Raw genomic sequence first — 69073 nt, forward strand, 5'->3', positions numbered from 1 at the left:
CGTGATTAACATTTCTAGATGGGTTGATTGTGGTGGTTTTGAGTTTGGTCTGGCGGTGGTGTGCCACCGCCTGTGCCGGTGTTCCGGCCATGTAAGGGACAGTTTCTGGTTTTATATATCATCTACTCGTCAATACAAGCGTTTTGATATAAAATACATAATTTTTGGAGATCGAATGAATATGTTATGATTTTTACTGTTTCGAACTGTTCGATTATTCGATCCGTGAGGATTCGAGCGTTCAATCAACTTTTGGTTTTGGCGTATCGATCGTAGAAGTGTTCCGGAGACTTTGGGTGGTCTCGGATGAGGTTTTGCCTCGATTGGCGTTACTTTCAAGGTTGTTGTTCGATTAGGGGATTCGAACTTTAATCACTTGGTGATTCGTGTACTGAATTGTGGTCATCGGTGATTAGGTGTTCTCAAGGTGATTTGGACGAGTTGTTGGTGAGAGTGTAGTTCGGTTTTGTATAGAAGACGCAGCAGGATTCTGAGGTGACTAATTTCACAATGTTCATTTACGAACGAAGTTACCGTTATTGTTTTGAGAGTTATTTAGTTAACTGCAAACTATAGTTGGTATTAGTGACATTCCTGAGTGAATAACCACGTATATATATATATATATATATATATATATATATATATATATATATATATATATATATATATATATATATATATATTTATTTATTTATTTACGTGAAATATGTATATTCTTGTGAACCGATGGGTGAATTAAGCAATAGGGATTGATGAGTTTCATTCTATTGTTTTGAGGCTTGACTTTTTGGGAAACATTGTTTTAGGAATTGGGAATTTCTATTGTTTGAAAAGTGTCAAGATTTGGTGTGAGTTGCTTTAATGAGATTTGAACGTTTTGATCTAATGACCGGGGGTCTAAAGATCTGAGAGTCACAAGTGGTGATTTCTCCTTTTGATTTGATTTAACATTTTGGGTCCAGTGTGACTTGCCTAATGTTTTGAATCTGACTACCGGGGAGGTTGGATGATTCGGAGGTCACGGGGTGACTTATCCTTTTGATTTGGTTTAACATTTTGGGTCCAGAGCGACTTGCTTAATTTTTGATTTGATGACCGGGGAGGTCTGATGATCAGAGGTCATGGGGTGACATATCCTTTTGAGAGTCGAGTAACTTTTAGTCCTGAGTGACCGTTTTGAAATGTTTTGATCTGACGACCGGGGAGGTCTGAGGATTCGGGGTTGCTGGGAGTGACCTCAGGCATATTTATCGGGACTTCACGCCTTTGGCCGGGTGAGTGGATACAATCAGTTAGAGCTCTAGTCTGTTGCCATTGTACATCATGAGGGGTAGCGGGGAGCTATTTGATGCTCATGAGTACGTGTTTTAAAAGGGAGTGTCAGGGAAGACTTGTGTATCATATTTAATTGTCAGAGTTTCAATTATTATGATTTTGTCACGGGGTAACTTTTGTTTATTTGAGAACGTATTTTAAAAGGGAGTTTCGGGGATTCTTTCTCTTAAATGTCCGGGGTGGACTTGTGTATCATATTTAAATTGTCAGAGTTTCAATTTATATGATTTTGTCACGGTGTGACTTTTGTTGTGATTTTTGGGGAAATGCATATTGAATTGTCAGAGTTTCAATTAATATGATTTTTGTCACGGGGTGATTTGTGTTGTTTTCTTTTGGGAAAAGAATGCGTTGTTTTGGGAAAACAGGGTGTGTGTTCCTTTTTCACGAGTTGATGAGTTTTCCTCGTTGGGCGAGTTGTGCGTGTGTGTTTTGAGTTACTCATACGAGCTTTCATAAGCTTACCGGGTTTGTTGTGTGTCAACCCGGTGCACTATTCAATGGTGTAGGGGCTAATCCTGCAGGTTAGGATAATCGTGGCTGAAATTGAGGTAGCGTGCTAGCAGCTGTACGGTAGGAAGCCAATTTTGTGACTTTACCGTTATTAAGACTTCCGCTTGTAGTAAGCTCTGAAGAGCATTTACTTATTATTTTTTTGTGGCAATTTAATTTGTAAATTTGTGTAATATTTGACTCTGCGGAGCGAGTCTGTATTGACATAGTGGGTTCAGGGCATCAGTATGTACTTGGTTTAAAAGGAAAAAGTTTTCCAGGTATTTTGTATTGATGACTGAACCATCACGCATGTATAATTATGAGATTATATATCGATTTTTATTTGAGTTTAAAAATCAGGGCGTGACAAGAAGCCTCCACTACTTAGTCGTCCATCATGGGTTCAAATCGTATGGCTGGTGTAAATCCTGGGAAAATTTAAGGAGTTAATGACACTGAGAAAATTTTCTAAAGTTTTCTTGAAGTGAAGTCTTCAACTTGAGATCTTGATATAGAAGTACATGTCAAGACAATTCCATGAGAATTTTGGACACTCAAGCTATTTATTATGAATTTTGAAAGTTTGTGGTTTAAGAAAATTTATTTTTAAATTGAAGATATTAGGAGGGTGCGATCTAGATTGTTGATCACAATCATCGTCTAATATGAGCCATTCATCTATTTGCATGGTGCACTGGATCAAAGGGGATACTAAGCAGCTCATCCAATCGAGTCCTCACTGCCCTCATCTCTAGCTGACAAAACATGAAGCTGGGTTTCTGCCATGCAAACAGCGCCCTGCTCGTATTCTTTACTTTTGCAGAAGCTTGACTAACAGGGTCACCATTAATCCTAGCTTCACAATTTATCTGAACCACTCCTTCACATTTAGGATGTGACACCCAAAATTGCTCAAACCGGAACAACTTCCTCCTCCACCTAATTGGTGAAGATACAACACAGATTTTGACCAGCAACGGAATATGATCGGGTGAACTAGGGTGAAGATGTGTAGTAGATGACCTCGAAAAGAAGTTCCTTAATTATGCACTCCAAAGACCTCTATCCAGACGTTCCTTAGTTTGGTGATCGGACCATGTATAAGGACTTCCATAATAACACATGTTGAGCATAGAACAACCCACCATTGCTACCTGAATTGCCTGCATATAGCCAGCCTCCTCTCTTCTCCTCCAGATTTCTCCGATCTATTGAAGATTTCATTAAAGTCACTACTAATAGCTACGACAGAGCTACCTCTACTGTTAACTAGCGCATCAACCCCCATGTCCTGCTCCGATCACCGGTCTGGGCATACCCATATATACAGGTCAGCCTCTATCTTTCAGGGGAATCTCGAGTACTTACTGTGGAGCCATAATTTACACCAGCTCTAGAAGAAGTGACTGACTGCTGAGAAAAGACTAAATTGCCCACACAGGGAACGAGCTCTAACCCACAACCGATCTAGAGACAATCCAGTTCTGGATACTCCGAAAGGAAATGACTAAATAACTCCAGTCCACTGTTGATATGGATCCATAGTCCAATAATCGGCTACCTCCCAGATGAGGACCGGCTTAAGCCCATCTTGCTCTACACATTGGCCCAAGGACCAATGCGTAACCCATGGCTCCCATCAGGGTGTGTCCAATCCGGACAAAGGGCTCTTTCACGAGCCCATATGGTGGCCTATCGGCTAGGTATGCTCAGCCAGGTAGGACGGCGATCCAGCCCAACTACATGGTAAAATCCCAAAAGGGTTTCGGGAAACTCTCCCTTAGACCTCAAGGCAAGCCAATTTGGGCAACAAGTCTCCTAGGGTTTTCTCCAACATCGTCAGTATTAATACACATCATTTTCAGTCACTTTGAGGCAATCAATTGATCAGGTATCACTCATACACTAGGCTAACCCACTGTTAATTGAATACAAACACTGACTTGACCGTCGGAGCCCATTTGGCCGGTACTACAATGGTCTTCATCTAATCAAAGGGTTTCGATAGTCTTTTCTTATTGTGCAGATGATCTAGTAAACAAGGTTGATGAAATCGTGCTGCAACACCTACTGTTACATCCACCTGCCTTGTTGAGTAGTGCCGGATGTGCACAGGCACATCATTCATCCACAGAAAGGCTACACGTGGAGATTTATCTCCCTAAGCCTTCCCTAAGCATTTGTCAAAAGCAACTCATACTCTTAAAGTTTCGAACTGCTTTTCATCACATAGGGTTTCAAAAAGAATCAAAATCGTAGGTTTCTCCTATTTGATGAGGTCGACCAACGCCCTCCGTTGGCATCGACCAACAATCCCCTATGCAATTCCATTCTAAGATTCTATAACTCATCATGAAGGATCGCTAAAAAGCGTTGTCGTGCACGGTAGTCTCCGCAAAGGCTAAGAGCGAGTTTGCTCTGTGTCACGGGCCGAACTTTGCAATGCGCAAAGCGGACCGTGCGGCACTTGCTAGCAAGCAAGTCAGCCAAGTGAGTACCTTGCAAGGAACAATGAAAGCCACACGATATTAAAATAGTGCTAGTGACAAGCAAGAACACAATTATATGAATGTTGGGGCAACCACGAAGAACAATGAATAATCGAAAGGAAAGATCAGGCAGCAATCTCACGGGACACAGATGATTGAATAATTCCTCTTTTATTGATGGTAAGACGGTAAGGGAGGCAAAAGTACATGTGCTTACCTATACTAGTTCCGCAGTCCAAACTATGCCGACTAGGAACCCCTCCCTATAGAGCATATCGGCCTTACATGAACCTGGCAGGAGGAAACATGAAAAAGGCCGAGGAGACTAATTGCTAAATAAAATAAATTACATAATTTGTAAATTACCAAAACATCCCTAGCACGCAAGCAAACCAACCAAAGGCTTAACTAATGACCCTGGACAAGTTGCTTGCGGCATTACAAGTGCGGCCCCTAACACTCTGCTAGGGGTTTTCTAGGCGAGGAGCAATCATTTTGGATTTTTGATTTGGGTGTATGATTCGAACTAATAACTTTTTACTTATAAAATAATTAAAAATGCCACTAGACCAATGAAACTGGGCAACGATTACTTGCTTTTAATTGTTGATTTTTTTTTTCACACATTACAGTTAATATTATTACAAAGGCATTGCCTGAGGTCTGAGGACAAGTTCCTCGGTTCCAGTTGCCAATGAACTTTCAAGAAGGGTTAAGCAACATTCCATTAACCAGGAATGTTAGAGTTAATGGGGGAGGATTCAGTGCACCGACTTGCACTTACACCGACATAAATGGATGGTTAGATTATATTAAATACACTCTTAGGTTATTAATAAAAATATTAATTATAAATATCAAGTGTTGGGTCATTTGCACCGTCGGTACATAGAATAATTTCCAAGAGTTAATACATTGCCTAACTAATCTTATTCTAGTTAATGTTGGAGTTAATATTGTGCCTAACATATCGATAATCAAATCCTAGTTAATGTTAGAGCAACTTCAACAACTTTCCCATATTTTGTTTTTTCTCTGTTTTAAGGAAAAATGAGTCTCTTTTGCTCCAACATATTCCCTATAACTATCCCTATTTTAAGGATAGTGAAGGAAAAGAAAATCAAATTCCCTAAATTTACAGCAATCTTTAAAATTTAAGGAAGAATTATGGAGATTTTAGAGATTGCTGTAAAATAGAGAATCTGTTGGAGTTAGAGAAGAAAAAAAGCTAAAGTTTTGACTTTTGCTTCCCTATACTACATAAATTATGGGGGACCTGTTGGAGTTGCTCTTAGAGTTAATATTCTACCTAACTCCATTGAGTTTATGGGTCTTTTGTGATACGAACTATAATATGGTTTCCACCTAATGAAATCCAGGTTTCATTATCTTCACCTTATCAAGACTTCAACACACAAACTATAATACAATATGTCAAAGAAGAAAAAGAAAAAAAAATTAAGTCCACGCTCTAAATATTATCATACATACACATCCCTTTTTTATTTTATTAAAGAAAAATATTATTTTTTAGGTAAATTTTATTTACACATGCTCATTTATACACATCCTATAAAATTTTTTGTTCATTTTTCCAGTGAAAGTTCCTTTTTTACCCCTACTCATGAAAAAAAAAAGAAACCACATAAGGAGAGATCCCTTCCATTGTTTATTTTTATATTGCGGATATCAATCTCTTTCATTTTTTTTTTTTTTTTTTTGAATAATAGAAATCCATTTATAATAACGCATGCCAAGAAGGCCATTACATACCCATCCGCTGACACATAACAATGGCCAGACAAGAATTCGTGGAGGAGCCACAGTGGTACATAGGATAGACCTACTCTATTCGAACTTATCGCTCACTTATTTAAGCGAGCCTATAACTATGCCAGACATTTACATAGTTTATAGGCTTAAACAAAGAAAAACCCTATATCTTCTCCTTGCCCTTAAAGCTAGGGCTTGGAGGCTTGCCTGAATACAGGAAACTCAGGACATCTTCAGCAGGAACCTTTTTTGCTTTTGGTGGGTTTTTGTTCTTTGCTCCCAAAGGCCGACCTCTCTTCTTCTTGCCACTAGGAAGCTCAAGTTGTAAAGGTTTGGGCATCATACCCTCTGCAGGCACAAGCATACCGCCTGGTGTTTCCACCAAACCCAGAGATTTTGCATTTAATTTTGTAGGGAATTCAGGCATTTTTACCTTATTTGAGGGAGCAATAGGGCTTGTTTTACCCTCTAGCAAATCAGACATCATAAACTGCAATTTTTTTGGAGATGGAAAGGGCCGATTTCTCTTAGTAGGCTGGTCGGTATCCACAGGTACCAAAGCCAATTCATTGTCGTCATTAGTATGTGTCCTTCCTGCATGACGAAGAACAATGGGTTTTCGTACCTTACTAGTCTCAGCACCTCCAAAAAGAGACCTTCCCACAGGCGGGAGAATGGGGGTGGAAATCCCATGGAAGCGAAACAATCCATCCTTGAACTGGTTGTCGTGAAAACCTAAGAAGGGGCTAGTGAGATTTAATTTCCGTGCCGCCGGTGTGGGAGCTTCCTTGACCACCGGCGCAGTGGTTGCAGCCTGACACGCTGCCCCCTTATGATACACACAAAGGCAGATACTTCATTTGCCCACAAGATTCTCAAAAAAGAAGTGAACCGCTTGTTCTACCCCTTTGCCAAATTTTAGGGTTTTTTGCATGAAGAAGGGTTTCGAAATTGCATGAGAAACCCTAACCCTAATTTCCCGAGTTGCATCAAATAACTTTTGATCCAGATGAAGAAATTTACCCGCAATGGAGGCAACATTGGCAATAGTGTTCCGTTGTTCATATGCGGGCGGCATGTCAGTGATGCGAACCCAAAAGAAAAGGTCCTCCATCTCCACCGATTGCAGAGGTGCTACACCATCATATGGTTGCATGACAACCAAAGCACGATTGAAACTCCACGGACCACCCATCAAAACTTTATTTCGATCTCCCCGGAGATCAAAGGAGAAGAGGAATCGATCTGGAGCTTTCGGCTGAACACTGAAACCCTTGTTTAGCACCCAAATTCGACGAAAATGCCGCCGCAGATCAGAAGCATTTGTTGGCTTTGAAGTCAGAGGCCTTGCCAAGAGGTAGGACTTTGCATTCCGCTGCGCCCCCCCCCCCCCCCCCTCCCCATTCTCCATGGAGGAGATATCAACAACCTCATTGGTAACGATAGCTAGCGAGGTAGCAAAGCTTTTGGTGACAGAATCAATACTAACCATTGTGAGATCTGGATGTAGTGATACCAGGATTCAAGAATGGTAGAGAGCGCCGGCAACTAAGGCCGACTGTGGCTTTGGGTTTTGGTGTGGCACAGAGGAGGCCGCCTAGGGTTTTTTTGGCTTAGAATCGATCATACCTAATGCCGCCGTATGCTTGAAAAATTATCAATCTCTTTCATGAAATCGTGTATCTTCTATTTATAACAAGAACCAAATATGCCGATTCAAATTTCAATCATGTATGTATTTCCATTTAGTTGAATGATATGATTATAGCTTGGTTAGCTACAAGGACGTAGGATCAGTATGGGTTGCCTGGGCTACAGGCCCCGTGGTTTGTTATTTTTATTAATACAAAAACTTAATAAGCCCAGCTCACCTATATATATGTATCATAGCCGACCTAGTTTTTAAAGTCAAAGTCAGGGATTCTGTTTGGATTTATGGTTGCATCTAGTGGGTCTCTAGATTGCCTACGTACCCATTGTGGGATCAAACCGACCGTAGTTCATATGAATTTGTATTTTTGTCTTGTACTGACTTTTGGGCTCAACGAGTGTATGTATTTTGAACCCGTCAAATGTATTTCTTTCACACACCCAATTTGATATAGTGTTCACTGATTTGATTTGGGCACCCGCCATGCCGAGCTTTGCAGTTGGGCCCTGAGACTTGAGATGGACATTGCACTGCTTCATTTGGCTCTAAAGTTATCGGCGAGTAATTTGGTGAGGCCCGAAACTTGCATCGAAGATGTCTTACTTGACGATGGATATTTGATTTAGACCCCATCGAGATGAATAATTGAATCTGTGCTCAGAGTTCGAAGTGGACCGGATCTTTGATGCAGGGACTTTGATGTAGAGACTGGGATGTAGAGACCGGCTTGATCGATCACCATAGCTTAATCTGGTCTTTGTACAAATATATCCCCCATTTGCAATCATTCCCTTGTGTCACGGTTAAAAAACAAGCAGGCCAATTTTAATTTGTTTGGCTTGGAAGCTTGGAACATTATCACCACTACATGCACAGACCATTCATCTTAATTTGTGACCCACATCTTTAATTGCATTTTGGCTAAACAACTGCAATTCTTTGTAATCAACATAAAGACAATTCTTTGCTTTGCTTTACACCAATTCTCTGTGCTTCAATATTTCATTGACTACTTTAGTTGTGGGTTGTCTTCTTGTTTATCAAATACACTACCGCTTCAAAGCATGTTCAAGTTTGAATACTTGTTATCAATTCTCAAACGCGTTTTCTAGTGAGAGAAACTCCTCCTTCTCTCTAGCCAACCCAGCTTCCAGCTTTCCCCCTCCTCCCCCCCCCCCCCCCCTTTCTTGCCAGATCTAGATCTCTCTGATCTGGATCTTTGGCTTGAAAGTTGGGGAGATATTTTCCCTCTTCGCGAGGCTTATCCCTACCCTTCTCGTGGTAGCTCCCTGCTGCCCCGGTGGTGGCAAGTATGCTTTCCATTTTGTCTTTGCTTTCCTGTCCTTCCCAGATCCCCTTTTCCAACCATTCCTAATCTTTAATTTTCAGCATACCCATCTCTCTTTGTCTCAAATCTCTGATTCATCATGGTTAAGATGCACATCCTCCTCACCCATCGGACTCCACTTCACCGATTGCTCCTTGGTCTATCGGAGCTCTGTCGTCGGCGTTGTTTGGATTGTCTGTTTTAACGGGTTTTTCCCGTCCCTGCGCGTAAACCCTTTGAATACGGTAGTGCAACAAGGGTCTGCACGGTCTTTGGCCGTCTATCCCTTTGATCCCTCTGCGGATCAGTCTCCTTCTCCTTATCTCTTTTTCTTTTTGTCTTCTGCATTGGTTACTGTCTTTGTTTCTGAGGATGTTTTGTATGGTTTAGAGATTTGGGTTATGGAGATATTTCGATGGGTTCTATGCTGCTGTACTTGCACGGGATTGTTTTGGTTGGACTCCAAGTCTTCGTCGGCAGATCTGGTGACGTTTCTGTGTCACCTTTGGGCTTGGCTGGTGGCGGCGACGTCACTATGTCATCTCTCTCTTGTTAGATCTGCACTGCGGCTGAAGATTGTAGGGCTATTTCGTTTTGTTTGTTGTTGTTTGTTGGTTTTTATTTTGGCCCGTTTTGGGTCTTTTGTTTGTAATATTGTTCTTGTTTGAATAAAAATCTTTCCATCACCAAAAAAAAAAAAAAAGTTTGAATACTTGTTCAAATTAAACAATTCAACTTGGCCTCCATTTTTTTCCTTATTGATCAAACCACCGTCAATTAAGCAAGGCTCGTTTTGTCTTCTTGTTGATCAGACCACCGCTTCAAGAAACAATCTTTAATCATTCTTTGTTTTGCTTATGAGCATCTGAGCCTTGTCTTCTAATTAACTTGCATCCTCACTTTGACAATTGCTTTTTATTAATTTCAAAGCTTTTGTCCAGACCCTTTTTGTATTGCATTAATATAAACTCTTTTGCAGGTTTCTATTATTTCACCACCGCCAAGCTTTGTCATGCAATTTTGTTTGAAACGTGGTCGTAAAGGACGAGACTTTGAGAGACAAACTTTTGTTCTTGTCTCAGTTTCTATTTGCTGACTATAGCTTCGACATTGGCTTCAAGGAATATTTGTATGATAACCATCCATAACTTTGGCTGTTCGTGAACAGCGTTAAAGCGATAACAGCGTCATCCTTTGGGGGAATTTAACATTGAAGCTGGGCTGTTCATGAACAACCAGATTTTTCAATGCATTAAGTTTGCAACACCATTTGGGAGGAATTTTGAGCATTGAAACGAGGCCGTTGGTGAACAACCATTTTGTTTCATTGCGTTAAGAATTTGAGAGCAGCAACAATGTCATTTCGACGACTCTAATAACAATGGTCGTTCATGAACGGCCTATTAGAGCTTTGGAGGTCACAAGACATAGAGGATTAATTGGAGAGGCTTCACAGGGAAGGCAGATGTATACCTGCAGCTTTCTTTCTCTGGTAGCTCTTCTTCTCTGTTTCGTTTTGCTGCGCCTCCTCCTCTGTTTTGTATTTCTCTTATTCTCTCTGTATTTTTTTTTTTTTCTGCCCTCTGTAGTGTTTTTTCCTCCTTTTCCCTTTGATGTAGAAGGCTCGGTTTATAAGCCATCAAGAGGCTCAGGATTAGATCATATTTAAATTTGAACTAAACCAATCCAGAATAGCCTTCATTCAAATTCAAAATTAATTCAACAATCCTCCACCACGTCATTCATGTGCAGCATGAGCCAAACAACTTTGAAAGTTTAAAAGCTGCATTATCTATTTCAACTTTGACCGCAATTGATCTTATCAGGTTCCTCTTCTTTTGATTTGGATGTACCTGGCCTCTTCCTCGTCTTCCAACTGTGCTTCGAGTCCTCATTTCATGCAACTTGGATGCAAACTGCTGCATATCTATTTTGTTCCCCGAGATGACAGGACGTCTCTTTTTTTTGTTTTGTTGATAATCACAACCAGCCATTTTTTTTGCGTGAGCTTTAGGCTTGTTAGAAACCACACGCACTTTTATCCAGTGACCGGGTCTCTTTGGAATAGGGCTTTGTGATTTTTTTTTTTTTTGTTTCAAGAATTGCCCCCTCAAGCGTCGTGCGTGGAATAGCTTTGCGCGTGCGAGGCTTGACAACTTTTTCTTTTTCAGTGAAGGCGAGTTGGTGCTTGAACAAGGTTGCATTAAAATTTCATTGCAACTCATGCGTCTTTTCCTTTTCGCCAATTGTAGTTTATACTCGTACACAGAGTTCTTCAGAGGTGCAAGGCTTGGTGCCATTTGATCGCAAGAATGCCGTCGTCGTCAGAGGCCATGAAACGAATTTTCAAGAACAACACTTCTTGGTTTTTACCTGCCATATCGGTTTTCATACTCATCTGATCATAGAACTTCAACCGGGTTAGGTTTTTCTCACTCTTGGTGGTATATTGAGATAGTAAACAAGCATGCTTGTGTTTACTCTGTTAGATTGGCACTCATGAGTTCCATTTGTATATTGATTTTGAGATGAATCTGTGATAATTGTATTGATTGAGCAATGAAGTCTTTTTAGTTTTCTGAAAAGATGTATCAATCCTAACTCAATATAGCATATCATCAAGTGAAATCCACACTCATTTCCGTATAGTAATAGGAGAACAATCTTTATGGCAAACCACATATAACTTCATCAGCAATACATTAGCAAATCAACTGTCATGAAGTCCTTCGTCTACATCGACCAACAGTCCCCTCTACAACTTCCATTCCAAGATTCCATAACTTATCATGAAGGATCGCTAAAAAGCGCTATCGTGCATGGTGGTGATACTACCGCGCCGCTGAGGCTAAGAGCGAGTCTGCTCTGCTAGGGTTTTTCTGGAAGAGGAGCCATCTTTTTGAATTTTTGGTTTGGGTTTATAATTCGAACTAATAACTTTTTACTTATGAAATAAATAATAATGCCACTAGACCAATGAAACTAGGCAACAATTACTTGCTTTTAATTGTTGATTTTTTTTCTTCACATATTATAGTTGATATTATTACAAAGGCATTGCCTGGTGACAAGTTCCTCTGTTCTAGTTGCCCAATGAACTTTCAAGAAGAGTTAAGCAACATTGCATCCACCAGGAATGTTAGAGTTAATACACTGCCTAACTAATCTTATTCTAGTTAATGTTCGAGTTAACACTGTGCCTAATAGATCGATAATCAAATCCTAGTTAATATTAGAGTTAATATTTTGCCTAACTCCATTGAGTTTATGGGTCTTCTTTGATACGAATCATATTATATTTTTTGAAAATAAGGGCCAGTGCGGCTGCCATCAAGCCTTGATTAATGAAACCGCAGAATACATGGGGGGGACATGGTGCCTAAACCCCAGATTACAATAAGCATCAAGAGAACATCCTGAAATAATAACAAGAGTCTCAACTAAAACAATGTATTCTAACAAGCACCAACTAGCGAAGAGTGCTCTACTGACTATTCCATTCGCTTTACAATTGTGGTGATATACCGGAAAGATAACTCTATTACGAAGAAGCATCATTACCAATATCACAGCTTTCCCACTATGTTGCCACCGGAATGTAAATCCGGTTACACTTAGGGGGGTGTATTCAATTAGGAGTCTATAGGATTGTTTTGTATTTTAAAAGTCCTTTAAAATCTTATGGTATTCAATTAAGATTTTCAAAAATCCTTTAAAATCTTGGGGTATTCAATTAAGATTTTAACAATTCCTTTAAAATCTGGTGGTATTCAAAAACTCAACGATTTTCAAGGAGTTTATTAGATGCTTGATTCTGTAGGATTCTAGGGTGCTTGGTATAAATACCAAACCCTATCAGAAATCCAGCCTCCAGAGGTGAGATTTTGATGTTTTTCTTTTTTTCTTTCTCTCATTCATTCTGAAGACCTCAAACAGCAGAAGACGAACTGACCTCGACCTCTAACCTCTAACCCGACCTCAACCTTTCTATTCTCTACTAACCAAGGTAATTTTCACCTTTGTATAATCAAAATTCTCTATTCGTTTTTTATCCTCTGAATTTCTCTCTGTATTTTCTGTTTTTGGGTTTATCATCTACAATCCAGGTGATGATCATGTAAATAATGATAGTGACATCAATCTTGTTCTTCACTGAAATTACAATTCATTCAGTTATGTCTTGGATTGAGTAAACCTTTCTTCCCGACCAAGTCGTTAGCTCTCTGTTTTTAGTTGTTCATAAGAACCAAGAACCAAGAACTAGTTATATAAGAAAGTGAATATAAAACCAGGCAGTGTTTAGATTGAAATTTCTCTTTTCAACTGATCCCGCATTCATCTAATAAAGGGGGCTCGCCTTTGATTGTGCTAGCTCAGGTTGATTTGTAGTTGTTGGTACGCTGATTTTGGTGGGCTCGTTTTTGGTGTGTATTATATACTTTGAGGCACGTCAATGTTATGTATGTGTATCATATAGTCATGAAAGATTGATAATGCCACATGCACAATTCAGAAACGAGGTTGGTGTAGATAAGTAGCAACTTGTAATGACAATGTATATCAAATGTGATTCTGAACTGTTGGTCAAATTCAACCTGTAAAGCTATTATTCTTTTGACAATTCTGTCTTGTTAAATAGGTGATGATGTACGTACTTGTATAAGAACTTAAAGCCCTGAAACCAAGTTGTTAATGACCTCATCCTCCTCGGAGAAATGGGGCTCAAACATAGCATGTTTCGCTATGCAGACGGCGCACACAAGTTGCTAGCATGCTGAGAAGAAGATGATAGAAGTCCAAAGATGTTCTGATATGATCACAAAAATTAATATTAATATTCCCTTGTCAAAAATTATTAACATTATATCATACCATGTTTTTCTTTTCTCTTTTTCTTCTACAACATCATAACAAATTCATAACATACCATAGATCTGGCAAGGCATTTACATAGAGGCCAGAGTTTAGTTCTCATCAGGACTTTATCAAAGATTGCATATGATAAAAGTCCTAGCATTTTTATTATTTATATATATATATATATCTGTAAGAGGATGAGGCACTCTAATTTGAAACGAAATAAATTGACATGCCCATGTTTATAGCCGGTTTCAATGTTGTGAGTTGCTTTCCAAAACACTGATCCTTGTTTACTGTTTCTTTACTTGCCTTCAAACTTGGACTCATACTATAGCTTTGCAATTGTAGGAGTATTTCAAGTGCACTTTCAAATTTAACTGCCATCACAGAGGCATTAGCAGCTACATCACGAATTCTTGACATGATTGACCATGTAGTATTAAAACCGAAGACAGAAAAGGGATGGCTTTGCCACATGTGAGAGGAGAAATAGAGTTCCAAGACATATACTTCAGTTATCCATCAAGACCAGACAGCCAAGACTTACAAGGCTTGAATCTTAACATTTCGATCAGCTGGTAAGAGTGTAGGTCTAGTTGGGGGAAGTGGCTTTGGCAAGTTGACAATGATTTCATTGATTGAAAAATTTTATGAACCAGGTTGAAGGAGAAATACTTTTGGATGGACATGCAATCAGAAGACTTCAGCTGAAATGGTTGAGATCCCAAATGGGTTTAGTTAATCAGGAACCTATTCTGTTTGCAACTTTCATAAGAGAGAGCATACTTTTTGTGTTTTTGGTAATGTATTTTGACATGCATAATTTGTTTTTATAAAACTCGTTTTTCTTTGAAGTTATAATAATTATTTTATTATTTTTTGTCCAAAATTATTTTCATTGTATTATTTTATTTTGGTCTTTATTCTATTATTGTTATTAGGACAATCCATATGGAGTTATTAAAATCCAAACAAATCTTGCTATTACAATACTTTAGAATCTGTCCAAATCCATATGGAATTAAAACAATCCGTAAATTCTATAGAATCCACAAGAATCCACGGATTATAAAAAATCAGACAGAATCATTTAAAATCTAGATTGAATACACCCCCCTTAGTTTCACCCTGCCACTAGGAGGCTGCGACCATTTGACCAAGCAAGGAACTCGCCGCCTACCTAGAGCAGACACGTTACTGCCCACTATGCCAAAAAATGCTTCAGACGACAGACCATATCTGTCGTCTGATGAAGTAAAAATCTGTTGTCTAAGTGGCTGCCGTCTCTAAGCCATTCAGACGACAGATATTCTCCGTCGTTTATAAGCTACTCAGACGACAGATTCAGTTTAAGTTCTGTCGTCTGAAGTACCTAATATTGAAGAATCGGAGTCTATCTGTCGTCTGAAACACTATACCACTACATATTAATGTTGTTGGAAATTCACTTCATCAACAGATTCAAAAAATAACTGTCGATGTAGTTAATGTAAGATGACGGAGTTTTTGTTGTTTCTGTCGTTTGATTGAACCAATATTAAGCTTAGTTGATGCTTCTGTCGTCTGATTTGAAGAACAATGACAGTTATATGTTGACTGATTTCGTATGCAACAACATTTATACCATGAGTTATGTTGTTTGAGATTTGTTTGGACTACAGATAATTTTGATTCTTGTGGTTAGATTTGGTTTCCAACTACAGTTTTAGTTTTTTTATGTTGTTTGAATGTCACTTAGAGTATAGTCTTACTCAAATTTCTGTTGTCTGAAGTAGTATTCAATCTCATTTTTCTGTTGTTTGTTTGCACTTTCAACCATTGTTTTAGTTATGTTCTGTTGTTTGAAGTTGGTAGAAACAACATATCAACACCTACTTCTGTTGTCTGAGAGCTATTTGACCTCTACTTTTCTGTTGTTTGAATGTGCTAGAAACAACATATCAACACCTACTTCTGTTGTTTGAGAGCTATTTGAACTCTACTTTTCTGTTGTTTGAACGTGATAGAAACAACATATCAACACCTACTTCTGTTGTCTGAGAGCTATTTGAACTCTACTTTTCTGTTGTTTGAACGTGATAGAAACAACATATCAATCACCTACTTCTGTTGTTTGAGAGCTCTTTGAACTCTACTTTTCTGTTGTTTGAACTTGATAGAAACAACAGATGATCATTTGTTTCTGTTGTTTCTATTTTCTTGATACAACATAAACCTGCATATATATGTTGCCTTTCAACCATTTCAACATCAGTCATTTACAATCATCAAAACCATAAAATTGGACTAAAATCTGCATTGAAAATGATGGCTACGTTTCATTGCATCAACATCATCCAAAATACAATCCATAGTTCCAACTCTAAACCTAGCCAACAGTTACATAATGATCAAGAGAACCAAAAAACCATCTTATCGATCTCGATCATTTACCTAATATTGCACTAAGTCAAAAACCTATAAGGTAAAGAAAGAGTAGCTAGGCAAAGCAACTGCATGCATAATTTAGGTTCATCAACACTTTCCATCAGTTATATATAAATGCACAAAAGCAGTTCCTGATGCTACTCATCTACCTTAAACAGAACCAAAGTTAGAACTTCATAACATGATTTGCCCATTCAGCTCGAACCACATCAATATCCTTATGTGTGTAAGCAAGATTTGATTTCCTTTCCCACTGAAACAAGCAAATGCAGCAAGTTATTATGATGCAATCAGATTTCATATTATAGGCATATTTCAGATTTGGACATAATAAGGTTCATTAAATTTGAGAAGCAAATGCAGCAAGTCCATTATAACCAAGGCAAATAATCAAATTTCTATTTGGATATGCGTATCAAAGGGAGAGCCAACCAGAAATTTAAAACCATAGACCTTCAACCATGACCATTTTTTTACCATAATTCTGAAACTTGATACCCAATTTGTTAATTCCACTAGTGGAGATATATATATACAGACACTTAGAGCATGGGTCCCACAACTAAAAAGCAATCTGATGTATTTATTGTATATATACAATACACCCACCAATGTGAAAAATAGTGACAGACAATATTTCAAATTAAAAAAAAATTCTAATTAATATACAATAACAGTAATTCTAATCAAACCACTTAATGAGAAAAGAAAATTCTGCAAAGACCTTTAATTCTAGGCATGATGTCTGCGTTCTCCTCTACTCCTCAATGGACAACTACATCACATAAAATGAAAACAATATAAAGAATGTTACACAGCTCACAAACTTTAAAACAAATGATATCCTTTGAACCATCTCAGTAAACCTTTCTGAACCCCTAAATGGTTTGATATATGACATACAAAGAAGTCAGCAAAGTCTGTAGAATATATGACATAAACCACTTAAGAACCTTACTTTGCAAAGATTGTACTGCCTGTTTAACAGCTCAAACCCATTAAACCATCAAATTTAGCTCATGATAAACCTCTTTTCCTAGAAATGCTGCAAAGACAAACCTACACATTGTCAGAGAATAGAGACTACTAAAACAAACTATAGTGGGGGAAGCAATAAGTCATTTCACATTTTAAATATAGTTCTTGGTACAAATTTACTGAGAGTAAGACCTTGTGATAAACGATCGACCCATCAAAGGCAATTAATACATGCAAGTTCCAGTTAGCATAGAGAAACAATTAATACAGTTTATACACAGACGTCTAATGAATAAAAAGCTATTTCTGTGGTATGTCAATTGCCGTTAAAAATTTTTATGTACAGTTCTCATACATTGAGAAATTTTATGAATGATGAATACCATATACAGATATACTGTATTTGTCTACTTTTGGGGAAGCAAATAAATATAACTAAATCTTTTCTGTTCACAACTCTCATAAAAGATATCTTTGATTCATCCCCGGATTCTCTATTCTTTGATTAAAACAAAGGATTATCCTATTTTGCGATGATACAATTCAACTGAAGAAACATTCAAACAACTACACAGGATGAGAAACAAATGATAAATAAAACAGTGAAAGGATATAATTCAAACTTATAGAGACTTAAAAGTTATGGAGACCAAAACATTTGCCGAGAATAAGTAAATGAGTCATTTTGAAACACACGTGCATTATATCAGCAAACCTTTGTGATTTCTGCAATTTTAAAACACTATCCAGATTACATAGTTCAGTGTCTCCAAGTCTGCCAAGTTACAATTGTGTGTGTGTACAGTATATGTGTATATAAATAAAGGGCCAGAGAAAACCATAGCATAAGCTCATGCACATAAAAAAAAAAAAAGAAAAAAAAAAAAAGAGCAAACTCAACCATCAAATAACAACATATATTTTACAGAAACAGAGACGAAATAAGTGATAAGCACAACCTAGAGAATAAAAACAACATTACAAAAACATAAAAGAGGAAAGAGCGAATGTTAGCTGCTGAAAGTGAGACTCAACTTCTAACAACACAGTTCTACCAATTTGGATCAGCTGAAGACCTTAAATTATAGAAATTGAAAGCAACAGGCTTCTACCTGTGTCCATATTGTAAAATGGGTTCAGCATCTTCATCAACCCTACTTGAGCCCATAACATTATCAGCCTCTATCACCTGAAATCATGTCAAGAGTTAAAAAGGAGCATGAAAACAGTAATCTCATTGCTCATTTTATCCCAAACTATTACATACTAATTCCCTAACTATAACATCCCCAACATACTAAACAAACTAACACCCAAGCTAAATCTGAGCAAGCGCTCTCTTATTAGCTCCACCCCTTTCCAGACTTTCTTTAAAGCATAAGCATTGCCAAACTTGTGCTATATAACCCAATTGCATAAATTAGCAGAAATCAAAGAACAAAAGCTAAAGTAACCCAATTGAATTCGAATATGAAACTTTAGTGTAGAATCCAATCCAAATCACCAAACCCATAAACTAAACGAGGAGAATCAACAAAATTTACTTAGAGGAGAGTTGTTCTTTCGACTTGAACAGCGGTGCAAACCTGAAAACTCTTCTCTGCAAATGGGATGACCCCAGTCCGTATCCCCACATAGTTAATGAAAATTAGAAAGTGATCGATTGGGTAATTGCGTTAAGCAGTGATGGCGAATAAATGAATATATGGATAATGTTACCTTAAGAGATTGCTGCTCTCTTCAACACTTGAGAGATGGAGAAACAATAGGGCAGAGAGAGGGAGGGAGAGAGTCCACGGTTAACACCGCAAAGGAAAGAAAAAGAAAGATAATCTTTAATGGGGCAATAGAACTTTCTAACATTGGTGACATTTCAACAGTATATTGACCCCACGGTGAGCAGGATTTTCTTTTCGGTACACACGTTTGGGAGGATTAGTGAGATAAAACTTGGTTGCTGTCACCATTAACCAAAACGTGGGGGTAAAATGGTATCCAAAGTATGCAATTTACAACACAAAATCATTAACAAAATCACAATCTGGACAATTAACCAACAACACATAACTCTAAATATGGATTTCCCAATTACCTTTTCTATTCAGTTTGCTGTTCAAAACCAAATTGAGTTCTTCAATTCGTCCTTAACATGAGATCCAATAACCCGACCAAACTGACTTTGTCTTCCATTGAGGAGTGCAGCAGAGTGCTTGTTAATTTTCAAAATCTGCAGCAGAACAGCAGTCATCAAAACAGAAACCAAGATTAACAACTAATCAAAAGTTAAAAACTCATCAAACTAGTATAATCTTCTCTGCTCACATATAAGTATGATCCATGTTAAGAGTAAGACAGACATTACATTCCAGGTTTCTCACTTACAAAAAATGGACTAAAGTTGCTGTCTTGGAACCAAACAAAGGAAAAGAAATTACAGAACTATAACTAGATATACAGAACACAAACGAAAGTATCTGATCGACAACACAGTAAGGACAATTTTAATGGCCTTGTACTGGACTCCCAATTTTAGAACGAAGAGCTGCTTCACGCAAACACAGTAAGGACAAAACTTGTTGCTGCGAAACAAAATCTCATTGTCAAATTTCCAAATTGGTTCAAAACGATCGACAATTCTATATATATAGACACACAGAAGAAGATGAAGAGGTAGAGAGAACCTGAAGATGACTACCGGATTGGACGAGACGAGCTCCTTCACCTTGCCCAACGCCATTTCGAAAACGACGACGCTTTCGATTTCGAAACCCTAAATCCCCAAATCGCTCCCGATTCTATGATATCTGTTGGGTGTAGATCCGGACTCGCAGTCGGAAGCATGTGGTGCTGACTTTCGATATCGTTGGATGACGCAGCCTGGGTCAACTAATTGGAGGCCGAAGAGTCCATTGGTAGTGGCGATGTCGCCGGATGATGCTCGGAGGTAGAAGATGGAGAATTGAGAAACCAGATCTACTTTCTCTCTCTTCGTACTGTCTTCTCTCATCTCTACGCTTCAATTTCTATTTCCTTGAAGAACTTGACTTGACCCGGCTTTGGTTGTTGGTTTGTAGACCGATATGAGAGACCAACGAGGGTGGAAGAACATCGAAGAAGAGGTGCTGCTAGGTTTGGGAGATGGAAAATGAGTTTTCTGATTTTTTTTCACCAAGTGTGGGAAAGCACGGGGCCGGGTCTAGGTCTATTAAAAGATAGATAAGTTTTAGTTCAGCCAAAAATTGGTTTTTGTCCACACAAGAAGAAATAATTTCTTCATTTACTCAGACAACAGAATTCTGTTGTTTGAGTTTTCTAAATTACAACAAACTTGAAAAAATTGATTTAGTATTGATTTTGACACTATTTAGACAACAGAAATAGTTAAAACTGTCGTCTGAAGACGTTCAAAAAAATCAGACAACAGAAAAAACCTCTTCTGTCGTCTGAGGAGTATGGTCTGAAGCATTTTTTGGCATAGTGCGCCACTAGGAGGTTGCGACCATTTGTCAATGCAAGGAACTCGCCGCCTACCTAGAGCAGACAAGGCACATAGAGTGCACGGACCGGGACCAACCCCACTACGTTCTACCAAAAAATGGTAGCGACTTATTTTAAAAACTAACCAACAAGCATAAACAAATAAAAAACTAAACAACAAACAAGGCCCAAAAGGGTCCAGACCCAAATTCAAGTCCAAAGAGGGTTTCAGAAACCCACCATCCCCAGCAGGCCTAGCTACAGTGTCACCGTCACCGCAACCTTGTCGGATTGCCGACACTCGTCCCAGCGAAGCAGGACGATCTCCATCGCTCAAGTCCAGCTGCGTCGCTGGACCAGATTGCCCTCCAATCTGCACATCCCAACCTCAATCTGACCACTCCGTCGTCTCCGTAACCCGACCACACCTTCGCGACCAGCGGAAAGACTCGGGAGGAATCCAATCTCCCACCCCGGCCTCCCCGAGCTTCGACCACCCTTCGATCTGCTTTGGTCTATCACGTCTGCCACCGGATCCGACAGCCACCAGTGCGATCCGCCGCCGGAGTCTGCCCTTAAGTCCCCAACCCTCTCCTGCAAACCCTCTCGTCTTGACACTTTGAGCCAAGATGGCCCCTAAGAACCCCATCAGCTTCGCCCCACAGATCTTATGCAACGATTCCCGTCCGACGACAGTGTCACTGGACGCGCCGCCGGACGGAGAAAATGAAACTGTCTGAAACCCTAGCTCTCATGGAGAAAGTTTTTTTTTCCTCTCCGTACAATATTGTGAAATATCAATTTTTGCATACTATCCGAATCATATTATATTTTATACCTAATGAGATTCAGGTTTCGTTATCTCCACCTTATCAAGATTTCAACACACAAACTATAATACAATATGTTAAGGAAGAAAAAAAAAATTAAGACCACGCTCTGAATATTATCGTACGAACACCTCTTTTTTTTTATGTTATTAAAGAAAATAAAATTTAGGTAAATTATATCTACACATGCTTATTTTCTAAATACACACCCCCATAAAATTTTTTGTTCATTTTTCCAGTGAAAGTTCCTTTTTTTTTCCCCTACTCATGAAAAAAAAAGAAACCACATGCAGAGTCTCTTCTTATCCCTTCCATTGTTTATTTTTATATTGCAGATATCATTCTCTTTCATGAAATCATGTATCTTCAATTTGTAACAAGAACCAAATATGTCGATTCAAATTTCAATCATGTATGTATTTCCAATTAGTTGAGTGATATGATTATAGCTCAGTTAGCTACAAGGACGTAGGATCGGTATGGGTTGCCTGGGCAACAGGCCTGGTGGTTTGTTATTTTTTTTAATACAAAAACTTAATAAGCCTAAGCTCACCTACATATATATGTATCATAGCCCACCTAGTTTTTTAAATCAAAGTATAATGAATTAATTTGTCCAATCAATTTTTTTTTTTTTTTTGAACCAAATCAATCATTTCATTCAACTCAAGCCAGAATGGCACGGATACATACCTTCCCTTGCCATCTCTAGACAAGTTTAGGACGTGGTATGCTAGCACCACCCATTAGACAACCAATGCTCACTTATTCAAAGCAAGCCTATAACTATGAAAACTAGAGCATAGTAGATAGGCAAATCCCAACAAAAGAAAAACTATCGTAATTAGACAAAAGCTAAAAACATTAGGGTTGGGCCAAAGGCCTAAACCCTAGCCCAACATAGCAATGGACTAGGGCAGAACCCCAGCCCACCATAGCAGCCCCAACCCCATGAAAAGGGATCCAAAACTCGGGTCCGGCAAAGATTGGTTTGGCCCAAGCCCAAACTTCATCTTCCTCAGCCGACCGGCCATGCGTACAACTCCGGCGTAGTTCCAGTGGTCTCCTCCGCCGCACCCCAACGTCGTCCCAACGACCCACGCCTCGACAACCCCAGCCGCCACACCCGGAGTCGCAAAAGCCCCACACCAAGCTACGCCGCCACAGAAACCACTGCACCACGTCGTGCTCCCCGATCCAGGAAACCTCCACCGCCGCCCAGTCACCTTCGACTCGCCGGATCTGGAAATCCCTTGATGAGGTGCCCCACCCCTGTACACGCAACCACCGGCCTGAGGCTCCGTCGTTCGGACTCGCCACCAAGCCATCCAGGCCCAAATCCCAAGCCAAAACCTTCTCCAAGAAGCTCCCAGGCATATTTAGAATCCCCGTCCGGCAGCAGCCCTCACCGGCGAGGCGAACCACCGCCGACAAAGAGTGCCACCGGACGAGAACAAGTTTGCAAACCCTAGACGCCGACTAGTCCGGGTTTTGCGGAGCACTGTGGCCAATTTAATGATTAGTGTTAATCATTTACATATTTGTCCAATCAATAAGTCCAGCATATCGTAGGAAAATAGAAAAGAATTTGATCGTGTTCAATGAAATAATAAAAAGAATGTTCTATTTAAAAGGAAATATAAATAATTTAAGTGAGTAAGCCAAAAGAAGTAAAAAAATTCTTCCAGTCTCGTACAACAATTACTGTGTCTCTTGTGAGTTGCGGGTGATTACAGTGTCTCATGTGAGTTGCGTTATTAGGCGTAGTTTAACTTTACCTTTGTTTTTTAGCTTAGGAATAAAGTGTGCATGGAATTTTCTTTAATGAGTGTTATTTGTTAGGAATTTTCTTCCCGGTTAGGCAGAAAAGGCAAAGAGTATTTCTTTCGATTCGCAAGGCTCTGGAGTATGTAATATCCTGGTGGTGACTCTTTACAGTCGTGAGAATATATGAATATTCATTTCCCTAAAAAGAAATTCTTAATGTCTTCCCATAACAAAAGAAAAAAGAGTTATTTTATTCTCTACTCTTTGCGTTTTACTAAATCTTGTTTTCTCAAGCTAGTTTATTAGGGTTCATTTAGTATTCATCAAGAGCGTTTTTTTTTTTTTTTCTCTAGTTCTTTCATCTAAATTTAAATTTTAGTTCCAAAAGTTTTAAATGTCAAAAAATGCATAGAGGAGATGAGAGAAGTTGACTTCCATTGCACCATCATATGCCTTTATATAGATGAATGTTTCATTATGAAACTCATATGCGTGGAGAAAAATGTGTTCAGAAATGAGGGTTGAAGTGATCGGCAAGGAAACAATTACACCATCATCTCCTACTCCTCACCACCTTACAACTTCCAACCTCTCTGTTTTTGATCAGTTATTACCAGACATGTATGTCCCTCTACTTCTCTTCTATCCCAACAATAGTACTACTAATCACAAGGGCAATACGGTTGATCACCACTACTCATTGATTACCGAAAGATCCAAGCTTCTGAAAACTTCATTATCTGAAGCCCTCAGCTGCTTCTATCCCTTCGCAGGAAGAATATTTAGCCACAACAACATTCTTTCAATCTGTTGCAATGACCATGGTGCGGCATTTATCCAAACCCGTGTTAACTGTCCCATATCAAAGGTTTTGGAAAAGCCCCATGATGGAATAGTAAATCAATTACTTCCAAATGGCATAGAATCAACATTTGAAAGCACCGGCTATCTCCTACTAGTCCAAGCCAACTTCTTTGAATGTGGTGGACTTGCAATTGGGGTTAGCATTTCACATAAGATCGCGGACGCCTTCACACTCGGAACATTCATCTGTAGTTGGGCAGCAATGAGCCTTGGCACTGATGTAGTGGCTTTTCCAACTATAGAATTTGGTGTTGCAGCATCTGTTTACCCACCACAAGATTTATTCATCAAGCCATTGCAAACTTCTGGGGAATATGTTTATGGACATTGTGTAAAAAGGAGATTTGTTTTTGATGCCTCAAATATTCTACGTCTCAAGTCAAAAGCCGCCAGTGCCACCGTTCCAAATCCAACTCATGTTGAAGTAGTGTCAGCGCTTATTTGGAAATGTGCAATGGACGCATCAAGATCAAACTTGGGTTTTACAATGCCAGCCATGCTATTTCTAACAGCAAACATGCGGAAAGTATTGGGGCATCCCACTTTAATGGGAAATCTTTTAGGATATGTCTCTGCAGCAAAGGCACAAGAAAGTGATGCAACTCTTCAAAGCTTGGTTGCTATAATACGGGAAGGCATTGAGAAATTTAAAGTGAAATATGGTAATGGAGTTAGCGGAGATGATATCTACCAACATTTCAAAGAGCATGAAGATTTAATGGGTAAGAATGATATAGATAACTATACATGTACCAATTGGTGCAGGTTTGGCTTCTATGAAGCCAATTTTGGATGGGGAAAGCCATCGTGGGTCACTATTCCAGGTTTCCCAATCAAGAATCTATTTTTATTAATTGATACAAAAGATGGTGAAGGCATAGAAGCATTCTTGAGTTTAAAAGAAGACGACATGGCTATAATTGAAACCAATAAGGAGTTGCTTGCGTATGGATCTCTCAATCCTATTGTTATTTGATATGTAACCCCCCGACCCTAAGAAAAAACAAATAAAGCCTCCTCTTGTGTGTTGATGAAAGCATAGTGGAGTTTCTTGTGCCAAGAAACATGTTATATAAGGAAGTAGATGCTTATTACTAGTAACATTGTTTAGTTGCTATGTACTTTCCACATCAACTTCCATGATTAATTTGCATTTCGATTCATTCATTTGAGTTGTTACTTTTGTTTAGATTTAAAGTTTACTAATCTGGTTACGTAAATGTCTTGTTCATTTAGTAACCTTTAAATTTTTCGAAATCAAATAAATATAACTGACTACTTTTTTATCGCATTTTCAGCTTACACAGTTTTCTAAAGCGATCATATTTCTGACCTATATAATAGCTTATCATGTTTGAACGATCCACACGAAGCATTAATTCTAGCAATTTATTTTACAAAATTACTAATCACAAGGGACAAACAAAATTCAAAAGCTAACCCATTATCACCCTAAAACCATTTTTCTAATTTCTATTATTCTATAATATTTAACTAGCCAAACGGTGAGCACCGCCTTCTTCCACTTCCCTAACTAATTGTATAACAACGTAAATCATAGAAACCAGAAGGGCATTTCAGAGACAACAAAACTTCGTTTCCCGCCATTTCTCTCTCTCTCTCTCTCTCTCTCTCTACGCCTTCCGATCATGAGCACCACCGCCACAGCCACCGCTCTGCGCTCGTCGTCTCTCATGGCCTTCCTTCTCCTCGCCTCCTTGTTCGTCACTCTCGGCGCCGCAAAGTCAGCAAAAGAATCGCCGCCGTCCGCTTGCGCCGACGAGCTCGTCCGGTTCTCGCCGTGCCTGTCGTACTGTTGCCTCTAAAAATCACCTCGGCCAGAAAACCGAGAGATCAAGGAACAAATGTCCTTCTTGGTGAGTAGATTGCGGGGCGTGCCAGCACACGGCCAGAAGGCCAAGTGTGCAATTGTAGTTGTAGTAGATGTAGTTCTGACTTATCAAGCAATTGTTGGCCGAGAAAGGAACTGATTCTCGGCCGATAGTTCGCTGCCTTTGGATCAAGGACTTGATGGCTGAAGGTCGGGTGAATTGGGTGTGGTTGTGAGAGTGTGAGTGAATATGAATTGTCTGGTCACAGGGCTTAAGTCAATAGGATCCAAATAATAACAAATAACTGTAAAGGTGAACTCGTAACGGATGAAATCTTCAAGATTGATAGCTACTATGCGACTACGAACAGTAAATAACATGATCAAACAAATAAAGCATAAAGACAATAAGGAGCAAATAAAAGATAACAACGAAACTGAAATCTGGAATGGCTGAAAATTATTAACTATTATTTGAAAGAAAACAAAGAGAACAATTCAAAATCGATACTAGGCTACAAGGAAATTAAAGCAACTGAAATTGTAACTAGCAGAGCAAATAAACTAGGGAGACAGACGGAACTTTTACCTAAACAAAGGACAATACGAAAATAAGAAAAGCTTGATGGCTTGAGTTTCTGGAGTTGTGTGTGTTGTCTTCTGTCGATGCTTCTTTATATATTGGCTGCTTTTGTGACTTGAACTTATCTCTTGGCTCTTTGAAGTTGAGTGGATTTCGGCCTCCTCTTGGCGCAGTGACTCTATCTTGCTTTGGCTTCAATACTTATCGTCGGCTGACTTGACGTTGGACTCTATCTGAATCGGCTCTGATGGTTGTCATCAACGGCTGCAATTAATCTTGAAGTAGACTATCTTGGATTGAACTCTCTTCATCGGCTAACGAACTTCAATTTGGTTGAACTACTAACTACATCGGCTATTATCTTTCTAAGTTGAGTTCGAGTTGGAAACTGACTAGAGGGATTTGAACAATCGGCCGATGGGCTTTTAGACAATAAGTTTCTTTTTAAATTGACGACTACAGGCCGGCTGATAACCAATGGCCTAACTTTGTCCGACTCGACTTGGACCAAACGAAGTGTCCAATTATTCATCGGCCAACATTGCTGGCTACCGGCCCAATTACCTTTTGAGCGGCTCATTGTAATTAGAAATCAATCTAACTATGCACATTAGCTATGTCTGAGTGGACATGCAAATGTGGGTACAAACATTGCCCCCCCCAAGTTTCTTAAGCATCGGCGAATGTCGCCGAGTGGTTGAGAAATTTGAGTCAACTTGCCCGCCGAATCGACTTCTGAAAATTCATGTATTTCTGTCCCTCATTACCTTCCCTGATGGCTAGAATAAATTTTCTTGGTCGAACGGGCATTTGGGAAATCAATTTGAGCGTTGAGTCTCCATTCAATAAAATTAGCGAACCAAATGACATGAGTAAGTAAGTAATTCATGAGTAAGCCAATGAACGAATCTGAGTAGGCCAACACGTGAATATATCTTATGGTGGCCAACAAGTCAATGAACGCATGGAAGCCAACAAATATTAATTTTCAAATCGGCCAACAAAAGAGCAAGTAGGCAAATCGGCTAACGAAGGCCAACAATTAATTTACTCGAGTTTAGCCGATTGATAGAACTAGAGTTGGCCAACAAGTGAGAGTGGCTCATGGAAGCCAACAAGTGAAAAATGCTAAGTATCAGCCAACAAACAAAAAAAATATCACAAGAAAGCCAATTTGTAGCTCATGTTGGCCAACACCTGAAAAAGGTTCAAGTTGGCTTTAAATTTTCAAGTTGGCCAAAGTAAAGAGGAGTAAGCCAACACATGAAAAATCTTAAGTTGGCCAATGATTAAGAAAATCCAAGTTAACCAACAAAAGAAAGGGAGCCAACCCAAAATGAAAATTGGCAACCAACACAAAAGAAAGTCTTAAGTTGGCCAATGAACTCAAGTGAGGGAAAGTAAGCCAACATGGGAGTTTAAATTTTAAGTTGGCCAATCCATGAAGAATTTCAAATCAGCCAACGCAAGGAAAATTTGGACAGCCAAATGAAAACTTGGGTAGCCAACGCAAAGAAAACTTGGACAGCCAAATGAAAACTTGGGTAGCCAACGCAAATAAAACTTGGACAGCCAAATGAAAACTTGGGTAGCCAACGCAAGGAAAACTTGAGCAGCCAAATGAAAACTTGGGTAGCCAACGCAAAAACAAAAGCTTGGCAGCCAAATGAAAACTTGGGTAGCCAACGCAAGGAAAACTTGAGCAGCCAAATCAAATAATAGGTAGCCAATACAAAAAACAAAAACTTGGCAGCCAAATATTCCCTTCTTCTTTCGTTCTCCTCCTTTTTTTATTTCCGGGTTGGCTGCACACCCATTTTGCTACGGGTCGACCCACTTGCAATTTCACTTTTCCTTTTTATATCACTTTATCTCTTCATATGCTATTATGAGTTTATGACCACAAAAAGAGAACCTTCTTCCATTTCTAGTAAAACGCGAGCTGCCCTCTGTTAAAGTTTGCAATTGAATCTTGCAGCTCCAATATCCTCAAATTCATCAATACCTTCATTTAATGGTGATCTGGGTATGAAGTCGAGCGTAACCTCGTGACCACGAAAGGTACTACATATTTTGAATTTTGCATTTGAGTTTGTAAATTAGAAAACTCAGATCTGACGAATCTGATGAATCTGATTAATCTCCCCCTGTCTATTTCTCTACTTTGCATCGTGTAGTTTTCTCTTCCATTATTCCAGAGCCGAAATCATAGCTGGGTATCTCTTGATTCTGAGCAAATCCCGCTTTATTAGAGCTATTTGGAGGCTGGGTACCCCTTGACTTCTCACTGCGCGAGGTTCAACAAACTGCAGGTATGATACTTGTATTCTTCGTTGAATTGTAAGCCCAGATCAGTCGATGAACAGAGCATTCACTTATTACCAGAAGCTAATTTCTTCAGATCCAATTATGGTCCACATACTCTTGCTCTTTGTTCGAATTCCTAGGTTTTGAAGGTCTGTAGTCATTAATTAATTCATAATTATATGACCAGATGAAGTTGTTTAATGTCAACCAGGGAACTTTTTGACCAACTTTTTCCAAAAACTTAATTCAATGCATGGTTTGAATTATGGGTTCATCAACCCATTTCGTGCCTATGTGCAGCTTTCTCTCTCGTCCATGCATGATGTTGCAATTTGCACATATACACACATATTAATGCTCATTAACTTCTCATACATGAGTAAGTAGACTATCAAAGTGTACTCACAATTTGCTAGTTTGAGTTTAATTCCCAATGGGCCCAATTCGTGGCACATGATTTAGCCATGCATGAAGTGCAAATTTGCACTGTAATTGCCTTTGTCATCACTGGTATAAATGGTTTGAAAAGTCAAACAAAGTGGACTTTGCGCTGATGTTATCATTTCGGCATTTTTCTTCATGATCTTATAATTATGCATTTGAAAGGCATGGCAGCCGGGTCATAAATTCAGTCAATGATTGACCTACTATATATTAAACACCAAATGCACAATCATGGATTCACGCATATTTCTGGATAAATATTTATCCAGAGGCACTGCCATTATATTGCCAACATTTTTTATCGGGTATGTCTTGGTTCATATGCCTGTAATATGCCTTTGCCCCCCCCAAGTTTCTTGGTTTTCGGCGAATAGCACCGAATAACGAGAAACTTGATGTACACCGAGAAACGTGATGTGATAACCAATGATGCTCTATATCTTGTAGGATTGGGTCGGTCAAGCAATGGCTGCGAAAGGGACCGGAGAAGACAAGTATGAAAGCAAACAGAAAAGTATTACCAGACGCTCATTTGCATTCGCAGAAGCAGTAAGTCAAGCCACTGAAAAGAATGCCTTGGCCTTCATGAATAGAATAACACAACGAGTCCCGAATGAAGGTGGGGCACGTCAACTGGGCCCAAGCTTCTATAGTGAGATACCGGCCGATGTGGAGAAAGTTTTGAGCCAGCATGAAGTAGATGATTCTAGCTACTTCAGTGAAGGAAAAGCGTGGGGATCATGGAGCACAAAACCTGGAAAATGGCCTAGTGAAACGGCCAACTGGATTCCGTGGGTCGAACGAGTCGAGAAGCGATTTGGGGATGTATGGAAACGACTTGGGATCTATGACGCCATCAAGCTTTCCACCATTACCATTCCTTGTGACCGCTCCTTGCTGGCTGCCGCTATGTGTTTTTGGAGTTCTCAAACAAACTCTCTGGAGCTGCAATTTGGTGCACTTAGTCCTACCTTGATTGATATAGCGGCCATTATAGGCCTGCCGGCACATGGGCAAGTGGTGGACATTGTACTGGCAGAAGGAAAGTTCGACATTGATCTTGGTTGCGAGCTAAGAGACCGAAGTAAGGGTAGACCAGCCGTTGCTAATTTTAATACATGGATTGAGGTATTTAACAACGGCTTGATGAGTAAGTCACTTAGTGGGGACAACAGCCTAGAAGAAAAAGAGGAAAGCCAACATGAGACAATGGAAGTTACTCCTGTAGAGCATGCTGGTTTTCTTGCCGTTTGGATATGCAAGTTCTTAGTGTGCACGACTTCTAGAAAAGTGAATGTGGAATACTACAAGTTGGCTGAAGCATTAGCAAGTAAAGAGGTGCAAGAGAGCGATCAACCATTAGCTCTTGGTTCTTTTGTGCTAGCCCACTTGTACAGATGTCTTCACCATTGTGTGACCGAAGGACTGAATCCAAATTGGTCTGGGCCATTGTGGATTTTTTAGTTGTGGCTGCACACTTATTTTCCCTCTTTCAGACAACCGGGTTTATCATTGGCCGCAGACCACACTCTTGGACAACAGTTGGCGCCGCTTGACTTACTTTCTCATTCGGCTGAAGAGTGTTTTGAGATGTTGTTCAAGTGTCCAGAATTCTCAGCAGAACAATATGCCGTTTGTTTCGGCAGGAAGTATCCACCCTATCTGGTCATGGATATCAGCCAACCCATCTCAGAAAGTGATTCGAAATGGAAAAGTGCATGTTTAGCTTGGAAGAGTGCAATAGGTATGAGGGATCTCTTCTGGGGCGCTCTGTCTGGTAAGACACTTAAATGTGGAGTGGAGTTATATGCACCATCATATTTCAGTCGGCAGTTGGGATATTTTCAAGCTATACCTGCTCCAGTTCCAGAATCGTCCAACCGATATAGTTCTTTACGAGCAGTTTTCTCCACCAAGGATGACATTGAGCAGAATAATAAGGCTTTTCTGTTTAATATGAGCTTTGCCATGAAGGCAAGGGTAGCAACTAGCAAGAGCTCTTCTCATTTCAGAGAGTGGTGGATGAAACGAGTAGGTAGCCGTTTTAAAGATGGGTTAATATCAGCTAAGCGATCGGCTTTTGCAGGAAATCCATGGGCACAAGAAAAGCCGAAAACTGCAAAGCGTGGTAAGACAACAAGCAAAATTGCCAAAGCTATCCCAACTATAAGTAAGTTGTTGCCCCCCCCCCCCCCAGTATCCTTTCAGTTATACACATGTAGTTATGTTGTTCACCAATTTGTGGTTTGATGATTGTAGGTGGCCAAGAGTCTTTGAAGAAGTGTACTAGAGTTGGCAAAAAGAGAAAGGCCACCCCTAGTTCGGCCACCGATTCGGCCAAAGGTAAGCCGAAATCAATTTGAATGGCAGTCGGCCATTATGTAAAGAATCATGGCCGATGACTATTGACTTTGTTATTCTGTCTTCAGAGGGTGTCACTAGGTCCTCAACGTCTCAATCTCCTCCATCTAAACAATCGGCGAAGCAAGATGAGCAATCCTCTGAAAGTGAAGAAGCATTGTGCTTGCCCAAACGAAACTGTCCAGAAATACTCAAGGTATGGTAGATCATCAAAGGGAGTATGGGGACTGTATCTTGATTTCACATATGACATATTTGGTATCATGAATTTTCAGTTAGCAAGCATCCAAAATGCCGTTCCTAGCGAAACTGAGGAATCCGTGGAGCTAACCACCGATAAAGACGGCCAACCAGTTGGTGATGAACCTATGGGGGAGATAGTGTCTTCTGAGAGAGTAGCTGAGAGTGAAGTTGTGACAATGAATATTGAGAGGGAGACACTTGTACTCACGCAAACTTCAACACAGGCCAGTACTCCCTTGTCAGTGACTTCGTCTCTTAGTGAGAAACTGGTGTCGGCTAACGAGCCGGTAAGTATGCACCAAACTCTTTTGTGATTATCTCATTTCTATCATGCTGAAGACCTAATTGTTAGTGGCTGACATTGTAGGAATGTAACCAAGGGTTTGAAGCCGAACTGCAAGCTTTCATGAGGGCGTTTTCGGCCGATGCTCTAACCCAACCCGAATGCTTCTTGGCCATCTCACAAGTACCTACCTCTCAATCCACGTCAAGGGAGGAAATTGATGGGGCGCTGAAGGTGGTAAATGGAGTTTTATCGCAGCCATTGAAAGAATTTGTGGAAACAGACCAATTACCAAAAGTGAAAGTGGCCATGGATTTGTTGCTTGGAGCCAAATACTTTGCTCCGCCCAAGGTAGCCCTCATTAATGAGAAGCTAGAAGTGTTGACCCAACAAATATCTCGTGTAGCTGGCTCTTATCAAGAAATAGAAAAAAGGAGGCAACAAACCTTGGCTTGTGAGCACATGAAGAAAGCCATGGTTCCCGAGTTTGGGTGGTGTATGGAGCAAAAACGGGTTGTGGAGTCTCTCGATAGCAAGATAAATGAGTTGGAAAGACAATTGGTAGCCTGGAAACAAGAGAGACAAGAAGTGGGGGAAAAACTTCTTCAAAGGAGTAAACAGTGTTTCCAAAGCCAAGAACAACTGAAAAAGATAGAGGTCGAATTGAAAAATTCCGAGCCTAAGCTAGTAGCCGACTTGGTCACACCATTACTCAGTAGTTCTCGCTTCCCACATTGTGGGATAATATTTCTTTAGGTACTGGCCATTAATAGGCATTGCGTGTCGTTCGCCATCGTTCGCCATTAGCCTGAGCATAATAGGGTGTCGATTGCTGCATTGTAATCTTATACTCGGTCATCCGTGTGATGACGGCTTCAGCTATGAATACCGATCCTCGGTCAGTTGTTATAGTTTCTGGAATACCGAAGCGGTGAATGATGTTTTGCTCAATGAATCTGATCACCTCGGCACTACTTATGGAGGTGAATGGAACGGCTTCAACCCATTTTGTAAAGTAGTCTGTGGCTACCAGAATCCATCTGTGCTGTTTGGAAGACGGGGGAGAGATTGGCCAATTATATCCATTGCCCAGCCCCGAAAAGGCCATGGCTTGACTATTGGATTCATGGGGAAAGCTGGAACTCTCTAAATGGACCCGTGAAGTTGGCATGGAGCACAACCTCGAGCATACTCAATACAGTCTTTAAGAATAGTTGGCCAGTAGTAGCCATGTCTCCTAATTAACCACCTCATTTTAAGCCCAGCCTGGTGTGCTCCGCAAATACCCTCATGAACTTCAGCCATTACGAGCTGGGCATCGTCAGAGCCAAGGCAACGAAGAAGGAGGTCATCATCAGGACTTTTCCTCAGCAGTTCACCATTTTTAATAGTGAATTTGCTGGATAACATTTTGATTTTTCGGCTCCCACCTCCATCAGTTTTCATCAAAAGGTGTTGGATTATGTAAAATCTCCAATCACCAAGTGGTACGTCAAGCTCGAAGACATCAGCCGGCATACCTCTCTCGGCCAAAGATGGCAAAGATTTTCTCTCAATTGTGATGATTTTGTTAGTCTGGCCTTCCGGGATGCAGACACCTGAAGCAATTTGAGCCATTTCATTCGCTTCACGATTGAGTGCTCGCGGTAGATGGTGAAATTCCACATCATGAAAACAACTAAGCAATTGTTGTGCTGCGGCATAATAAGTGGCCAATGAGAGATTTGAACATCTAAAAACCTAGAGCATTTGATTGATGACTAGCAGGGAATCCCCAAACACCTTAACTCGTGTTGGTCCAAGTTCTTCCAATACTTCCAGACCAATTATTAAGGCTTCATATTCTGCCTGGTTATTTGTGCAGTCAAAGTCCAGTTTGAAGGCATATTGATGCTTTTGGCCGGTTGGAGATTCAATCACTATCCCTGCCCCGGCGGAGTCACTGGTGCTTGAGCCATCAAAATATAGTAGCCAAGGCTCATGATACATCTGGCCGACTTGTGCAGTATCTATTTCAACGTTCTCCATATCTTCAATTTCAACAGAAGGGTGGTCAGCAAGAAATTGAGCCAATGCCTGGCCTTTGACTGACTTCTGAGCCACGTATTTGAAAGTAAATTCAGAAAGTGCCATTGTCCATTTTCCAATTCGGCCTTTGATGATCGGCCGAGTCAGCATATATTTAATTAAATCCGTTTGTGAAATTATATGAACAACTGATGGTAACATATAATTTCGTAATTTAATCGCCGAAAAGTAGAGCACGAGACACAGTTTTTCAATCGGCGAATATCTTATCTCAACAGGTGTGAGGATTCTACTCAAATAATGGATGGCTTGTTCCTTTCCTTGATCATTGTCTTGAGCCAACATGCTCCCAATTGATTCAGCTGTGGCCGCGATATAGAGCTTCAACAGCTTTCCTTTCTGTGGAGGTACTAACACTGGGGGTTGTGTTAAATACTTCTTGAGTTCGTCGAAAGCTTTTTGGTGTTCTGGCTCCCACCTGTATTCATCTCCAATTTTCAACTTAAGTAGAGAAGAGAAAGGCCGAAGTTTACCGGCCAAGTTAGAGATGAATCGTCTAAGAAAATTAACCTGACCAAGGAATGATTGTAGCTGTTGTTTGTTAGAAGGAGCGGGTGCGGCGATAATAGCTTTAGCCTTATTTTGGTCAACTTCAATTCCCCGTTGGTGAATGAGAAAACCTAGAAAATTCCCCGCTGATACTCAGAAAACACACTTCTTGGGGTTCATTTTAAGTTTGTGTTTTCGCATACGTTTGAATGTTTGCTCAAGATCGGCTAGATGTCCCGATCGGGTTTTTGATTTAACAACTATGTCATCTATGTACACCTCCACAGTTTTGCCAAGTAAATCGTGAAAAATGGCGTTCATGGCCCTTTGATAAGTCGCTCCGGCATTCTTTAAACCGAAAGGCATCACTACCCATTCAAAGGTTCCAACAAAGCCGGGGCACCTGAAGGCGGTTTTATGTACATCCTCTTCGGCTACAAATATTTGATTATAGCCAGAATGACCATCCATGAAAGATAATATTTCGTGTTTGGCCGCTCCATCAATTAATAGATCGGCCATTGGCATAGGATATTCGTCTTTTGGAGTTGCCAAGTTCAAGTTTCTGAAGTCAACGCATACTCTCATCTTGCCATTTTTCTTTCTTACAAGTACAGCGTTAGAAACCCATTCCACATATCTAGCAGGTCTAATAAATTTAGCATGTAACAATCTTTCAATTTCCTCTTTCATTTCAATTTGTACCTCGGCGGAACATCGCCGAGGAGCTTGTTTATAAGGTTTACAATCGTCTCTAAGAGGTAATACATGTTCTACTAAACTTCTATCGAGCCCAGGCATTTCATGGTACTCCCATGCAAAACAATCCTTGTATTCTCGTAATAATGTCTCCATCGCTGTTCGCAGTTTTGGATCGAGAAGTCTACTGATAGAGATCAGCCGAGGGTTATCCTCGTCTCCCAAGTTAATTTGATCTACGGGATCTTGAGTTTCGGCTTCAGTATCTTCCAATTCGGCCGGGGCTGGGCCGATATCTTCCAACTGCAGTTCTTCTTCCTGTTGTTCTGTAATATATTCCATCAAGTTGATGGCCGAGTTAGACTTGGTAGTCCTGTCGGCCCAATAGGCCAGCAAACGTCCTAAAATAGATCGGACTGCGGCCTTTCTTTCTAGAGACCTCTAGACATTGATATTATCCTTGAATAGGTCAACCAAGGTTGGACGCTCTGCGTCTTGCAAAACATCCTCAACCCTTAGGTTGACAATCTTCTGGGCCGTAACTTGGGTAGGTCGGCCCTTGCTATCTTGTCCACTGAAAGTGAAGTAACCAATATCATCCTCGTAAAACCTTGCTTCCACTACATTGGTGGATGCCTGAAATGGGTTATTGTCTGCTGGAATGACTTCAATTTTGTCGCCATGCCAGAAGATTAAAACTTGATGCAGGGAAGAAGGTACACACATGTTTTGGTGAATCCAATCGCGGCCAAGCAATGCATTGTAATGAGCATATGAATCGACCACGAAGAAAGCCGTCATGTTTGTCTTTTCCCCCACAGTGACATCGAGTGGGACGATACCTCTTGGCCTACTCTTACCTCCAGAGAAGTTGCTCACTGTAATGTCTGAAGGGAGTAAATCGGATTCAGTTCTGCGTAATTTCTTCATGACGGCTGTAGGTAACACATTAACTGCTGCACCATTGTCCACCAAAACTTTCGTTATTGGATATCCCTCTATGTAAGCCGTGATGTATAACGGCTTCAAATGTTGAGCCATTTTGGCCGTTGGTTTTGTGAGTACCACACGGCCGTCTTCATCCTTCAACTGGGCATCAACTTCATCAATCTCAAATCGAGGTTGTTGATCAGCAACAAAGTCGCCGATCAGTTCATTTGACTGACCTGGTTGTGCTTTGAGTTCTGAAGGTAGGACATAAACCATGTTGATGTCCATTGTATTACCTCCTCCTTTTCCAAAAGCGGCCTCGTCCTTGTAAAATGGGGATAAGTTTTCTATGTCAAAAGCTGTGTCATCTCCTATGTCGTAGTCGATTCCAGTTTCATTATCATAGTCACATTGTTCCTCCTCTTCCCCATAATCGACTTCCTCATCACCTTCGTCTCCAAAATCGTCTTGCTTGCCATTGTTCGTGGCAGCACCTTCTACCATTTCCTCATCCTTCAAATGTTGATTGAGACTAGTTTGCTCTTTCTTTAATTCTTCAATGGCCCCAGTTGTCAGCTTGGTAGATGCCTTTTCTGTCTCAGCTTGCCATTCAATTGCACGAGCCCGCAGGTATTTGGACAAGTTGTCCAATAATTTGCTCTCGGCGGATGTGAATCCATATATCTCAGCAGCCGGATGTTGTTTATGGTAAGTGCGAAGGTAAGCAAGGTCAGAATCGGAAATGGGCAAGTTATCAGTGTTGGCTTCCATCTTACAGTTCTCCATCATAGCCTGATAACTGATCTTTAAGCCGATGCTAGAATCCTCAGTGATGAGGTAAGACTCAGAAGACAGATCAGTTTCCAACATCTTCATCATCGCGCTTTCCTCCTCAGTTAGGCCATAAGTGGCCAATGCTGAATATATCCTATGATATTTCTTCATCATCCCCAGATCTTGATTTGAGAACGGCTGATCCTGTCCTCTCAGTACTCTTATGGTGGGGATTTTCCCAGTTGGCGTCTTATCCCTAGCCGCCTTCTGGATCTCTTTCTGTTGTTCAATATCCTTAGCTTTGGCATCGACCTTCGCTTGCTCTTCAGTTGCGAAGTCTTTCTTTTCTAAATAATCATCTAGTTCTCTTGCGAGCTGGACCTCTTCTGGCGTTATGCCATAGGTTTCCTCAGCCGAGTGACTTCTATGAAAACATCTAAGGAAATGAAAGTCGGCTTCTGAAACTGGAATTTGAGTGACGATATCCTTCTTTTGGATTCCTTTGCGATGCGCTTGATACAAGGCTTTCAAACCAGGAGTAATGAATCGGCTATGGAAACCCTGCCGAATCAGAGCATGATCTGCATCAGAATTTGCTATTATTGTATTGAGAATATAATCTTGACTCCTCGGAAGCCCATAGACTGCAAGGGCTGAATGTTTCTGATGGAACTTTCTCATTGTTTCTAATTCAGCCAACTTAAATGGAGGGTTGAGATGTTTGAAGATCTTAACCCCTCCTTCAGTAAACCGCAGATGAGGTAACTTTGGAAAGCTAAGAACATTCTCAAACTGGTCACCGATGGTCTCAAGTTCCATAGTTTCTCCTGAATCCTTATGAAAGTCCTCTCTTATTATGGGAGCTTCTCTGTATCGGCTTCAGTTGAGCGTTTGATTTCCTGCCCTTCAGACCCTTGCTGCCTTGCGGCCGCCACTTCCCTTTGCATGCGTCTCTTTTGAGTTTTTGTCAAAGGGGAAAATGGTTGGTCTCTGGCCGCTCGGCCATACCACCTATTGTCATGAGTTACTGGTGGCCGATATGTCCGATAAGGTCTACGGCCTCTATTTCTAGCAAAGTAATCTTGGTCATAAAATCGATCATCTTGGTCAAAACCTGATTGTCGTCGGCCATTGAAACCGTCAGCAAAATTTCCCTCTAGATCATCATCCTCAAAAGTCAACCTCCTCCTCACCGAAAGTCGTCCGCTTTCGGCGTTTTCAGATTCTTTTATCCTCTTAAAAACACTTTGGGAAGTTTGCTGTCCCTGATAAAATCCTTTGGGACTGTGAGGGCCAAAAAGCTTAAGTACTTCATTTTCGGCCGAATTGGCCGTGGGAGTCTCCAAGTCATTGCCAGCATGTTTCTTTCCTGTATCTCTTTTCTTACTTTCTTCACAATTAGTTGGAGCTTTTAACTCTGGCTTTACCTGTTGATCAGTAGCTAACTCTTGGTTCTTGATTTGCATAAGATTACTGAGGGTTACCTCACAGTTGCAACGGCTGCACAGAATCACAGCACTGGCCGGCGGTGCTTTTGAAGTAGAGGACGATGAGGCCTTCAAAGCCGGTGGCATTGTCATATTATATGCATCCTCATCCTGACTGTCATAAACTGGCTCCCTCCTCTGGTCACGAAACATATACCTCTTACGGGCCCTAGGATCAGACAAGTTCATATTTGGCCAATTCCTCCTGTGACCTCTTGGGAAGTTGACGTACACCATGTTGACTGGAAAAGGGTCGGTATCGACAAGCTGAGCCGGTTTGCTCGTCTCAGGGAATTTCAGCTTTCCTTTCTCGATGAGATCCTGCAAAGCATCACGGTAAACCACACAATTGTTAGTAGAATGCTTCCATGAATTGTGAAATTTACAATAAGACTTATTTCTAATTTCATCGGCCTTAGGTATGACATGGCCGTTTGGCAATTTAATTACTTTCTCAGCAAGAAGTTGATCAAAAATTATGTCAGCCTTTGTGATATCAAAAGTGTAAGTGCGGGTAGGTGTCAATCTTAAAGGTGTGCCATCTTTGGTATGATAGGTTATCGGCTGAGGTTTATCCTTGATTGGGTTTGTTGGCTTTGCAAGGGCTTTACAAACCACTGGCTTGTTTATAAATAATTCGGCAGCATTGATGTCGGCCGAATCTTCTTCCTCGACCTTCAAACCTTCGAAATTGGCCTCCATAGCATGAACAGTAGGATTCTTATAATAAGTTCCCTTTGAGGCTGATCTAGCTTGAGTTTCTTCTCTGATGATTGCCTCGTATCTAGCCACGCTAGTGGTTAATTCAAAGATGTCCCTAATATCAACTCCTTCATATTTCTTGCGCAACTCGTAATTTAGACCTTGTTGAGCTATCCGGACAAACTCTAGCTCTCCCAAATTAACTCTGCACTTGTTTCTTGCGGCCTTAAATCTGTCTAAGAAATCTTGGGCTGATTCATGTGCTTCCTGATACATCTTTGCCAAATCGGCAATTGTGACTTCTGGTTCAGCTCGATAGAATTGCTCATGGAAAGCTCTTTCCATGTCGGCCCAGTTTTGAATAGAATTAGGTGCCAAGTTAACAAACCACGCATGTGCAGGGCCGGTCAATGAGTTTTCAAACCACTTCAGCTACAAGTCATCATCTCTAGAGTGTTCGGCACACCGTGCTGTGAACCGAGAAATATGTGCTATGGTTGATTGGTAATCATCTCCACTGAAGAGAGGAAAGTCAGGAAATTTGAATCCCCTCGGATAATCTCTGTTTTCAACCCTTTCCGGATATGGTTTGGTGTATCTCGGCCTGGCCGTTCTTCTAGGAGCCGGCCCTACAGTTTCTTCACAGATTCTCCTAATTTCTTCGACTGTCAACCCATTCCTAGGTGGATTTTGTCCTCCCAAACCGTTGTTGTTATTTATCGGCTGTTGCACATAGTTATTGGCCATTCCAAATTGGGGTTGAGCTTGGAATGGCTGTCCACCAATAGGAAACTGAGCCTGTGGTTGTGGAACATAAGCATGAGCTTGCTGCCATGGAGGTTGAAGTGCTTGGTTAAGTTGGCCTTGTTGATTTTGTATCAACAAGGTTTGCAAAGTGTTCTGACCATTCACCATAGCCGCCATTGTTTGGTTCAGCTGCTCAAGAGACGTTTGCAATCCTCCAATTGATCGGTTAGTATTCTCTCCCAAAACATTGGCTAACTGATCTACCAACGTTCTATTGTTGATTTCTCCTCGGGCAGCGAGTTCATTCGTCTGCAATTTAAAAACTTCATTCAATACTTTATACATATACTCGGCTGACACTCCAGCCGGTTCTAAATAGTCAGCTTCCACAGTATCTCTGATTCTTCCATCTCGAGCTGCATATATGATAGCGCCGGGAGTGGTCGCGCTATTTGAGGCACCCTGAAAAGCATTTAGTGGTGAGCCTCTAGATGAACTTTCAGTAGATTGTCTGGCCAAAGCTGCTTCAGCGGCCGCTCGTCTCATGTCTTCTTGCCTTGCAGCGGCGTCGGCTGCCGCTGCTTGGGTAGCATCCTGCCTTGCGGCTAATTCGGCTGCTGCAGTCTTTGCTGCTTCTTGAGCTCTACGTTCATCGGCTGATTGCTCTGCCGATGAAGAATCTGAAGTCCCATTCCCACTTCACTCGAGTGACATTCTGATTGGAGTAAGATCGAGCTTCGGCCGTGATGGACAGAAAGTTGAATTATGTCCAGACTCTCCACACCGAATACACTTCTTTCCCCTGTTTACACTGTACGGGTTGTCTTGTTTTTGTTGACTAACCTTCTTCCCTTGCATTCAACCTTACTAAGAAAATAGTAATCTTGAGTCCCACTGGGCGTGCCAAAAGGTGTTGCCTCTAAAAATCACCTCGGCCACAAAGCCGAGAGATCAAGGAACAAATGTCCTTCTTGGTGAGTAGATTGTGAGGCGTGCCAGCACACGGCCAGAAGGCCAAGTGTGCAATTGTAGTTGTAGTAGATGTAGTTCTGACTTATCAAGCAATTGTTGGTCGAGAAAGGAACTGATTCTCGGCCGATAGTTCGCTGCCTTTGGATCAAGGACTTGATGGCTGAAGGTCGGGTGAATTGGGTGTGGTTGTGAGAGTGTGAGTGAATATGAATTGTCTGGTCACAGGGCTTAAGTCAATAGGATCCAAATAATAACAAGTAACTGTAAAGGTGAACTCGTAACGGATGAAATCTTCAAGATTGATAGCTACTATGCGACTACGCACTATGCCAAAATCCTTATCAGACGACAGACAGAAACTGTTGTCTGATTTGGAGTGCCACCGTTGTAGAGCGAGCCGTTGTCTGTTGAAAATTCAAACAACGGTGGAACACAGTTGTCTGATAAACAAACAGGCAACGGGTATGTGTTATAACTGTTGTGTGATGGCTCGACAGATGGCTAGGCAGATGTCATGCGCAGCTGCGCAGCAATTGAAGCGCTGCCTTCAGACAACAGTGCTTGGTTTCAAGCTGTTGTATGTTAAGCATATCAGACAACATACTTTTATTTTTTGTGTTGTCTGATTGATCCTCAAACTTCAGTGCTTAGACTATATCTGTTGTATGATCAACATTTGGGACAACGGAGTTCAATTGCAACTGTTGTCTGATTTAGTTTTTGGACAACAGAGTTCAATTGCTTCTGTTGTGTGAGTATAAATTAGAAGAGACTGATTTGTTAAAAACTGATGTGTGATATGAACGATTGCAGTGTGTTTGTCCCAATTTTGGCCATTCAGACAACGGGCAGTTGTCATTATATCTCTATTCTGTTGTTTGATTATTTGAACATCCCATTCCTGAATTAAATTGTACATTCATTTGGTCCATTTACCAAATGAACAGTAGTTCATCAAATATAAACATTGCAAACCATCAAATATAAACTTTGCAAACCACTAATCATTGAAGCCAACATTTCAAATAAGAAAAGCATTCTAGTGCATGCCCATCTACTTGGGACATCAAAAAGCTGATACATATATATCTATTGTTCCAAAACATGCCACACATGGTGCATGACAATCTACCAGCAGAGAAGCACAAAAAAGATACTTTCTTTAGCAAAATGTACCAGCAACAAGCGCGCTACTTCATGGCTTATGCACATGTGTTGACAACAAACTTCCCCCATTCATTTCGCACTTGATCAATATCCGCTTGGGTGTATTGACTGCTGCCTCTCCTCTCCCACTGTAATCAGCTTATTATATCAAAAGGATTAGTTAATCATTTTGGTGAATGAGGCATGGACATGATAACAAAGTTATGAGAAATTGAGTCAAGTGACTATATTTACTTAGCTGCATATGAACCGTTATTGACATTTTACAAGAATGTAGAGAAGTTATGATCCAGATCTCTTCACTTCACATAATAAAACACATTCCAGTGGAATTCAAATGAAATTCCACAATAAATAAGAGGAAACCTGAAAAGAAAGAATAAAGAAGGTTGGATGTAACAATGCTGTTCACGACAGAACAAGACTTACCAAGTGCCAACATCTTATTGTGCACATAAAAGGTTAATCATTGTTCGTTTGTCAAGGGGAAAAATTTAAACTTTAAGACAATTTACCTTGATATCTTGACATTCATAAATACATTCATGAATCGTCCAACCAGGTCCTTCTCTTGATCTGCAAGAAGAAAATAGCCAAATTTCAGTAAAACAAGCGAAACAGGTACTGGCCAAATTAGCCCATACATCACATTCAAGAAAGCTAGGGACTGTAAGTACCAGAATAGACTCAAGAACAGAACTGATAAGAAAGAAATTCAACAGAAATAATAGAGCTAGATGAGTAATGGAGTACCTGAGAACAGAGAGATGTTGCATCAAACCATGAAGAGCCCAAAACCAACCCACTTTCAAATTTGAGCAGAAGTGAACCGATATCTAAAGAAGAAGAAGAAGAAGAAGAGGTTCGAATTATACTTGACTTGTGTGGAGAATATTAAAGAAAGAAGCTTTGGAGTCTGAACAGAGAAGATTATGGGGGAAGCTTTGGAATTATACTAACTAAAAACTTTTTGGAAGCAAAACTCATCATACAGTTCCACAAGAAGCTACACCCTCCAAATAAAACCCAATCCCTTTGGAAGCAAACATCTATTTCTAGCCATGATATGAGATTTGTGTAGATTAAATGAATACCACTTGGGTGTATTAGCTGCTGCCTCTCCTCTCCCACTGAAATCAGTTTATTATATTAAAAGGATTAGTTAATCATTTTGGTGAATGAGGCATGGACATGATAACAAAATTATGAGAAATTGAGTCAAGTGACTATATTTACTTAGCTGCATATGAACTGTTACTGACATTTTACAAGAATGTAGAGAAGTTATGATCCAGATCTCTTCACTTCACATAATAACTCCCCCCCCCCCCCCCCAAAATAAAAAATAATATAAATAGATCTGAGTCTTATTACACAGACCTCCAATGTCTTCACAAAGAGACGCATTGCTTCAGTGGAGGCCATGTCTGCAAGCTTCTTCCAGCTGCAAATAAAGCATACTATGCACTATTATAAAAGAAGATGGTGGAACACAATCTCCAACTAGGTCATAAGCTTATTGCAGCGCAGTCTTTTACCAACATATGTACAACAGTGTAATGCATTATAATTAAATGGTGAAAAAGAGAGGTCTGTGACGAACAACTCAAAAGCTATGTCATACGGAACACAAACACACACAAAATAACAATTTTTGTGTTTTAATAAATAATGTTTCATAATTAGAAATTTTGAAATTCTCATGGAAGCAACATTATATTAGTTGTCAACCCTCATATAAAGCTTCCATTTGGAAACTTGCGGGTGTTGATCTTCTCAGTTCAAGGGGGATTCCTAAACTGTAATGAGACTATAAAAATTTTGGTACTGAAAATAGTTACAAAATTTACCCCATCTCTTATATATTTTCTGTTGATCAAGCCTAGGTCTGAGCAGAAATATGAGACTACATATTTTGGTGCTGAAGTAGTCACAACATTTAATATATCTGTAGCTGTTTTCTGATGTTATGAACTTGCCATGAAATATCAGTTTACCAAAATTTGCTCTATGCCTCTATCACAGATAATCAACTTACCCACTGTCCTCCCAAATCCAGCATCACATATGGTCCAAACATCCACAGATCACTATACATATCTACATTATTTGATTAATTATACATATATTCCCTCTTGCTCCCAGACTTAATGACTAAAAAACCTTTGCTATTCCCTGATTACTTCAACCATCTAAACAGCAACTACTAATCACCAAGTCAATGAAACAAGGGAACATCAATCAAAATAAATTCACAAACATGTTGTTTGGCACAAGCAGAGTGAAATAGACTCTCATATGTAAGCATACCTGCTCCATTTGCTTTTCTCTACTGCATTCCAAGCACTCGGCTCTGGTGTGTTACATGGTCCTACAGTAGCCTGCCATTGCATTTGTTAAGCAATAAGCCATACCGAAACCACCAAGCAAATGTTTAGGTAGAAAGCACAGCGAAACATACATAAAATTATATATGAGTAGAATTCAAACTAAAATATCAGATCAACGTCAAAAAATCTTCCTTCCAAACACAGTTTGCCTTCCAGAATATCACAGTTTGCCAACCAGCCTCGACCAATATTTCGATATTTAAAAGAAAACAAAATAAGGTACCAAACAGGGAATGAAACAACTTTTTCCACTAAACAATTAGGCAACTGGACACATATATAAGCACTAGATAAATGGTTTTCAAAACTAGTTGATAAAGTCAAATTTCAAGACCTTTTAAAACCCAAGAGCGATAATAGCAGAATGCCCAAACTCTCAAGAATAAGTGCTAGGAGAAATCAGAACATTGGTCACTGAACAATCGCTTACTCTTACGAGTCTAAACATAACATATGGAAATGAAACCATCCAAACCCAATCTCACAATCTCACAACATCACAATCACAAGACCAATTTCAGAAAGACATAATGAAAACAGTAAAAAAATCAAGAAAAGCATAATTTCATATATAAAAGTCACTCACCGTCTTAAACTAGTTCTTCCTCCTCACCCATTCAAAAACAAATGGCCAAACTTCCACCCATTGCTATATTGTACAACCGACAACCAAAATCATCTCAATATTCAATCTCTTCTTCTTCTGAAATCCAAACCCATCATAAAAAGTCACTACTCACCTCTGTTTTTCTTTCCCTATTTTCTCTCTTTCCCGTGCTTCCTCTTTTCTCTTCTTCTTCTTCTTTCTCCCTGATTCCCCTGCTTTTCTCCTCCTCCCTCTCTTCTCTTTCTTTTATCGTCCTTTTCTCTTCCTTCCTCTCTGTCCACTTTCTTTTTTTCCCGTCCCCCTCTTCTATTCTTTAGTCGGCAACAAGTCCTCCTTATCTCCCAAAATAAAAGAAAACAATACAATAATTGTAAAATAAAACAATTATCTAATTACTGAATATATATATATATATATGAACATACAAAAAGGAATTTGTAACTAAAGAAAAATACCATGATAGAAAGATATGCCAATTTGCATTTTGTAATTCCAGATCTACCTACAATCACAGAATACTAAGCACAAAAGAATCAAATCATAACTGAGCATCGAAACTCAAAACTAATCCGTCCGTAATTCATATCAAACAGTTAAAACTCCAAATTAACCACAGTAATATATCTAAATGCAACATAAAACATTACAATCTGCAAAGTAAAAGAGCAAGTCTCTCTCTCTTTCACTCTCAGTTTCATAGCATACCAGAGCATCCCATCTTTTTTTGGCAGTAGCCATATCTCTCATTTGCTTCAACTCGAAATCTTCGTTTTCAGCTTGCATTCTTGTAGCACTCCTACGCTGAATTGGAAACAACCCAAGTTAGAAAATAGACAAGAAAACTTAAATGAGAAGAGAAACCCAGTTACCAGAACATAAAAAAGGTTGAGAATTTACTTATAAAATGGTGGGTTCTATAAGAGGGTCCTTTTGGTTTTGAAGAAGAGCTTGAAAAATGGTTTGTTTCATATGGTAACTTGGTGGGTTTTCGTTTCTGAAAACTAGAGCACGAAATGGTGTGAGTATTCAGAGACGGAAATCCCAGAGTTTCCCATCTCTATTCTCATCAATCTCACCGCAGAAACTGAGCAAGCCAAAGCAATTTGAAACTAAGCCATCAAAATTCAAAACAACAGAGTGTCCCACACCCCATACTTCATACCAATTATGCTTACAACACCTCTTTTCATGTTGCTTTCAAAGCCATTGAAAATGCAGATAAAGGAAACATCCAATCTCAGTATTGAAAAAAGAAAAAGAAAAAAAAAAAAAAAAACCAAACACACACTTACCAGCACTGTGAGGAGAAATATCTGAATTCAGCTTCTGGGTTTGTGACGGATTGAACTAACATATAAAATCATACTTTTAGTTGCAGTAACAATAAACCACTCTATCATCATAATGTTCAAAGCCAGCAAAACAACGCAGATAACATACTCCAAATTCATTTCACATTAAAACCAAAAGCACTTTCATTTCACGGACAATTCCCAAACTACGCACCTCACACTCTGTAGATCAAGATTTGCCACGAAAAAGAAAACTCTGTAGTGATATCGAAAACCCCCAATATATCCATTAACCCAAACGCCCCTACCTCTAAATCTCCAGATCTACACAGATCTAAAATTGCACAAAACAGAAAAATTGATCTGATCTGAAATTTTGTTTGGAATGCAGATTTCAGAGAACAATTAATGAGGAAACAGATAAAGGAGAGAGAAATCAAATGGGTGTTAAGGATTTCATACCTCGGCTCTGAAATCAAATGGGAAGAGCGAGCTCTCGTCGTCCACAGAGAGAGAGAGAGAGAGACTGAGTTTGCTTTCTCAAAATTTCTAGGGTTTTACTAGACTTGAGGAGTTCTGAGTCTTCGCTCCAATAAGCTCACCTGTTCGCCAACAGCGCTTCAGAATCTTTACCTCCAAGGGAATGAGTTATCCGGTGAGTTTCCGCCCGGGTTGACTTGGTTGGAGAGGCTGAATCGACTCGATGAGTTTTCCGGTGGAGAGATGAGACTTTGGTTAGAGAGAAGAGTGAGGTTTTGGCTATAGGCTTTGTCAAGAGAGTGAGAATCTGTCGAGAGAGAGGGTTTTGGTTTTAGTTTTGGTTCTGGGTCTGTCGAGTGTGAGGCGAGTCGAGAAAGGGTTTTGATTTTGGGTCTGGGCGAGTCGAGAGTGGGGCGAGTCGCGAGTGAGGCGCTGTCGAGAGGGACCAACAAGCAAATCTCCCGCCTAGTGCAAATCATAAACTCATTTCTCCCGCCTAGGATTACCATCGTACATTCACACAACAAAAATAAGTCATTCCGTTGTAGGAGCTTACAATCGTGTACCAGCATTTCACTCAAATATTGTCTTTTTTGGGGCTACTCACTCACATTTTGGGGTACATCTGATTTTCTTCCAAACTTGCACAATGGAAACAAAAAAATGTGTTGTATGTTATTTTGCAACTTACTCTCATACAACATGTACAACTATACTGTTGTGCAAGGTGAGACAAAATTTCGACCCAAATTTGAGCAAGGTGAGGGGGAAATTTTTTATACATTCAGACAACAGACAAATCCTTAAAACTGTTGTACAATAATCTTGGACCCAAAAAAATTGATGTACGACCTCCTTATACAACGCCAATCTCATTAAACCTGTTGTGTGAAGCAGTTTCAGTGATCACACAACGGAAATTTTTTTTTCGTTGTCTGAAAAGTGTAGTGTGATGCAGTTTTTGGCATAGTGACGAACAGTAAATAACATGATCAAACAAATAAAGCATAAAGACAATAAGGAGCAAATAAAAGATAACAACGAAACTGAAATCTGGAATGGCTGAAAATTATTAACTATTGTTTGAAAGAAAACAAAGAGAACAATTCAAAATCGATACTAGGCTACAAGGAAATTAAAGCAACTGAAATTGTAACTAGCAGAGCAAATAAACTAGGGAGACAGACGGAACTTTTACCTAAACAAAGGACAATACGAAAATAAGAAAAGCTTGATGGCTTGAGTTTCTGGAGTTGTGTGTGTTGTCTTCTGTCGATGCTTCTTTATATATTGGCTGCTTTTGTGACTTGAACTTATCTCTTGGCTCTTTGAAGTTGAGTGGATTTCGGCCTCCTCTTGGCGCAGTGACTCTATCTTGCTTTGGCTTCAATACTTATCGTCGGCTGACTTGACGTTGGACTCTATCTGAATCGGCTCTGATGGTTGTCATCAACGGCTGCAATTAATCTTGAAGTAGACTATCTTGGATTGAACTCTCTTCATCGGCTAACGAACTTCAATTTGGTTGAACTACTAACTACATCGGCTATTATCTTTCTAAGTTGAGTTCGAGTTGGAAACTGACTAGAGGGATTTGAACAATCGGCCGATGGGCTTTTAGACAATAAGTTTCTTTTTAAATTGACGACTACAGGCCGGCTGATAACCAATGGCCTAACTTTGTCCGACTCGACTTGGACCAAACGAAGTGTCCAATTATTCATCGGCCAACATTTCTGGCTACCGGCCCAATTACCTTTTGAGCGGCTCATTGTAATTAGAAATCAATCTAACTATGCACATTAGCTATGTCTGAGTGGACATGCAAATGTGGGTACAAACACGTACGTCGCGTCGCCGCCGAACAACCTCTCCGACTCGCCGGCCTCCAAGTGCTGCGACGCGTTCTCGTCTGCGGCGGAGTCCGGCCGGGCCGTTTGCCTCTGCTACCTCGTCCAGGATCCTCCGATGCTTGGCTTTCCGATGACCGTCGCTCGCGTCCTCTCGCTCTCTTCCGTTTGCGGTCGCCGGAACTCCACCGCTGCTTCTACTTCTCTTCAGTCCCTTTGCTCAGGTTCTTGATTATCTCCATCACTTTCTTTTCCCCCAATCTTTGATTTCTCAAATCAAATCTGTAATTATGAAAATTGATTATGATTTCTTGGATCCAATTTGTCATACAGAGTCGACGGAACTCCCTCCTCTCCTCAACACCACGATTTCGGTGATTTCAGGTCCTCCTCCTTCTGGTACTAGTCTCACTCACTTCATCATTATCTTGATTATTTTACCTTAATCGCAGATTAGGGAAGCCTTTAATTTGAGTTTGGGACGTTAATTAATTTTCAGGTTATGAAACGGCCAAAACCAACAAACAAGTCAAGCACAAAACCAAGCTTCTCAACTCCACCGAGCTCAGCAGTAGAACCAGCAAGAATGCCATCGTCATCAGAGGCCATGAAACGAATTTTCAAGAACAACACTTCTTGGTTTCTACCTGCCATATCGGTTTTCATACTCATCTGATCATAGAACTTCAACCGGGTTATGTTTTTCTCACTCTTGGTGGTACATTGAGATGGTAATCAAGCATGCTTGTGTTTACTCTGTTAGATTGGCATTCATGAGTTTCATTTGTATATTGATTTTGAGATGAAGCTGTGATAATTGTCTTGATTGAGCAATGAAGTCTTTAGTTTTCTGGAAAGATGTATCAATCCTAACTCAATATAGCATATCAAAAAGTGAAATCCACACTCATTTCTGTATGGTAATAGGAGAACAATCTTTATGGCAAACCATATGTAACTTCATTAGCAATACATTAGCAAATCAACTGTCATGAAGTCCTTCGTCTACATCGACCAACAATCCCCTCTACAACTTCCATTCCAAGATTCCATAACTTATCATGAAGGATCGCTAAAAAGTGCTGTCGTGCATGGTGGTGATACTACCGCGCCGCTGAGGCTAAGAGCGAGTCTGCTCTGCTAGGGTTTTTCTGGGAGAGGAGCCATCTTTTTGGATTTTTGGTTTGGGTTTATAATTCGAACTAATAACTTTTTACTTATGACATAAAATAATAATGCGACTAGACCAATGAAACTGGGCAACAATTACTTGCTTTTAATTGTTGATTTTTTTTTCTTCACATATTACAGTCTGTTGAAGGAATATCGATTTAGTGTGCCTTATCAAACTAGGAGTAGCAATAGGAGAGAAGGTTCTAGATTTCCCAATCCTACACGGATTGGTATTCCTTGTAACATTAGAACTAGTACTTTGTAATCCCTATATATAGGGCTCCTATTCTCAATAATAATACACACTTCTCTCATCAATCTCTCTCAATACCAATATACTTAAACACGTTATCAGCACGACTCTAGCCACAAAAACCGAAACCAACTATTCTGCCTACCTGCGTGCCTACTGCCCCAACAGCCCCTAGCCCGAGCTAGCCAAGCCTTCGCTGCAGCCTGCTCCTTGCGCGCCCAGCGCTACGCGCCCTTGCGCTCCGTGCTGCCCGCCTACGCGCTCGTGCATCTGCAGCCCCGCGTCGCTGCACTGCTGCTCCTGCAGCTCTGCCGCACATCTGCTGTCCCTGCAGCACCTACGCGCCCCTGCGCACGCATCCCTACTGCCCCTGCAGCACCAACGCACACCGACTGCACCTTTCCCCTTTCCTGTGCACGTCCGTCTGTTTGCAGGCTCCGAAACATCTAGTTCGGAACCTCAGATAAAAATCTTTTCTTCATCAAAGTTGTTCATCTCTGTCTCTTCCATCTGACCTCCGAATTTCAGCCTTATCGGAGTTATTTGAGACCAGTACAACAATCAAAGTGAAAACTGTTCAGAAGAGAATTTGCTCCGAACATTCGCTGCACGCCTCTACTCGGATTGCTTCGCTCCATCACGCCTGCATCGACACGCGCGTGATCCAAATACATGTAAGTATTCAAAAGAGTAAGTTTTGAAGTTCCTATAATTCGGAATTTATATTTCTTCTTCTTTTCTCGGGGACTTGAAAACCTCCCTTCTTCTACATCCCACCTTTCTTATAACGTGGGTTCGATCATTGAAAAGCGGAATCGTGGGGATTCACGCAATTAACGAACTAAGAGCGTTCGTAAGACTTCGGACTAAGAGCGTCCGTAAGCATCGATTTACGACCATACAAACATCATTGTTTCGGTCTAATCCAATCATTCTTGGAAATCGATTTCTTGGTAGCATAGCTCGGAAATCTTATTAGTTTTCGTGGAAGCATTGACTCCGAAACTAACTTGTCCCTGTTTCATCTTTCAGGATGTCAAACATGAACAAACTCGATTTTGTTCCATTGGATTATGCAGGCAAAAGGTACTTAATTTGGGTCACTGATGTCGAGATCCACCTTATTGCCCGTGATTTATTGCATACAATCCAAGAGCTTTGTCCTATAGAAACAGCTCCAGACCCTCAAACTGAGAAAGATAATTCCAAGGCACTTGCCTTCATGAAACGTCACATGGATAGTGACCTACAGTTTGAGTTCATAAATGAGGATAGCGCCATAAAGCTTTGGCATGCGATTCGCGAATGATATGGCAATGTTCGTGACTCCATACTTCCGAATACAGAAGCAGAATGGAAAGATCTTCGCTTCTCTGAATTTGACACTGTCATGCAATTTTATTCGGAAGCTCTCAGCATCAGAGCAATGATGCGTCTTTGTGGAAAAACAATCACAGAAGACCAGTTGATTGAGAAAACCCTCAATACCTTCCCCGTCTATGCTATGAGGTCCTCTGACTTACTCCGGACTCATGTAAATGCAAGACGGATCACAAGTTTTCAACAGCTTATTGAAGCTATGGCCACTACTGAAAGACGTGGCAATGAACTTGTGCAAAGAAGATTTGATAGGCTTCAAGATAGCTATCAAGAGCATCGTCCTATGGCTAGAGAAAGTTGCCATCGACGTCATGATCCATACGATCGAAATGCTCAAGAAGGTAATCGCTCAAGGCGACAATCCCACGACCGTAGGAGGCGTGATTTTGAGGGACATAGGGTTGGAAACCATGGAGCCAACGTTGGCCATGGGCACCACTTTCCAACGCCACCAGTCCTAGGGACTATGCATATTGCGCCAATGCGCCTCAATCAAGGGAGAATCCTCTTTATGGTGTCTATTTCTGATATGGAACGTCTGATCAATGGACCTGAATTTGCAATGTACCTACGAAGGTAGTCGCATCAGGGTGATCAAGACATTGAGTTCACAAAGACTTTAACTCTGGCGATGAAGACAAAATGCTGCAGATTTTTATAGTCTTTATTATTTCCAAGAATCATGTAATGGCAATTATGCCTTAAATCAATAAAATGACTTATTGTATTAACTCTTTCCCTCTAGGCGTACTCAAGAGTAATTGTGATGTCTAGGCAATGTTTGATCTGAGAGAACAGTTTTAAAAGTGAGCAACGCTCAACCAAAATCTCGCCTTACCTTACCTGGTCACAACTAAATTGAAATTACCGAACGGATTGAGTGACTACGATTTGTCTACGGTTTGATTTTTATATTGGATTAGATTTTGGTCAAGAAACTTTGATGTAATCATCGGCTATTATTAATAAAGTATCGATTTATTTTTCATGTCATGGACATATTTTTTCGAACTTTATTACTTCAAAGATATAAGAGCCAATGGTTTTCATGTGGAAACACATTGTGAGAATGGACAAGAGTTCCTTTGCATCACCTCTAATGACTACGGACATAAACGAGTCTTAGAGAAAACTTATGTGTCGCTCTAGTGGGTTGTATGCAACCACTATTCGAGTCATTGAATCCAACCATGTCATGAGAGATGATTTATGGGATTCCGACACATATAGGCTTTGGCACGACCGTTTGGGACACCCAGGTCGTGACATGATGATCTGTATATTAAAGACTTCACACGGACATCCCTTTTTCAGAACGAAAAGAAGTAAAACTCGGTTTTTTGGACACCGAAGGAGCCCCTGCGCCTCACGGCGCCGTTCACCCCCAAATCCGGCCATCCTTGGCCGGCGCCGCCTTCCCCCTGCGGCCTCAGGGTGGCATTGACGCCACCAAGGCTCCTTTGTCTCCAACTTTTACTTCTAAAGTCACTTGTGATTATGTGGCTCAACCAAAATCCTCATTGGTTGCTTCTAAAGCCCATCATTCGTTCTGCAAAGCCTGCTCTTTAGCAAAGTTAGGATCGAGACCATCCTATGCAAAGGACACTAAAGAAAATATACCATTCTTGCAAAGAATCCAAGGTGATATTTGTGGACCTATTCAACCATCATGCGGACCATTTCGATATTTTATGGTATTGGTTGATGCATCGACACGCTAGTCACATGTCATGCTATTGTCCATAAGGAACGCTGCATTTGCTAAACTCCTAGCACAAATAATTAAGTTACGGGCTCACCACCCTGATCATCCTATTAAGTCTATAAGATTAGACAATGCTGGGGAGTTTACATCAAAAACTTTTGATGAATATTGTATGTCCATTGGGATTGATGTTGAACATCCAGTTCCTCATGTTCACACCCAAAATGGTCTCGCAGAAGCCGCCATTAAACGACTACAAATGGTTGCTCGAGCATTGGTGATGCGCACCAATCTCCCTATTTCTGCTTGGGGCTATGCAATATTGCATGCAACTGTGCTTATTCATCTGAGGCCCACTGCCACTCAACCATTCTCTGCGCCCAGATGGTTACTGGGTATGAGCCTGATGTCTCACACTTACGCATATTTGGGTGTGCAGTTTATGTGCCTATTGCGCCTCCACAGCGCACCAAAATGGGTCCTCAACGACGATTAGGAATTTATGTTGGATATGATTCTCCAACGATTATCCGCTACATAGAACCCTTAACAGGCGATCTCTTTACCGCTAGATTCGCGGATTGTCACTTCGATGAGACAGTCTTCCCGTCGTTAGGGGGAGATAAGAACATCAATGTTCAACAGGAACGACAGGAATTGTCGTGTTCTGTCCCCACTCTGTCTCATCTTGATCCCCGAACCGCACAGTCCGAAATTGAAGTGCGGAGAATTCTTGATCTTCGAAACGTAGCAGAATCGATGCCTGATGCGTTTTCTGATATCGCTAAAGTGACGAGATCACACATACCTGCTGCAAACGTGCCTGCAAAGATTGAAGTCCCTAAAAGTAGAGGACATGACGCCAACTCAATAATGCATGAGCATGGCGCCAACGTCCCATCTCTCAATGATGGTGACGTTATGGCTAGGCCCACGGCTCCTGCCAGGAAGCGCGGGAGGCCCATAGGTTCGATGGATTCTCGCCCAAGAAAGAAAGCGAGTTTGGCACAAAATAATCCATTAATCATCGATGTGAATAATCCATCTCATGAGAATATTCCGGATTATGGTTATGTCCACGAGACATCATTGGGGGACGCTCCAATGTCAGAACCAACTCCAGAGAATAGAGAGATCTCCAAAAATTACACTAGTGTACATGAGATGATGGATAGAAATTCTATGGCGATTGATGATGTATTTGCATATCATATTGCAAAAGGAATTATAGAATATGATGATATCGAACCTCGCTCTGTTGAAGAATGTCAACGAAGAGCATATTGGCCTACATGGAAAGATGCGATCCAGGTTGAATTGGATTCACTAACAAAGAGACAGGTATTTGGGCCTGTAACGCAGACACCCCCAAGTGTAAAGCCTGTTGGCCATAAATGGGTCTTTGTTAGAAAGCGTAATGAGAAAAATGAGGTGATAAGATATAAAGCCCGCCTTGTGGCGCAAGGTTTCTCACAACGCCCTGGAATCGACTACGAGGAGACATATTCTCCCGTAATGGACGTTATAACGTTCCGCTACCTTGTCAATTTGGTAGTTTCCGAAAAACTTGACATGCAGCTTATGGATGTGGTTACAGCATATCTCTATGGGGATCTAGATTCAGAGATATATATGAAGGTTCCAGATGGACTTCAATTACCCAAATCAAGTGGCTCTAAACCACGGAGCGCGTTTTCAATAAGATTAAAACGCTCACTATATGGATTAAAACAATCCGGACGGATGTGGTATAACCGTCTAAGTGACTACTTGATTGGGAAGGGATATATTAACAATGAAATATGCCCATGCGTGTTCATTAAAAGAACAAGTTCCGGATTTGCAATCGTAGCAGTTTATGTCGATGACATGAACCTAATTGGAACTCTAGATGAGTTGAAGGAAACTGCTAAATACTTGAAATCCGAATTTGAGATGAAAGATCTTGGGAAAACACGGTTTTGTCTCGGTTTAGAACTCGAGCACCGTAGTGATGGGATTTTGATCCATCAGTCTACATATACTCAGAAGGTCCTAAGGCGCTTTAATGAAGATAAAGTGAAGCCTGAGAGTACTCCCATGATCGGCCGTAGTCTTGAGCCCGGAAAAGATCCGTTTCGTCCAAGGGATGAGGACGAAGAACCATTAGAGGCCGAAGTGCCTTATTTGAGTGCAATAGGCGCATTATTGTACTTAGCTCAATGCACAAGACCGGATATCTCATTCGCAGTGAACTTGTTAGCTCGACATAGCTCTGCACCAACACGCCGCCATTGGATTGGTGTAAAGACCATCTTTCGATACCTAAGAGGTACGATTGATATGGGCCTATTCTATCCCTACAGAGAGAAAAGGAATGACAGAAAGTTGGGATCGGACCCCAAAAGGCAAAACGCCCCCGTCCATGGAATGGCCGCCGGCCATGTTGCCGCCGGCCATGTTGCCGCCGCCGGCGCCGCCACCGCTCATGGTGGCCGGCGTCCTCCTATCTCCCTCCATCAAAACGACAATGATGTCTTGATGGGTTTTGCTGATGCAGGGTACCTCTCTGACCCTCACAAAGGTCGCTCCCAAACTGGTTATGTCTTTACCATGGGAAGCAGTGCGATATCTTGGAGGTCTACGAAACAGACCCTTGTTGCTACTTCCTCGAATCATGCAGAGATTATTGCTCTACATGAAGCCGTTCGTGAATGTATATGGCTAAGGTCTGTGATTCGACATATTCAAGGAAGTTGTGGTTTGAAGTCTACCACAGATAAACCTACATGCATTTATGAGGATAATGCAGCTTGTATTGAACAAATGAAGTTAGGTTTCATCAAAGGCGACAACACCAAGCATATATCGCCTAAGTTCTTTTATAATCAGCAACAACAACAATCACTTCTAAAGATTGAAGTGAATCAAATCCGATCAGAGGATAATGTAGCGGACTTATTCACTAAGTCGTTACCTAAATCCACCTTCGAGAAACATGTGAAGAGCATCGGATTGAGAAAGTTATCCGAACTCCCACGATTGTAGCAATCAGGGAGAGATATCGACATCAGGGGGAGTTATGATGTCTACATGTTCGATCTCAAAGAGTGAAGGACGTGTTGTGCTCTTTTTGTCCTTCGACCAGGGTTATTTTTATCCCACAGGGTTTTTGTTACCTGGCAAGGTTTTTAACGAGGCAACGGATGAAGCGTCACCACCAAGTTTGAAGCGGCATAAGGGGGAGTGTTGAAGGAATATCGATTTAGTGTGCCTTATCAAACTAGGAGTAGCAATAGGAGAGAAGGTTCTAGATTTCCCAATCCTACACGGATTGGTATTCCTTGTAACATTAGAACTAGTACTTTGTAATCCCTATATATAGGGCTCCTATTCTCAATAATAATACACACTTCTCTCATCAATCTCTCTCAATACCAATATACTTAAACACAGTCGATATTATTACAAAGGCATTGCCTGGGGACAAGTTCCTCTGTTCTAGTTGCCCAATGAACTTTCAAGAAGGGTTAAGCAACATTGCATCAACAAGAAATGTTAGAGTTAATACACTGCCTAACTAATCTTATTCTAGTTAATGTTAGAGTTAACACTGTGCCTAACAGATCGATAATCAAATCCCAGTTAATATTAGAGTTAATATTTTGCCTAACTCCATTGAGTTTACGGGTCTTCTTTGATACGAATCATATTATATTTTCCACCTAATAAGATTAAGGTTTCGTTAATTATCTCCACCTTATCAAGACTTCAACACAGAAACTATAATACAATATGTCAAGGAAGAAAAAAAAAAAAAATTAAGTCCACGCTCTGAATATTACACCTCTCTTTTTTATGTTATTAAAGAAAAAAAAATTTAAGTAAATTATATCTACACATGCTTATTTTCTAAACACACAGCCCCATAAAATTTTTTGTTCATTTTTCCTGTGAAAGTTCCTTTTTTAACCCTACTCATGAAAAAAAAGAAACCACATGCAGAGTTTCTTCTTATCGCTTCCATTGTTTATTTTTATATTGCGGATATCAATCTCTTTCATGAAATAATGTATCTTCTATTTGTAACAAGAACCAAATATGTCGATTCAAATTTCAATCATGTATGTATTTCCAATTAGTTGAGTGATATGATTATAGCTCAGTTAGCTACAAGGACGTAGGATCGGTATGGGTTGCCTGGGCTACAGGCCCGGTGGTTTGTTATTTTTATTAATACAAAAACTTAATAAGCCTAAGCTCACCTACATATATATATATATATATATGTATCATAGCCCACTTAGTTAGATACAAGGACGTAGGATCAGTATGGGTTGCCTGGACCATAGGCCCGGTGGTTTGTTATTTTTATTAATACAAAAACTTAATAAGACTAAGCTCACCTATATATATATATATATATATATATATATATATATATATATATATATATATATATATATATATATATATCATAGCCCACCTAGTTTTTTAAATCAAAGTCTAATGAATTAATTTGTCCAATCAATAAGTCCAGCATATCGTTGGAAAATAGAAAAGAATTTGATCGTCTTCAATGAAATAATAAAAAGAATGTTCTATTTAAAAGGAAATATAAATAATTCAAGTGAGTAAGCCATAACAAAATAATTTAAAAGGAAATGTTCTATTTAATGTCTTCCCATAACAAAAGAAAAAAAGAGTTATTTTATTCTCTACTCTTTGCGTTTTACTGAATATTGTCTTTCTCAAGCTAGTTTATTAGGGTTCATTTAGTATTCATCAAGAGCGTTTTTTTTTTCTTTTTCTTTTTATTTTCTCTAGTTCTTTCATATAAATTTAAATTTTAGTTCCAAAAGTTTTAGGGTCAAAAAATGCATACAGGAGATAAGAGAAGTTGACTTCCATTGCACCATCATATGCCTTTATATAGATGAATGTTTCATTATGAAACTCATGTGTGAAGAAAAATGTGTTCAGAAATGAGGGTTGAAGTGATCGACAAGGAAACAATTACACCATCATCTCCTACACCTCACCACCTTACAACTTCCAACCTTTCTGTTTTTGATCAGTTTTTACCGGACTTGTATGTCCCCCTACTTCTCTTCTATCCCAACAATAGTACTACTAATCACAAGGGCAATATGGTTGATCACCACTACTCATTGGTTACCGAAAGATCCAAGCTTCTGAAAACTTCATTATCTGAAGCCCTCAGCCGCTTCTATCCTTTCGCAGGAAGAATATTTAGCCACAACAATATTCTTTCGATCTGTTGCAATGACCATGGTGCGGCATTTATCCAAACCCGTGTCAACCGTCCCATATCAAAGGTTTTGGAAAAGCCCCATGCTGGGATGCTAAATCAATTACTTCCAAATGACATAGAATCAACATTTGAAAGCACAGGCTATCTCCTACTAGTCCAAGCCAACTTCTTCGAATGTGGCGGAATTGCAATTGGGGTTAGCATTTCACATAAGAACGCAGACGGCTTCACACTCGGAACATTTATCCGTAGCTGGGCAGCAATGGGCCTTGGCACTGATGTAGTAGCTCTTCCAACTGCAGAATTTGGTGTTGCAGCATCTGTTTACCCACCACAAGATTTATTCATCAAGTCATTGCAAACTTCTGGGGAATATGTTTATGAAGATTGTGTAAAAAGAAGATTTGTTTTTGATGCCTCAAATATTCTACGTCTCAAGTCTAAAGCCGCCAGTGCCATCGTTCCAAATCCAACTCGTGTTGAAGTAGTGTCAGCGCTTATTTGGAAATGTGCAATGGACGTATCAAGATCAAACTTAGGTGTTACAAGGCCAGCAATGCTGTTTCTAGCAGCAAACATGCGGAAAGTATTGGCGCATCCCACTTTAATGGGAAATCTTTTAGGATGTGTCCCAAACAAAGACACAAGAAAGTGAGGCAACTCTTCAAAGCTTGGTTGCTATACTACGGGAAGGTATTGAGAAATTAAAAGTGAAATATGGTAATGGAGTTAGCGGAGATGATATCTGCCAACATTTCAAAGAGCATGAAGATTTAATGGGTAAGAATGATATAAATAACTATACATGTTGCAGTTGGTGCAGGTTTGGCTTCTATGAAGCCAATTTTGGATGGGGAAAGCCATCGTGGGTCACTATTCCAGATTTCCCAATCAAGAATCTATTTTTATTGATTGATACAAAAGATGGAGAAGGCATAGAAGCATTCTTGAGTTTAAAAGAAGACAACATGGCTGTAATTGAAACCAATAAGGAGTTGCTTGCGTATGCATCTCTCAATCCAATAGTTATTTGATATGTAACCCCCCGACCCTAAGACAAAAACAAATAAAGCCTCCTCTTGTGTGTTGATGAAAGCATAGTGGAGTTTCTTTTGCCAAGAAACATGTTATAAGGAAGTAGATGCTTATTACTAGTAACATTGTTTAGTTGCTATGTACTTTCCACATCAATTTCCATGATTAATTTGCATTTCGATTCATTCATCTGAGTTGTTACTTTTGTTTAGATTTAAAGTTTGCTAATCTGGTTACATAAATGTCTTGCATGTTCATTTAGTAACCTTTAAATTTTTCGAAATCAAATGAATATAACGGACTATTTTTTTATCTCATTTTCAGCTTACACAGTTTTTTAAAACGATCATATTTCTGGGCTATATAATAGCTTATCATGTTTGAACGATCCACACGAAGCATTAATTCTAGCAATTTATTCTACAAAATTGCTAATCACGTGAGACAAACAAAATTCAAAAGCAACCCATTATCATCCTAAAACCATTTTTCTAATTTCTATAAGATTTAACTAGCACCGCCTTCTTCTACTCCCCTAACTAATTGTACAAGAACGTAAATCATAGAAACCAGAAGGGTATTTCAGAGACAACAAAACTTCGTTTCCCGCCATTTCTCTCTCTCTCTCTACGCCTTCCGATCATGAGCACCACCGCCACCGCCACCGCCACCGCTCTGCGCTCGTCGTCTCTCATGGCCGTCCTCCTCCTCGCCTCCTTGTTCGTCGCTCTCGGCGCCGCAAATTCAGCAAAAGAATCGCCGCCGTCCGCTTGCGCAGACGAGCTCGTCCGGTTCTCGCCGTGCCTGTCGTACGTGGCGTCGCCGCCGAACAACCTCTCCGACTCGCCGGCCTCCAAGTGCTGCGACGTGTTCTCGTCTGCGGCGGAGTCCGGCCGCGCCGTTTGCCTCTGCTACCTAGTCCAGGATCCTCCGATGCTCGGCTTTCCAGTGACCGTCGCTCGCGTCCTCTCGCTCTCTTCCGTTTGCGGTCGCCGGAACTCCACCGCTGCTTCTACTTCTCTTCAGTCCCTTTGCTCAGGTTCTTGATTTTCTTCATCACTTTCTTTTCCCCCAATCTTTGATTTCTCAAATCAAATCTGTAATTATGAAAATTGATTATGATTTCTTGGATCCAATTTGTTATACAGAGTCGCCGGAACTCCCTCCTCTCCGCAACACCACGATTTCGGTGATTTCAGGTCCTCCTCCTTCCGGTATTAGTCTCACTCACCTCATCATTATCTTGATTATTTTACCTTAATCGCAGATTAGGGAAGCCTTTAATTTGAGTTTGGGTTAATTAATTTTCAGGTCATGAAACGGCTTCATCTCCTTCGCCAAAACCAACAAACAAGTCAAGCACAAGACCAAGCTTCTCAACTCCACCGAGCTCAGCGGTAGAACCAGCAAGAGTGTCGTCGTCGGCGGCGGCCATGAAACGAATTTTCAAGAACAATACTTCCTGGTTTCTACCTGCCATATCGATTTTCATACTCATCTGATCATAGAACTTCAACCGGGTTTGGTTTTTCTCACTCTTGGTGGTACATTGAGATAGTAATCAAGCATGCTTGTGTTTACTCTGTTAGATTGGCATTCATGAGTTTCATTTGTATATTGATTTTGAGATGAAGCTGTGATAATTGTCTTGATTGAGCAATGACGTCTTTAGTTTTCTGGAAAGATGTATCAATCCTAACTCAATATAGCATATCAAAAAGTGAAATCCACACTCATTTCTGTATAGTAATAGGAGAACAATCTTTATGGCAAACCATATGTAACTTCATTAGCAATACATTAGCAAATCAACTGTCATGAAGTCCTTGGGATTATCTTTACGAATCCCACCTAGACACTCGGCTACATCTATAGCCATGAGTTGATGCTTCACCCGATAAGAAGAAAATACAGTTCTAGCTAGAATTGATTCTAAAACTATAGATTCAGACTGGAAAAGCGCTTCCCCATTATGTCCAGAAACTCAGTGTTTACTTCCAGCCATCAGACCATTCAGATTCATCAACGACAGGCTGGGGATCTTCTGTTTCCAGCAACTGTTCAGCTCCATCTCCGTTTTGGAAAGGTTGCGGAGCTTCTGCTTCCCACGACCCTTGAACCCACGAATCAGTTCTAGAGAACTGAGCGTTTTCTTCATTGTTGTCCCAGTTATCTTCCTGTGTTGGGTTCTCATAAGAAAATTCCTCCTGCCTGACAGGGAGATTACAACCCTGATAGGATTTGTTGTCTACACAGCGCCACAGAAGCTTATTCCAGTTGGGATCCTTCCAAAACCAAACAACTCATGTTAAGTAATTAGGATTGCACAGATTTATACAGTAAACCTTATTTGATCAAAGATAATGATGCGTGCAACCAGTAAGGAAAAGGGCAATACCTTGCTGATAATATGCGGGTTCCCAATTATAATCAGCAAAGATTTGGCACGAGTAATAGCCACATTAAACCGTTTTGGATTGCTCAGAAATCCCAAACAGAATGTTCTGTCAAATTCATTGTGCTTGATTGTTGATCGCACAGTTGATATTATGATAACTTCCCTCTCCTGTCCCTGAAACTGCTCGACACTTCCAACCTTGATGTCAGGCATGTCCAAATCTTCAAAAGCTTTCTTCAGTTTGAGCACTTGCTGTCGGTAAGGAGTTATAACCCCAATATCTTCTTCACTCAGGTTCTTTCCTGCAGTCAATCTCTTAGTGACCTCCACTACCTTACTAGCCTCAGTCCGGTTAAACCATGATGGATTATTTCCTTCCCTCTCATCACAACCTTGAATGCCAAAGAAAACCACGGGAAAGTCCTTATTGGGAAGAAGGTCCAGCCTTGCAATGATGGGAACTGAGTCATCTTTACAAGCAATCAACTCTCCTCCATAGAATAACTCATTGGGGAGGTGCAAAATGTCTGGGTGACATCTGTAGTTTCTAACCAACTTTGTCACATAACTGTTATCTTCATTTCTATAAAATTCACAGTCGAACATCCTCTCCAAGTATGATATCCCCAAATAGTAATCTTCTGCTTTCTTGGAGTTTATGATTGGCCCTAATTGCATAGGGTCTCCAGCAAGAACAACAACTGTATTCCTCTCGTGCAGACTGGCTACTGGGATCATGGTTTCTGGTTCTGAAGCTTGTCCTGCCTCATCCAAGAAAATATGAGAGAAGTGGCCTTTTTCGATACCTTCTGCATAAAGAAGAGCGGCACTCATATAGGTTGATATGATGATCCTATAGCGCCTGAGGGCTTTGGGTGGAGGACAGTCGAAGATATTGTCCTCGGAGCAGCAAAATTTAATATAATCAGGCTTGATATCTCCATAAGGACGGGTAGGTGCATTAAACCTGAATATTTCATGCTCTTTAACTACTTTGTCAGCCTTTTCATTGAGGAGTTTCTCCAGGATGTGGTCTGCTGCACTATTTGAAGGTGCACAAACAAGAATTCGAGCTTTTGCTTGACTTTTGTAGAGTTGGAGGATTGCTTCCACTATTGTCATTGTCTTGCCTGTGCCAGGAGGTCCATGAATCACAAAAGGTGGTCCTCCTTTGCAGCCAAGGATCATCTCAACTGCACGCATCTGCTCTTCATTAAGTCTACAAGAAGGTATAGGGTACAGTTTTGGGGCATTAATCCATCTTTGAGGGGACTCAGATGGAAATAGGAACCCTCTGTCTAACTCTGCAGCAGCATCAGTCGCTTGATATAACCTTCTCATGGAAACTCGATTATATGTGAATTGCACATTATAAAGATTACCGTCTGTGTGGTCTCTGTGAAAATCTTGCGCAAACTTCAAGTAAACTTCATCAGCCTCAACATGGTGAATGAAACCCTGAGAAAAACAAAAAAAAATTCGGTAAAACATAAGCTACAGAACTCTAGATATAATAATAACACAAAGATAACAGAGTAAGGTATTGATGAGAAAGGAAAAAGCCAATATACATGAATTGGCCAACAGCTTGTGAGATGCAATGCATATAAATGGATGAACTTGCCAAACCATATATGAACTATTTTGGAATGGCCACAATAGAAAATGACTTCTAGGTGTAACCAGATAAAGGAGAAAATGCTTTCAGAGGTTGAGCTAAGCATCCCTATTGGACCAAAAGTTTAAACCTATTTAGATTGAGCTAAGTAATTACAAAAAGATAGTTAAATAAATAAATAATTCCTATATTCAGGGGATTCATAATACTACTTATCACAGCAATGACTAAATGCATAAGATGCTTAGTTATGATGATGACTTTTTGTATAAGAAGAACAACCTGATATGGATCAAGTGTTGTGTCATCTGCATACTCAGAAAGCTTGGCGAAAACATGATCCCCTTGGACAAGTGAAGGCCTTCTCTCAGCAAGCCCTGGGACTTCAAGGGACAAATAATGATATCCCCTCCTCCTCAAACTAACATATTCCATATCATAACTTCTCATGCTGTCCTGAAGCAATCGCCGAATTGCACATAAATCAGAAAGAAAAGAAATACAAGAATCCCCACAAAGTGTTGTTACAAAGTGAAAAATTTACCTCTAACTGTATTTCCTCCATCATCAGTAAAGTCTTGAAGTGATCAGCATAGTTCCGCCTCTTAAGACCTTCTGTTACACATTCAGGATCGTGCCCGTCCAAGAGGTAATCCCTAAGTTCCTTTGGAATGTCATATCGCGGAAGCCTATTTTTGTAGGGTTGGCGTTTTGTTTTTCTACTAGGGCTTACAGCCACATGATAGGAAGCCACAACAATTGGTTTCTTTTTAGTGCGTCTTTCGAATGGTCTTGTTGAGGCCAGAGATTGGGAGATCTTGTCATCAGCCAAGAGAAAAACAGCACGTTCAATCTGATTATCCTCGAAATCAAACTGCACAACGCTGGTGTGCATACCAATTTCCTTGGGCTTGCAAGACAGCCACACAGTCAAAGTGTCTCCTGGTTGCAGAACTCTGTCCTCGAGGGAAGCAGACTCGAGGAAGGCTCTAATGGCTTCTACACCAGAGTCTTTCTTTGGAGGCTCCATCAGAGAAAGTGTGAAAGAGTCCTCTGGAGTTGAGGCATAAATTTTAACACTCCATAGCTCCACTGGCTTCCGGGTGGGGTTCTCAATTGTTATTTTATCCGAAACTGTTTCTCCTACAACTACTGATTGAGGCTTTTGACCTTGCTTTCCTCCCACAAGAGGGAATGGGACTGAAATAACAATCGGACCCTCTTCAGCTGGGTTGTAACTACAAACCGATTTGTCATCTTTGAAATCGATGAACCCGATATCCCCTTTGTCTCCAATGACAGAGCACTCATCATCATCCCACTTACCCCCAATTGTACTCATCATAAAAGACTGAAATCAACAAGAAACTGTGAGAGTGTGAGCTTCAACTCGACAAAAGAGATCAGAAAATAAGAACCAGGTTTTAACAGAAGATCAAGTGCCAGTTTTGTGATTTACAAGGATTGCCAAAATTACAGTCAGATTACTACAGATTATCAACAATTTCAGATAATCAATAATCTCATCAAAGCTAAGCAACAAAACCAGAAGAACTACAATCAGAAACACCACAGATTAACAAATTCCGAAAAAAGAAACCTAATTCTGTAAAGCACATCAATAAGATCAACACAAACCTACTTCAATACCTCTGATCCAAAAACAAAAAAGTTGCTTCAATACCCAAAACCCATGTGAGAATCCAAGTCCAAAATCATACAGAACACAAAAAAGCTGTGAAATTTGGGCAATAAACACATTGACAAATGCATACAGATACAGAAAGATCAGAACTTGAAACAAAGCCTAAAAAAAAGAGATTAGGTTGAGATACAAACCAGTTATTACAAATGACTGAATGAGATGACCAAAACCCACCGATGATCAAGTATAAATATGAAATCGGCCCAAAACGGTTCACTGCATTTCAGCATTCATCACATGAAAAATGACAACCCAGTTGAACCAGGCTCTGGGAAGTGTGAGAGAATCTCAAACAAACAAATTAGACAACCCAGGAGAACCAAAATACTGAATCACGAGAAGAAGCAAAAAAATAAATACATTGGAGTTGGTGATTTAGTGAGGTGTTCCTTCCACTTTTGGTTTGTTTTTTTTTTTTTTTTTCCCAGAAATAAAGAATGATTCTTTGAAAATTTTCTAAACAATAATGAATTTGAAAAATGAACCTTTTATTTTCGATTATGACTGGAAGCCGAAACGCCCTAGGCCTTAAATTCTGGATTCGGAGACCAGAGATGGCTCAGGTAGCAGAGGGATACTATAAAACCGTATTGTGCGTGGCAGAGTCCGATTGGAGTAGACCTGTCCCAGTCAATAATACTGGCTCTGCTTCACTGAACTGGAGATGAAATTCAGTAAATCACACTTTGGGCCTTCTAGTTTGATCAATTCTTACTCTTGCCACTGTAGTTTTTAAATTTCGCAATTTTGGTCTCCGAGATTCGGTAACTATCTAATTTTGGCTCACAATCATTTTTTTTTTTTAATTTAAAGTTGATAGCATTAGATCAACAGCTATAAAAAAAACTTTGGCTCACAATCATTAAAACCTTTAATATAATAAAATGAGCGAATCCAACTCTATTAACGTGGCGAGGATTATATGTTCGTTTTAGCTAGAAAAATGTCTGGAATTTAACCGATATACAAAGTCAGCGAATTGCGAAAAAAATCTAGCGAAATTGACAGTATATATTCGGTGGTTTGCAAACTTTGGAGTGTATCTAAACGTCTAAACTGTTTTAAGAAATATGATCAAAATTCAACATAACAGTAATGAGGCGAAAATATTTGAATCCATGTTGGATCTTACAACTTTAACGGTTGACGGTTTAATCAAAATTTATTTATATTAGATGCGGTAAGCACTTGGTAGTTTCCCACTCGTAACAAGCTACACATGCCAGCCCGGCTAGTATTGTTTAGTTTAATACTTTTATTGCCAAATTCAATACTCAATTTTAATTGACTTAAACGTCGGAGGTTCATTGGCCTCTAAAACTGAGCCCTCCTAGCTGTGTTTCGTCTTTGATCGCTCACCCAGCACTAGCACATGGTAGCCTAGCTACTTTAGGTCTTTAGTTACAAATCAGCCACCTGATTCAGGCTTTGTTTATTGTTTGAGCTAGACAATAAACAACAATGTGCGATTATTGCCAAACGAGATAGTTTAGGCCTCTTAGTTTAGATAAATTTTCAATCTTTTACCTGAGTCTTTGCAATTTTCATTATTTTAGTAAAAATGACCATAATTTGACTTGCCTCTGACATGGCGAGAGAAATAGTTTAGTCTGCATTGGATGTTCATTTCTTTCTACACTAAAGAGGCAATCTACTAGGTAAATCTGCACAGATTGCAAGTTGCAAAAGAAATCTAGTGCTTTTGCCAGTTTCCATCTCGGAACATGGTTAGATTTGTGTTCAATATCATTAGCCTTTTAATACTCCTACATAGCTCAAAGATAGGATCGGATTAGGCGACCCAAATGATAAGCAAATTACAAGAACTACATATAAACCACCTCTAAATCTTTGTTTTCTTTACTCAACGAAACAAAGATTTATCTTTCTAGTGAGCTTGACGTTTGGTCCCAATTTATGAAGTTAGCAAATTGCAAAAATAAACTAAGCAACTTTTTCACTTTTCATCTTTTCAAAAAAAAAAAAAAATCACTTTTCAATTTTCATCTGCTATTGGTAAGTATGTAGGTCTACACAATATTATCTTTTGAAAAGATATCGTTAATGCTAAGGAATTGCTACTAAGAATTTCAATTAAGTTGGCAGGCTGGAAAAAAGGCACCCTCTCAAGAGCTGGCAGGATGACTCTCATCAAATCTAACTTTGATGGTATATCTAATCATGTCATGTCTTGTTTCAAATGTCCGCAGAAACTTACTAATAATATAGACCAAGCAAGCCAGGAAATTTGTTTTTGGGGATCAAATACAAAATGTCCTTTAGTTGCCTGGGATAAAGTTGTACCCTCAAAAGTATTGGGGGAACTTGGTATTAGGCCTAGCGCCTTCTTTAATAATGCAGCCATTGCAAAATTGGCCTAAAAAGTAATTACAGACCATGACAATTGGAATTGGTGATCACAGATTGTAAAAGAGAAATATCTTAGAAATGTGCGTCTCCTTTCAGGCCAAGAAAAAGCGGTCAAAATCACTTGCTTGGAAAGGAATCTTGGATGCCTGACAACTCATTTTTAAAGGTATAAGATGAATTGTTGGTAATGGTAAGTCCATAAACTTTTGGATGTTTAACTGGATCTTTGATTATCCTCTGTTTGATATCATTCCTAATAAAGTTAAAGATAGAATTGACATTAATGAAACAGTAGCTAATTCTATTGTGAATGGTGCTTGGAATAGAGAAAAACTCTTTTATTACTTGGATCTGAATGTTGTTAACCAGATTACTGAAATCTCTATTCCCTTCACAAATCAGGAAGATGAGTTCATTTGGGGAACTTCTTCCAATGGTCAATTCACTATTAAGTCTGCAACATGGCTGCATATTAATAGTATGGAAAAACATAACAACATTGAACTTCTAAATAACCTCTCGAAGATTAATATCCCCCTGAAAATTAAAATTTTTGGTTGGCTTCTGCTAAGAGGAAGATTGAAAACAAGAGATCGACTTTCTAAGTTTGGTCACATTGATGATAACTCTTGTCCTCTTTGTGATAATAATTATAATAAAACTGCTGATCATTGATTTGGCTATTGTGAGTTTACTAATGCAGTGTGGAGACTAGCCCAAGTTCAGACCGCAATTGACTGGAGTGAAGGATACTTGAAGGTATTTCAGGAACTGTTTGTTAACCAACCTTATGATAGTGGCAAATTTGCCAAGATGCATTGTTGCAGAAATGAAACTATCTTTAAAGGAATTATTAGCTTTCCTAATGCATTGTGGCAGCCTCGGCTGCTGTTCTTAATGATATCAAAGGAATGATACATTCTAATGGGGGGATTGCTAAGTTAAACCGTCAACCACTATTGTGTGGCACCCTCCCCCTACAGAATATGTCAAGATTAATTTATTAATTTTTACTTTTCACTTTTCATCGTTTGATTTTTTTTTTTCCTCATCATTTACTAACTTCGGAGTTTTGTTCAGAAGTTTCAGAAGACAATTTCATCATTTACTAACTTCGGAGTTTTGTTCAAAGCTGTTCAACCTGAAACCAATTTGACAGTCGGATCTCCGTCATCCATTT

The 69073-nt window shown here is 40.1% G+C and overlaps 7 protein-coding genes, 1 long non-coding RNA gene and 1 pseudogene across 18 annotated transcripts; 6 read left to right on the top strand and 3 right to left on the bottom strand.

Moving 5' to 3' along the window:
- The first annotated feature begins 8264 nt into the window (after positions 1-8264).
- On the top strand, positions 8265-11619 carry LOC133711385 (uncharacterized). Its single transcript, XM_062137516.1, has 3 exons — positions 8265-8315; positions 8947-9651; positions 10053-11619. The coding sequence occupies exons 1-3, from the start codon at positions 8265-8267 to the stop codon at positions 10167-10169; spliced, it is 873 nt and encodes a 290-aa protein (XP_061993500.1). The 3' UTR covers positions 10170-11619.
- A 4613-nt stretch (positions 11620-16232) lies between these two features.
- LOC133707843 (uncharacterized) lies at positions 16233-18755 on the bottom strand. Its single transcript, XR_009845324.1, has 3 exons — positions 18451-18755; positions 17085-17405; positions 16233-16613 (listed from the first exon to the last, which is right to left on the bottom strand). It is a non-coding gene; the product is annotated as an uncharacterized LOC133707843 (long non-coding RNA).
- Positions 18756-23911: 5156 nt separating this feature from the next.
- LOC133708239 (BAHD acyltransferase At5g47980-like) lies at positions 23912-25342 on the top strand. The gene has a single exon (XM_062133698.1). The coding sequence runs from the start codon at positions 23915-23917 to the stop codon at positions 25250-25252; it is 1338 nt and encodes a 445-aa protein (XP_061989682.1). The 5' UTR covers positions 23912-23914; the 3' UTR covers positions 25253-25342.
- Positions 25343-28567: 3225 nt separating this feature from the next.
- LOC133712818 (uncharacterized) lies at positions 28568-33240 on the top strand. Of its 2 annotated transcripts, none has more exons than XM_062138926.1 (7): positions 28568-28751; positions 28868-29002; positions 29889-31611; positions 31701-31784; positions 31871-31998; positions 32078-32332; positions 32413-33240. In XM_062138926.1, the coding sequence occupies exons 3-7, from the start codon at positions 31032-31034 to the stop codon at positions 33082-33084; spliced, it is 1719 nt and encodes a 572-aa protein (XP_061994910.1). In that variant the 5' UTR covers positions 28568-28751; positions 28868-29002; positions 29889-31031; the 3' UTR covers positions 33085-33240. The 2 variants fall into 2 exon arrangements, with proteins under 2 accessions (XP_061994910.1, XP_061994911.1); XM_062138927.1 differs by having other exon boundaries at positions 29889-31569.
- Positions 33241-42175: 8935 nt separating this feature from the next.
- On the bottom strand, positions 42176-47631 carry LOC133712819 (uncharacterized). 5 transcript variants are annotated; one of them, XR_009847623.1, is made up of 11 exons: positions 47135-47631; positions 46673-46727; positions 46086-46181; positions 45836-45898; positions 45514-45713; positions 45360-45422; positions 44694-44764; positions 43764-43827; positions 43478-43513; positions 43137-43219; positions 42924-42959 (listed from the first exon to the last, which is right to left on the bottom strand). XR_009847623.1 is itself a non-coding variant. In XM_062138929.1 (9 exons), the coding sequence occupies exons 4-9, from the start codon at positions 46161-46163 to the stop codon at positions 42419-42421; spliced, it is 450 nt and encodes a 149-aa protein (XP_061994913.1). In that variant the 5' UTR covers positions 46164-46181; positions 46278-46464; positions 46673-46727; positions 47135-47631; the 3' UTR covers positions 42176-42418. The 5 variants fall into 5 exon arrangements, 4 of the variants coding, with proteins under 4 accessions (XP_061994913.1, XP_061994912.1, XP_061994915.1 ...); XM_062138929.1 differs by lacking the exons at positions 43478-43513; positions 45360-45422; positions 45514-45713; positions 45836-45898 and adding exons at positions 42176-42511; positions 46278-46464 and having other exon boundaries at positions 42899-42959; XM_062138928.1 differs by lacking the exons at positions 43478-43513; positions 45360-45422; positions 45514-45713; positions 45836-45898 and adding an exon at positions 42176-42511 and having other exon boundaries at positions 42899-42959.
- A 1462-nt stretch (positions 47632-49093) lies between these two features.
- Positions 49094-49737, top strand: LOC133711386 (uncharacterized). The gene is made up of 3 exons (XM_062137517.1): positions 49094-49226; positions 49336-49401; positions 49502-49737. Exons 1-3 carry the CDS (start codon positions 49121-49123, stop codon positions 49735-49737), a joined length of 408 nt encoding a protein of 135 aa, XP_061993501.1. The 5' UTR covers positions 49094-49120.
- An 8728-nt stretch (positions 49738-58465) lies between these two features.
- Positions 58466-59801, top strand: LOC133708321 (BAHD acyltransferase At5g47980-like; annotated as a pseudogene).
- Positions 59802-60325: 524 nt separating this feature from the next.
- On the top strand, positions 60326-61380 carry LOC133708914 (non-specific lipid transfer protein GPI-anchored 25-like). Its single transcript, XM_062134491.1, has 3 exons — positions 60326-60841; positions 60951-61016; positions 61114-61380. Exons 1-3 carry the CDS (start codon positions 60445-60447, stop codon positions 61302-61304), a joined length of 654 nt encoding a protein of 217 aa, XP_061990475.1. The 5' UTR covers positions 60326-60444; the 3' UTR covers positions 61305-61380.
- A 130-nt stretch (positions 61381-61510) lies between these two features.
- Positions 61511-66162, bottom strand: LOC133708913 (probable RNA helicase SDE3). 6 transcript variants are annotated; one of them, XM_062134488.1, is made up of 6 exons: positions 66009-66140; positions 65658-65739; positions 64363-65186; positions 64101-64274; positions 62201-63658; positions 61511-62087 (listed from the first exon to the last, which is right to left on the bottom strand). In XM_062134488.1, exons 3-6 carry the CDS (start codon positions 65161-65163, stop codon positions 61794-61796), a joined length of 2727 nt encoding a protein of 908 aa, XP_061990472.1. In that variant the 5' UTR covers positions 65164-65186; positions 65658-65739; positions 66009-66140; the 3' UTR covers positions 61511-61793. The 6 variants fall into 6 exon arrangements, with proteins under 6 accessions (XP_061990472.1, XP_061990471.1, XP_061990469.1 ...); XM_062134487.1 differs by having other exon boundaries at positions 64363-65169; positions 66009-66139; XM_062134485.1 differs by having other exon boundaries at positions 64363-65169; positions 65658-65791; positions 66009-66123.
- Between the last annotated feature and the right edge of the window lie 2911 nt (positions 66163-69073).

The sequence above is a fragment of the Rosa rugosa genome, chromosome 5, assembly GCF_958449725.1.
Source record: "Rosa rugosa chromosome 5, drRosRugo1.1, whole genome shotgun sequence".
Taxonomy (NCBI): domain Eukaryota; kingdom Viridiplantae; phylum Streptophyta; class Magnoliopsida; order Rosales; family Rosaceae; genus Rosa; species Rosa rugosa.

Coding starts and splice junctions, on each gene's coding strand:
- LOC133711385 (XM_062137516.1), top strand. CDS start 8,265: ATGGACATTGCACTGCTTCATTTGGCTCTAAAGTTATCGGCGAGTAAT. Junction 8,316..8,946: donor AGTTATCGGCGAGTAATTTG/GTGAGGCCCGAA, acceptor TGCCAGATCTAG/ATCTCTCTGATCTGGATCTT. Junction 9,652..10,052: donor CTGCACTGCGGCTGAAGATT/GTAGGGCTATTT, acceptor ACTCTTTTGCAG/GTTTCTATTATTTCACCACC.
- LOC133708239 (XM_062133698.1), top strand. CDS start 23,915: ATGTGTTCAGAAATGAGGGTTGAAGTGATCGGCAAGGAAACAATTACA.
- LOC133712818 (XM_062138926.1), top strand. CDS start 31,032: ATGTTGTTCAAGTGTCCAGAATTCTCAGCAGAACAATATGCCGTTTGT. Junction 31,612..31,700: donor CAAAGCTATCCCAACTATAA/GTAAGTTGTTGC, acceptor TGATGATTGTAG/GTGGCCAAGAGTCTTTGAAG. Junction 31,785..31,870: donor GGCCACCGATTCGGCCAAAG/GTAAGCCGAAAT, acceptor TTCTGTCTTCAG/AGGGTGTCACTAGGTCCTCA.
- LOC133712819 (XM_062138930.1), bottom strand. CDS start 46,163: ATGCAAGCTGAAAACGAAGATTTCGAGTTGAAGCAAATGAGAGATATG. Junction 44,765..46,085: donor AAAAAAGATGGGATGCTCTG/GTATGCTATGAA, acceptor ATGCAATGGCAG/GCTACTGTAGGACCATGTAA. Junction 43,220..43,763: donor TCTTTGTGAAGACATTGGAG/GTCTGTGTAATA, acceptor CTTCTTCTTTAG/ATATCGGTTCACTTCTGCTC.
- LOC133711386 (XM_062137517.1), top strand. CDS start 49,121: ATGCTTGGCTTTCCGATGACCGTCGCTCGCGTCCTCTCGCTCTCTTCC. Junction 49,227..49,335: donor TCTTCAGTCCCTTTGCTCAG/GTTCTTGATTAT, acceptor TTTGTCATACAG/AGTCGACGGAACTCCCTCCT. Junction 49,402..49,501: donor TTCAGGTCCTCCTCCTTCTG/GTACTAGTCTCA, acceptor ATTAATTTTCAG/GTTATGAAACGGCCAAAACC.
- LOC133708914 (XM_062134491.1), top strand. CDS start 60,445: ATGAGCACCACCGCCACCGCCACCGCCACCGCTCTGCGCTCGTCGTCT. Junction 60,842..60,950: donor TCTTCAGTCCCTTTGCTCAG/GTTCTTGATTTT, acceptor TTTGTTATACAG/AGTCGCCGGAACTCCCTCCT. Junction 61,017..61,113: donor TTCAGGTCCTCCTCCTTCCG/GTATTAGTCTCA, acceptor ATTAATTTTCAG/GTCATGAAACGGCTTCATCT.
- LOC133708913 (XM_062134489.1), bottom strand. CDS start 65,163: ATGATGAGTACAATTGGGGGTAAGTGGGATGATGATGAGTGCTCTGTC. Junction 64,275..64,362: donor TGGAGGAAATACAGTTAGAG/GTAAATTTTTCA, acceptor CGATTGCTTCAG/GACAGCATGAGAAGTTATGA. Junction 63,659..64,100: donor CAACACTTGATCCATATCAG/GTTGTTCTTCTT, acceptor TGTTTTTCTCAG/GGTTTCATTCACCATGTTGA.